Source organism: Lepidothrix coronata, unplaced genomic scaffold (assembly GCF_001604755.1).
Source record: "Lepidothrix coronata isolate B3197 unplaced genomic scaffold, Lepidothrix_coronata-1.0 Scaffold123, whole genome shotgun sequence".
Taxonomy (NCBI): domain Eukaryota; kingdom Metazoa; phylum Chordata; class Aves; order Passeriformes; family Pipridae; genus Lepidothrix; species Lepidothrix coronata.
The window spans coordinates 694,135-766,223 of record NW_016690303.1 but is presented as its reverse complement, the minus strand read 5'-3'; the positions used below and the strand labels follow the sequence as shown (position 1 = coordinate 766,223).

The window sequence follows — 72,089 nt, the reverse complement described above, 5'->3', positions numbered from 1 at the left end:
ACCCTCACATTAAATTTGGGCTTGTCTACACATGGAGTTGTTCTTGATTAATTATTCCTGATTAATGTTGTGTGTGGCCAGTGCATCCACATGTGGCACTAATCAGAAATAACTCTATGTGTAAACAAGCCCTTATTCACAGTAGGAGTGCTAACAAGATCAGGAGGAATAGTCTGTGCCCAGCACTTCTTGGGACAGATACTCCTTACATAACACACTGTAAGACATTCTTCGGCCACAAGACATCCTCAGAATATACACCTAACTAGATGTAAAGCACAGTACCAGGTACTTTTTTAAAAGCCCGTGCTGTGGACAGATGCTCTCAACTAATTGTTCTCTGTTCTGATAGACTTCCCTGCCGTCACAGAACTGGAGGGCCCATAGGAGTCAGTCCCAGACTTGTTCAAGCTTTGCTGATTTTGGTCAAGCAGTAAAGAAAGGGGGATTGAGCTCACTCAGCTGACTGCCTGAAGCAAACTAGGCTGCACTTTCCTCACTACAAGCCCCCAAACTTCTTTCTTCCTTGGTAACCACTAAATCTTGCAGATTCCTTCTTTTCTTGCCCTGGTTTTAAGCTCTCGTTCTCTCTTGAATTCTTCTTTATCCGCATATTCTGATGCATGGAGACATCCTTCTTTCTCAGCAATTTTTGGTTTGCTTTGGTTTTCCCTCCAAGTTGGTTCAATTACATGTTTTATTATAGAGAGCCAAACTGTTATTACTTCAAGTGCCACAATTCAAAAGTACTTTCTTGAACAATTATTTACTGTTTTGTTTTTGTTTGATCTGCTCAGCACCTAGACTCAGTCCTGTGAGGGAACAGATTTTAAAGAATTATTTTCAGCAGAAGTTATTAAGCTAATGTCACCTAAGCACTCCACTTTTCTTATTTATATACACAAAACTAAAAAAGTACTTATATTTACTAGTCAAGATAAAACATATTTTGATAGAGACCCTATCTGAATTTTTATTTTCGACGTTTTATCTTAGAATGTTTCTATTTTTATAATGATCAAAAACTGAAAATATATTTTTGCAGCCATTAATAATAACTTTAAAAAAACCTGCAAATATAAACTGGTGTGTTATTACCTATATTTCCTTCATTTTTTTAAATCTTATTTGTAAAGTTTTGAGTGTTTAAGTTTTCTGGTTTCTGGGAAGTGGTGAGCACAGATGGGGATTTAACTGCCTATTTATTTCATCAGGAAAATGATACCTCTGTTGTTAGATGTGGCTTTGGAATTTTCTTTTAACAGTATATCACTTGTTTCAGACCAGGTGTTGACTGGTCAAATTACAGGAACATGAAGTACAATTTGTACTTGTCAGGCAGGCAGCCCTTTCTTAAAGGCATTAAGTACTATCTTTTCACCTGATTCAGTGAAAAGATATCTAAATATGTGGTGGGCAGTTACACCCTTTCAACATGCCTCCACCCACATCACCCTGCAGGATGGTGCTTTGTTATCTCAGCACTGGAATCATGCTGGACCCAGCTGGAAAAGAGGCAAAGTAAGTAATGTGGGAGTGGCAGAGCTCTTAGAAACCATTCCTGGTTTTGTAAATAGGAAAAAGCAATTTTAATTTAAGATGATGAAGTTTCCAAGTGATTAAGCCAGAGACAAAGACAACTTATTTTTCCAGTGGAATTGGAAGAGGCATGTAGAGAGTCACTAATGCACTCATGGGTCCAAACTGACAGAGAGAGGGGCCAAACACTATATTCCTAAAATCTCAAGCTAAATTTATCAGTAGCCACTAATTTGACATTATACACACAGATAAGTCAATCAAAATTGTTGGTACTGAGACTCCTATATCTCCAATTCAAGCAGTTTGGGGAACTTCAGACTAGATTTAGTACAGTCCCCTGAACTGAGTGTGTGCTACCCCAGGCAATTCCAAAGTTGTTCAAGGGCTTCATTACTGTCTTGGACCATTACCAGCTGTCAAAGTGGTTTTGGTGTGTGAGCAGAGCAAACCTTCTGGTTTAGTTTCTCTGAAAAGAAACAAAATTTAGTTAGCTCATACCAAAACCACTTTGCAAGCTAAACCAGAGGTCTGTAAGTGGAGACAACTGGGGAAATAACTTCAAAACTGTATTTCTGCTCCAGCCTGGAACACCATGCACAGCTTCAAGCACCTGAAAAAAGAATCTTGATTTCCAAAGCAGCCAAGTGCCAACAGTACCCACTGACTGTTTATTTTATGAAACAAAAACATATAATTAAGCTACATAACAATGACCAATTAATTAAATTTTAAAAAAAACACCTAACACACAAAAGAAATATTGAAGCCTCATCTATTCTTTCTAATGCCTCATAAGATAAATTTCTGAATTAGAAGTCCTAAGCTGTGTTTAGAACAGGGAATGGGAAGCCAAATATTCAGGCCAAAAGCTACAAATGTCTAAGGCACCGAGCAGCTGTATAGATGGCCAGCTCACACTGAAATTACTCAAGGCCCAGTTGTGCCTACTGTCTCCTTCTCCACCAAATAAACTAGGGGAAATAATTTTTAAATTTCTGGGTTTAGATTAATGAATCTCTTCTCAGGCAGTTATATAATAATTTTGCACTTCATCACTTCAAATGCAAAAACAACTGGCAGACTTTCAGACTGTAGATAAACTAATAATACATTGTACTTTTAGTTTGTTATTCAAGGGATGCTACATAAAGTGGGATTGATTTTGCAGCTATTGCACTTGAGCAGCTCCTATATGGGGCAATGGGCACTTGTGTGGGAAGAACTGCTGTGGAAGCAGTCCCCATAATGCACTTATTGACAAGATTAATCCTCAGTTTTCCTTCAAAGTGATTACAAGCTGCATCACCATTCCAGTGATCTTGGATGGTTTCTGTGTATTTTCCCATACAGTTTTAGCAAGAAGTTTTTAAAACTTATATGGCAAAAGCTTGATTAAAAAGAAAATAAAATCCCTAAATTGGGTCATATGTAGGACATTCCTCTTGGTAATCTCTCTGTATTATGGAACAGCCTCACAATTTAAATAGAAGTCAAGCCAATTTACAAAATTGGATTGGACAAAACACTAGAGAACATGTTACAGTACAGGGAGTCATCATGCATACATAGTGCAGATGCACTTCTGAATGACCCAACGTGCCCATTTGCATCTCTAATTTCTGTGATATAATCTCCATTCCACACTGCAATTATTACAGAAAGAAATTAATTTCTTCATTTCAAGGAAGTTGGGAGAGGAATAGAGGGATGAAGAGAAGAAATCGCATTTTGCAGACCTATGATTCCATAATTCAGAAAAGAAAAATCCTGTAGAAGAAGAGGGTAAAAAGTTATGGAAGATAATTGACATACAGCATGCTGTTAAAAGTTTGCATTGCTGCCACAGTGACAACAAAGTCACTCCTTGTTTCTATTGTATTCAAACTGTTTTTTCTCTTCCCCTATTCTTTGCCATTTGTTTTTATATTTACTGTTCCATATACCAATTAAGAATTCGTAGCAGGTCTTCCAAGCAGTAGAAATTTAAATTAGATTGCAAAAAGAACCTCAAAAGCAGAATGAGATTTTAAATGGATCATTGAAACTAACTGCAAAATTCTTTTATCAGAAGGGGGGAAGGTAATACTTTTTAAGAGTGCCTTAAAATTAATCCAAAATGAGTATCACTTATTTTCAGCATGTCAGATGTGGTAGGTCTACCCTGTGGTTAATATGAAAGTAAAAATATTTTAAGCTTTTTTTTCACCAAACTGGAATACCATGAACTGAAAACTTTAGGAAACCAAGGTGGTATCAACAGTACCAGCCACACAGTATGTATGGTGCCCTAAAGTATATTTTATTGAGGGAAATGAATTGGCATACAAGTTGCTCAGGGTATGAGTTGCTGCATCTCCTTTTGCCACATGGAATGGTGAAAAAGGTATCTGGCTGCATATTACTTGAAGGGAACTGCAGTCTTGTCATATGGTTACTCTGCATTGTACAAGCCAGCAAAATAGGCAGCCTTTCACCCACACCACCCTACTCCCATCTTTGCTTCCTCCTCCATGCTGGCATGATGGTCATATCTTGACCAGAAACACAGCTGATCTTGTACATTTAAAATTGTTATTTTTTGATAGCAAAAACCAACAAATAGTAGGCAAGGCAACCTTCTAAAACTGCAGCATCTGCTGTCTGGGGGGCAGTAGCCTTGTCTGCACCAATATTTTTTCTGGAGTCCCTGAGGATTGACAAGACTGGACTAACCCCATCAGTACCAGGGATTCAGGGGGCACAGCTGCAGATGGAGCTCCCTAGCCGTACAAATGCCAGTGATAGTTTCATCTCCATCCTCGTTCCCAAAACTTTAAAAAAGAGCTGTGCCACACCCATAACCAGTGTTTAACAGCCTGTAAATAAAAAAAAAAAAAAGAAAATTAAAAAAAAAAAGGGTGGGGAGGGTGAAACAAGAAAAAACAAACAAACAAACAAACACCCACATCAAAATCCCCTTAAGGAAGAAGATGTGTCTCCTCCTATGAAAGGCCCCAGTTTGAGAGCATTTCTACTGTCGGGTGTTGCACCACTTCCCACACACTGTCAGAAGTCTCTAGTACTTTGTGCCATTATTTTCTGGCACCAGGTGATCTCAAATCCCTTCATTTTTCTAAGTAATTTTCCATTCCTCAAAAGTATGAAGCAGAGTTTGCTAAAGGTGATCCACCCAAAAACAGGTGATTTTTGTGCACTGTTTTGGCTGGCTGCCTGGTCACAGCCAAGGCCCACTGACCACACGGGACTCTGACCACGGCCCACTGACCACACAACTCTCCTCCAGGCTGACAGGTTGACAGCTCATGAGGACACCAAGGCACCACAGTGAGGGGCACTCTGTGCAGGTGCTGCCAGCTGAGGCAGTGGCTGGGAAGGGGAGGGCAATCCACTTGAGAACTGCGGTGCAGAGGCTGCCATGTGAGGCCTGAGGAGAAGAGGTGCCAGGGTTGAGCAAGGCTGGGGCAAGGCAGCTGTGGGGTGGCAAGCAGACAGGAGCCCTGGAGGGGAAAGGAAGCACAGGCTCGTAGGGCTGTCAGCCCTCGTGTCTGAGAGGAGCCTCTCCTGCAGGCAAAACAGAAACCTGAGGAACTCTCCTCAGGGAGAAGTTGGTAGCTTTTGACCAGCTAGTACCAAATTTAGTCACACAAGCACTGGACCCTAGGGTTAGAAGTGAACCCTCAGCGAGCCCCAAACTCGGGTGTGGGTACTGGGATGCATCCCTGCTGAGAAAACTTCATTTCTTATTTTTTTTCAGCTCTTGAGTGGCTGACAGAACTACTTCTGCAGAGATTGCTACTCGTACAAAACACAGCAGCTTGCTGAGATGCATTTAGTTTATAAAGTAGCTCCCCATCGCAGCAGCACCGCAGTAGAAGAGACCTGAAAGTCACCTGTACGGAACACCAAAACAACAACACTCGTAGCAACAAAAACTTCTGGGTCAACAAACAAAAGTTTGTGAAAAGAAAGAAGTTTCTTTCACATGTCAGTTCTTTGGATTTTGAGCAATTTTGAGAAGCTATAGCAAAGTGCAGGGTAATGGGGAACCAGAAGAAGTTACTTAAACAATCCAAAGGCTTTGAATAGTGTTCACAAAGGGCTACTAAGGAAAGCCAGTTGCCAGGAGGAGTAAAGTGGGTAACACCCTGCCTGTCATGGATGCAAATCCAGTTAGGGGATAGCACACAGGGGCAGAGCAGGAATAATTGCTCAGTTCTCTTCACAGCATTTAAGTAGTGGGGTGCCTCTAGGATCAATACAAATAGCGGCATTGTTTAATGTACTTATCGAGATCCTACCAGAAAGGCAGAATACATAAGAGCAGTGGGCAAGACAAGGCTGGTGAGGCACCTTGATAACCCTTGACAACACTAAATAACTGATTAATGCATTGGCAGAGGGAATGCGGTGTAGATGAGTGCAGAGTAATGCACCTTGGAAGGCATGATTTAAACTACTCATATACACAGATGGGTTCTGAATTAATTGTAACCTTTCAAAAAGAAGATTGAAGCATGAGTGTGGACAGCTTAATGAAAATGCCTGCTCAGTGTGCTGCAGTGGTCAAACCCAGAAAATAAGCTGTAATTAAAAAAATGCATGACAGAAAATATTGTAATATGATGATATAAAAAACATTGACAGAAAATTTCATTTATCCAGCCTTGGACGAATGCAGAAGAGAAATCTGTCTACGGAATAAACCAAATGACCTTGTAGAGGTCAGTCCTGCCAAGTGTTGCTTATCTCCTGAGTTACTGACTACAGTGCATCCTAGCATCTCAGCACCTTAACTGAGCAGACTGATGACTTTTAAAGAAGGAGTACAGGAAAGTTTGTACAATGAAGGACAGACCAGATGTGGCACATGGCATGCTTTTATGTACCTTGTTCAATAATAACGAAACATGTAAAAGGACATAGTTTATCAATACAGCCTGTAACTAATCCATAGAAAACTGGTCATAAACTGTTACCATGGTAAATAGCTTTGTTTCCCACCAAAACCAAGGAGACTTAAACATACATTAAAAAAAAAAGAAGCAGTCTTCAGCTCATATAAATAGAGTCAGTCCATTAACTGTTGTAATCTGTTGAACTGATTATACAAACCATGAAGGTACCATTTCATCAGCTGTACAAAAAATAAAAATGATAAGAGCTTTCAATTTCCAATGTTCAAGAGTGAGTAGGGTTAAGATAGAAATCCATCAGATTTATGTCTCCATCAGTGATGATGTAACTGGCGAGTTGCTTTATGTTAAGAGGTTTGTCCTCTCAGTTGTATGGCCACGAGGGAATCCTTCCCCAGGTATAGTGTTTATGAATGCTGGATACATCATGAGTTCTTCAAAAGACATTAGTGCTGGCATTGCTAGTTAGGCACATACTGAACTTAGTGTACCAGCAGCTTTTTCTGTGCTATGAATACTTATCTTCAGGCAAAATACGTGTGACTGAATTTCAGATATCCTTTTACCTATTTGTTCTTTCTGAAATCAAGTTCCCTTGTGCTGTGCTAAAAAAAAAAATTGAGCAAGGGATTGCTAGCCATGCAATATATGAGCAGCAATGAACCTTATATTACAGTTAAAAATAGCATTCATCAGAGCTATACACTGAGTTTGTCAGTATTAGTCACAGAGCAGCTTGTTTTATTCTGCAAGAACATAATATAATATTCAATACCATATAATATTCAAGACCATAAAAATAATATTCTTGAACCTGGAGAACTGATACATGAAAGACAATGAATGAAATGTTCATAAAACATTGCAAACCGGTAGGAGTTTTGTCCTTAAACGTGAAGACTTCTAAAAAATATGTAAATGAAAATAGAGTGGTGGATATTTCTCAAACTCTTGGAGGACTGAAAGTTATATATACATGTTTATTAGTAGTCATAATCCTCTTTCTACCCTGGCATGGGAATGGTTGAGGGTATTGGAATAGCAGACAACTTCATGAGGTAGAAAGATAGGTCAGCCTTCACCCTTAGAGGAAATACTTTACTAAAGATCTTGAAGACAACTTCAGATGGATGTAATAGCCCTAACACAAATTTGTGCCATTGTTGAACACCTTCCCTACCAGAGCAAACTGTAGGATATGTGTTTTACTGTGTATAGGAATCATAACTGGATTTAACATTTTCTATATGAATGGAAGTTGGTTATTGGAGTGTCAGAGTCTGGAGGGAAGAGGCAGTGGATGTGGTTATGCAAAGAAGTTGTCAAAGAACATAACTTCACTGTGACTGATAGTATGTTGCTGGACTACTACCGTTCACCCTGTGAGAGATCTGGTGGGGGATGTTGCATGTAGCTGCAGGAAATGGGCTATTTGGAAGGAAAATCGCAGTGATCTTCCTGGACAGGAGCTATGAGGATTGAAAGTTTGCAGGGATAATTCATCCTAGAGCAGAAAGGAAGCAAGAGCCTCCAAAGAGTCTTGCAGAGGTAATTGGTAAGAGGCACTGAGAGTGGAATATTTAGGACACAGGGAAGGAAGAGAAGAGAGGGGAGAATTTTGCCCTGTTGCTTGGGTGGGACTGAGTGCAAGGTTATTGGAAGGGTTACCTTCTGTGTCAGATTAAAAGTGCCAGGGTGGACCTTGCCAACTCTGAAGTCAGTGATGACAATGACTATTTCTACTGACATTGAGGTGGCCAGAGTCCCATTCATGATCTGAACCACAAGCAGAAAACTAGGATAGCTGTAACACGTTTTTGACCTGGCCGTAGTAGTGATTCTAAGGCATCAACTCAAAAAGATCTCTGCTAGGCATTTTCTTGGAAAAAGGTATCAGTTTTTTCCATTTTACAGAGACACTGAGGTCTCTGTAGGACTTTCAGAAGGGGAAAGGAATTTGGGTGCTTAAGTCTGATTTTGATTACATTGCTGGAATTGGGGGAGGGGGAGAACAAGTACCCTGGCTGCTGGCCTTTTGATGAGACCACTACACAGGCTGTTAAATGACTTGTTTTCCTTTCTGATTACAAAACACCATTTAAATCCATCGGTTTCTACTTTAAAAGGAAAAGAGTGCATGCTCAATTCTAGAGTAATTAGGTAATGCCGGTATTATGCTCTGAAGCTGCAAGGTGCTAATTTATGTAAAAGGTAAGTAGTAGTATTATTACTGCTTGAATATGATATCATCAGGCTGACGCATAAGAACAGCAAAGTGTGAAAATTACAGACATCTATTGTGCCTCCCTAAAAACAACTGAAACCAAAAATAATCAATTGGAAAAAAACAGTGTAGTTTGCAACACTCACAAAGATATGTCTGATAAGAAAATAGGGTTTATATTTCCAAATAAAAGGCCACAAAACTTGAGTTTTAACAAGTTTTAGGAAATATAAACTATTTTGAATATTTACATTTACTTTGTTTACATTTCATTATTTTTCAGGGCTTTGACTGACTTTACATATTTCAGACCAAAACATAAAACTTACTGAAGTCGGCCCTGTTGTTTACAAATCCTATGGCCCATGAAACAGCTACTTACACAAATGGAAACGACACTTGCTGGTGCCAACCAAAATTAAAGGCTGAGGGAAAACAGGAAGTAATCGACATAGAAAGTGTGTAACTAATCTTGAGATGGATAGCAGCAAGGCTCCTCTGCAGCAAGCATTCAGGAAGGGAGAATAGATAGGCATCTTCTACACTGAGAATGGCCTGTCTGAGAGAGATTAACCCTTGCCACAGAAAACAAAGATAACCTATTGGTGTTTCAGGGAACACACAACGTGAAGTGCTGGACTGAGACACAGTTTGAAATATAAAACCTCAAAATACAGTTTTGCAGTAAAAAGGTTCTTCAACCAAAGAAAAGCAGTGAAAAAACACTGAAAAAACAGGTCAGACTGGAATGATTCCCAGATTCTTCATACTTGTAAAAAATAAACCACTGGAGAAGATGTATGCAAAGTAAGTTGCCTAAAAAGCCAAACAAGATGAGAAGGTTTATGGCTTACAAATTCTCCTGAACCCACAGCATATTTCTGAAGGCCTGGAATGGATGGTGCTGCCAGTACCACACAGTACACACATTATAATTATTTAATTTAGGAGAAGAACATAATCAAATCAAAGGAGAAAATGTAACTGAAACTGCAACCGTCTGCTGACAATGTGTGACACGTGACCAACACCACAGCTGTCTTGTAACCCTTTATCATCATGAGGAGGACTAAACTACTTCCCTATTTATTTAAATAAAAATTCAAAGTAGCAAAGATGCTGGAGAAGCCTTAATGACCACAGTGACTATACAGAACAACCACTTTCCTACATACTAGAATACCGTTCTGGCACACACTTGTTTGCTCTACAATGAACCTTTGTAGAGTCCCATCAAAGTCAGCATTTCTCATGTGATTTAGAGAGGTTCTGCTACATATGATACCATTGAGTCCAATGTTTAGCACACCCAAAGTATGTGCTTACCCATATCTAAATTGACGTTCAGCATTGCAACAGAACATTTCTCTTATATAACCATTATGTTAATTTTACTAACATTTTCTTCAAGTCGGAAATATTGAAACTGCAAAGAGAAAATGTGGATTTAATCAATGCAATAATATAACTACATTTTAGATTGAGTATTATTAAATTCCAGGCCAGACACTCACACAGATCAGTGTTTTAAGTAGACTGCTATACTGTAAAGATGTGACCACCTCAAAATCCAGTCCCCAGTACAGACTGTTGTTGGACTTAAGTTGTGTCAATTTGATCAGTTGGTGGTTTGAGAAGTTAAAATTTTGTCAAACTTACTCATACTGAGTGGTATCTTATTTCCTCCACGGCCTCACCAACTTAAAATAGAATATTTGTATGCAGATACAAGGGAGTAGAGTAGGGTATGAAATGATCTGCCTAAAAAACGTGAATGTTAATCATGTGTGTAAATGTATCTTATATTGTGGCCTATATTTGTAATCATAAATCTTTCTCTCTTTTTTTTTTTTTGAGCATTCCAATTCATCCTAATAATAAGTTTCACTTATTTGGCGGACTTCAAATAAATTACTTGTCAACTACAGTTCAATTAATTACAGAATGTATGCAATGAACACTTCAGGTGTACTCATCCAGGTCTAATACATACTTAAAAGTATGTACACTGCTTTCTAATAATTTCTAATTAAATAAAACATTTCATTCTACCTAGATTTTTTTAAAAGTGTTTGGTTGACCCAATCCAGTAGCACTAGTACTTTGCTTGGTCTCCAAACAAAACAACTATTTGTTCATACAGTCTAGCTGGTGACTGCTTTCCACCTCTGTGCTCTGTTTGAACCTTGTGTCATTCAGTTTACTACAGAAGCTACTATGGCTTTGTCAAAGGCACCTGAATGTTTCCTTTTGTTATTTCTGGTTCCCACTGATACCCAAAAGTAAGGAGTAGTGAACTCCAAATTGAAGTTCTGTGTGAGAAAGAGCAAATGGAATTATGCTTGATTAATTATTTGTTTATGTGTATGTTTATTTTTGTATATTTACATCCTCTTGAGCATCTTCAGGAAATAATGTTCTTAATAATTTTCCAATTTTTGCAGAGTTACTTTTTCAAAGAAGATGTCATGTATTGAAATTACACTTAAGGAAGAATCTTAGTTGTGATCACACAAGTTTGAAGGACTGCTCTGAGAGGGCATATAAGGGTAAAACAGTGGAGTTTGTCATGCTTCCAAACACAGTCTCACACAAAAAAGATGATGCAGATGAAGGGTGCAAAGCTATACTCATTATTACTGAAATAAAATACACTGGCATGTTACTATCTTGAGCCATCTAAACTAACGCAAAAAATGTGGGTGGGAAGAGAGTAGCACAATTTGCATAGCCTATGTTCCTTAATTTTGGACAGTAATTTGATACATACATCTTTGGTTCCTGGCATACCAACAAGAGATTCAAGCACATGAAGCCCTCTAACATATCCCCTAATGCTTCAAGGAAGTTCCTTGCTCTAACTCTTTGCTTTTCAAAATGATTTGCTACTAAAAACATATACCTGTAACCCCCATTATCAGCAGAGTAACCTCTTCCAGTCAGCACAGAGATGGTTTATCCTGTGAAATTTGGCAAGTAAAAAATTAGTCCTGTGCAGACTAATGGAGACACATTCTGTGTCTCTCTCTGTATTTCCACTGACTTTCCCGCACTAGCCAGCTCTTAGGAACACAATATAGATTTGCTTTGACATCACTCCAGTAACTCCTTGTAACATAGGCTACCACTGAAAGAAAACCCCAATGGGTCATCCCTTCCACATTTAGGCTGCCTACCTGTAAGTCAGGTGCACTACCTCACTGAACAGTGGCCTTCCCCAAGAGAGCAGATTGTTACAATGGGAAGGCAGATACCCAGCTCTGGAGAATAGCTGGCTGGTGTCTGGACCAACAAAGGGGAGCTGTGATAGCTTTAGGAAGCTTGTGTCTGGTATTGAACTAAGTGAACTGAGTTAATTCTATGTTTTCTGCCATAGTCTGGACTTTGGTGCCGTTCAAACAAACATGCCAAGGTAATTCCTTCCCACCTGGATACTCAGAGAATTACATAACCAGATCCATCTTGTGTCCAGTCTTTCCCCTCAATCACATAAGAATAATAGGTCTCTCTGTAAAACAAGTCAGAAAATGGAACTCACTTTTAGTCAAAACCCCAATGGCGAAAAAACCCCAACTGTTCTTCTCACAAAGAGAATTCCAGAAAAAGGAAAAAAAAAGCATAAACAGATTTTTCTGTTTCCTGGGTGCCCATCTACACAAACTCATCATTGCTTTCTTCAGAGTGGACAGTGAAACCAGGGCAACCACCCAGCAAAGAGCTGGGGACCTCCTGTACCAAAGTTCCCTCTTCCCTCCAAGCTGCCAGGTGCCTCTGGGAAGGGTGGGACTGAAGGAAGCTGAAAAGAGGTCAAAAACAAGAACAGCCAGAAAATCCTGGCTTGTCTTCCCAATAGCAGAGCATAATCATTTTTACGGAAAGGGCATTTCTTCCAGGATATCATTCTAATATAAAATTTCCTATCAGATAACCCTAGCAGATGTCCTGACCTGGGTTTTCCTGACTGTTTTGTGTCAGCATGGGAGGGAAGACACAGAAACTCACCTCCATGATCATTGGGACAGACAAGTCACAGAGAGTTAGGGATTATACTCTCAGAGTTGCAAAAAATTACTTGGAGATCCAAGTCCCCCTGAAATTGGTTGCCTCGTGTATCTTGTTCCAGTGATATGCCCCAGTATTCAGCTGGTTTAAACATTTCCAGTAAATACCTGAAAAAACACCATGTGGGATTCTCCTTTTTGATTTTCTTTTCCTTCCTTTCACCACACTCTACAGGGGCCTCTGGTGGTCTAGTGGTTAGGGTGCAGGACTCTCACCGCTGCGACCCAGGTTTGATTCCCAGCCCCCCGGGCAGATGGAGCTTGTCAGCCCTGTAAGGCAATCCATCTAAGAGAAGGTCACTCTAAACAAACCTACGTCCTGGGGACCTCACTGCCACTGTCCAAGCTTGCTCGGCCCCGGCAGATGAACCTCAGGATTAAAGGGTGGGCTCAGTTCAGCGCACGCTGGGTCTCACCTAAAAAATCCACTGCGCAGGCTCGAAGGGTTAATGACCTTTCCCAAATCTTCGCTCTCGAAGACTGGCCATTACAGACATTCCAGTCTGGAAGGAATGAACAGGGATGCATCTGCAAGCCAGCCTCAGTGCCTGTCTGACCTTCCAATCCAAAATGTTAACACTCAACCCAGGATCCATCTTTCCCTTTCTTTTCCATTGTTGTTTGATATTTCTCAGTGATTCTTCCTCGATGGGCACATAAGTCACATTCCGCTTTCAACTCTACTCAGATTCTTCACTTAAGAAGCAACTCTGTGAATCCTGCTGCTTTCATTCCCACCCATGGCCATCTCTGGCTTTCTCCTGATATGCAGTGCCCTGATTTCTTGCTGTTTGACTGAGGAACCAACACATGTATGCAGAAGACTTTGAAGAATATAAGTGAAAAAATTTCTTTAAATAACCGTGGCTTAGATCAGGAGAGGCAAACAAATGAGATTTGGGGTTTCCTGTGAGATTGGTAGTGATGGGCTCATGCTTTGTCCTGCATTCCCTTAGCTGCCTGTCACAAGTCTTCCAGCCGTTTCCTGGAAAGCAACCGATTGTGTTCCCACTTTGCTAAGGCCATAAACAGTGACAGACTTGGCTCATCTGGCACCACTCAGCTGAGCCTTATCTGGACCCCACTGCAACCCCGATGAAGAAAACACCGTCCTGCCTAATTCTCTGTGTGTGGACTGTAAATACCTGAAGATATGCTTAGTATGAGTGAGGTATCATGGCTGTGACTTCCCTACTATTGCTTCTGGCAGTCTCATGCCAATTGTCCATAACTCACTTTGGCAAGCCGGCAGCTTCCAGCATCTGAAAGCTGAAAATAGGAAAGGGCATTTGCAGGTCGGTGATACAATGTGTGCTTGGCTTTAAAAAGGATTGCAAACTTAAGGCAGTGGAGAGTAAAAAGACATACCAGTATCACCATGGATATGTGACATTAAACAAACCACTTGTCATGATACACAGCTGACTACATGCCAAATGGAACAGGATCTTCTTATTATTCACTGTTTTGCCCCACAAAACCTGCACACCAATGAGAAAAAAAAAAATCCAGAAAGGTACTGTTACTTTTCTGATCATCCCTGGCCATACTGGAGGTCCTCACTCAATCGCAACTCCCAGATGTCCACCTACTCACATGCATTTGAAGACCAAAAGGTGAAATCATGGTGGGCACCCTACTTGATCACTGCAGGAAGGGAAGCTGCAGGATGAGGTAACTTCCTTGAGGTAACTCAGACACTTTTAAAGCTTCCTGTCCTCCCAGTGCTTTGATTCCACCCCTGTACCTCACAGCTGGGGTGTCAGCTGTGTATTTTCCTGGTGTCAAACCACTACCACCTGCCCACATGGCTTTGCTAAGGATTGCACCAACCACACGGGGAATCACTCATCCATTATATCTCCAGGAACCCAGCTCTGGCTCCATGCAAAGGAGAGATGAGGTGGAGGTTACCCTCCTTTTGATTTCACCTTTATATTTCGCTGCAGCCAAGGACCTAGCCCACCCAAAAGGAGGCAGGACATGCCACATGGACTGCATCTTGAAGTATCCCATTTGCCCTCACCTGTGCCTCCCAGGGAGACCCTCCAGCACCACTGCATCCTTGCAGACTGAAGAGCAGAAACCTCATGGAAGCCTACAGGATGGCTGCTTTGACGTCCAATTCACAATTCCTGGTGCTGAGGGGAGTGTCCTATCTACCACTGTGCCCGCAGACAGCTGAAAGCAGGAAAAAAGAGGGGAAGCAGAAAGCCAGAAGCCACTATAGAAAAGGGGCCCACCATCCAGCACTGCCCTGTGGCATGCTTCTCCTGGTCCTTCAGTTCGTCCCTGCTACTTCAGCATGGCTGCCCTTCAGAGAGGAGCTGGTGGATCTGGAGCAAGAGGCAGGGGCGCCGGTAGGGTAGGGGGTGTCTTGGATACACATGGACCCGCCTGGGCTGTGCAGCAAGGCAGGGCATTGCCGAGCAGGAGGAGCGACAGCGGACGTGCCCAGCCAGGGCGACTGCCCGTGCAAAGCCTGTGCCCACCTGCACTCCTCATGTTCTGTTCGTCTTTGCCATTGCAAGGAAAACAATCGTAAATAACAATAATAAGCCCCATCACACCGGCCAAGGGCAAGAGTGAGTGGGCACTCGCCCTGCACAGCCCCGGGGGCTGTGGGGCAAAAACAAGGGATGGAAGGACGTGGGAGTAGGAAGAGTGCCGGCACCCTCATACACACACCTCCCGCATGCGGCGCCCGTGTCTGTGGAAAAAGGTGGATTTCGGATCTCGCCTCTGGGAGAGCGGCTGGCTCCAAGGACGCCCACGCGGGTTCTGTGGCCTCACGCCGGCGGATCCGGGCACCTGCACCGCGGAAGCGCCGGAGGGATGGGCCTCGCTCTGCCCGGGCAGCGCCGCTGGAGCGCTCAGCCCCACGCGTGTCCGCGCCCGCCGCCCTGCAGCGACGCGAGCGGACGGGGCGCCGGGGCCGCCGGCGATGCCGGGACGCGGAGCCGGACGGGGCCGCGGGCGGAGAGTGAGCGGCGGCGGCGTGCGCGGGGTGCCGCTCCTGCCACCCCTCCGCCGAGCCCCGCTTTGTTCCCAGGGGAGGCGCTGAGAGGGGCGCCGCAGAGCGGACCAGGGGCAGGGAGCGGGGTGCCTGGGTGCCTTCCCGAGCCGCCGGGCCCCTTCCCGCGTGTCTCCCTACACGCGCGTACCCCGCTGTCTGCGCGCGCGCGCTGCGTGTTCAGTGTTTGGCTTACCGCCCCCCCAGCTTCTCCCCCCCAACACCTCCTTCCCTCCCCCCCGCCCCGCTTGCTCCAGGTTTTACTTCTGGTTGCCTGTAAGGGTTTTGCTCCTCCCTTCTGAAATCCTATATTAGCCGCGGCCAAAGCCGTGTAAGGAACATAGCTCATTGTTGGCAAGTGCCGATGCGACTCGCGGAGAGGCGAGAACCAGGTCCGGGGCTGCGGCAGCAATCGCGGCGCCGTCACGTCAGCGCCGGGGAGAGGGAGTCGGGAAAGCCCTCTCTATGCTGGGTGACTCTCGCTGACTGATTCCACCGCCACCTTTGAAGGAGAAAAAGAAGCCGGGAGGTGAGTGCGGCGGTTCTCGTGGCTGGTGCTGGGTGTCCCTTTTGTGTGCAACAGGAAAAACGTGACCGTATAAACACCCGAGGAAAGGTGTTTCTCAGCTGCCTTGGCTTCACGTCTTTATCTATGCACTACCGTATTTTTAACAAAATAATTGGGACTTAATTCCGAAAGTTGCTGACAGCGGCTAGGTGGGACTTGCCAATTCTTTGCTTGTTCCCCCAAGTTCGCGCGAGTGCCGTGGGAATCCGCTGCCTTCCCGGGCGAAGCCGGGGGGCTCGGGCGCCTTCGGGGCGCGGGGAAGCGGCTGCCGAGGCCGAACGCGACGCTCCCCGCCGATAGGTATGCGCGACTTGGAGTGGGAAGGCGTGCTGCCCACCGGATTAGCGGAGGGGACCGGGATTTTCGTGCCGCAGGCTCCCCTTTTATTTTTCCCTTTGTACTCCATGGTGGAGCCACGGTATATTTTTGGGTTTGGGTTGGTTTGGTTCTTTTCCCCCTCTCCCGAGAAGGAGAGGACTGCAGCACCAGCGGAGTATTTTCTGCCATGTCCAGGCAGATGCAGCTGGTCTGGGAGAGGGCGGCTGGATGTCCGAGGAAGGGTGTATTTTCCTAATGTATTCACACGCTAACTTTCCAGGTGAGCAATGGCAGACCACATGATGGCCATGAACCACGGGCGATTTCCCGACGGATCTGGCGGGCTCCACCACCACCCTGCGCACCGGATGGGCATGGGGCAGTTTCCCACCCCCCATCACCACCACCAGCAGCAGCAGCCGCCGCAGCAACACGCCTTCAGCGCCCTGATGGGCGACCATATACATTACGGAGCTGGGAATATGAACGCGAGCAGCGGGGTGAGGCACGCCATGGGGCCGGGCGGCGTGAACGGAGGGCACCCGGCCGGCAGCATGCCGCCCCCCGCCCGCTTCAGCGGCTCCCAGTTCATGGCCCCCCCCGTCGCCAGCCCAGGAGGGCAGCTGAGCGCCAGCATGCAGCTCCAGAAGCTGAACAACCAGTACTTCAGCCACCACCCCTACCCCCACAGCCACTACATGCCGGACTTGCACCCCGGCAGCCACCAGCTGAACGGCAGCAGCCAGCAGCATTTCAGGGACTGCAACCCCAAGCACGGCGGCGGCGGCAGCGGCTTGCCGCCCGCCGTCCCCCACGTCCCCGCGGCAATGCTGCCGCCCAATGTCATAGACACGGACTTCATCGACGAGGAGGTCCTCATGTCCTTAGTCATCGAAATGGGGCTGGATCGCATCAAGGAGCTTCCCGAGCTGTGGTTGGGACAGAACGAGTTTGACTTCATGACAGACTTCGTTTGCAAACAGCAGCCCAGTAGGGTGAGCTGCTGATTCATTTAAAACAAACAAAGGACTTTTATCGGTGCGAATGAAAACATTCCCCTAGACACGGTGTCTCACTTTTCAGGGCTTGAAAAGGTGAGAATCTGGAAAGCAGAGTCAAATATGCGCTTGTATAATTTTTTTTTTTTAAATCGCTGCCACCACTTTTTTTTTTTTTTTGTAGCTTTGTCACTAACCTCCCCTCCCGTAGTAATAATATCTAGCAAACTCTGCCTTTTTATGTTGGTCACTACCCTCCCCACCTCCCTCTCTTAATTTCCTTGCAGTAACATGCCCATAATTCCCACAGTGCTGAACTGTTAGATATTAATCTCGGCAAATTCCTTAATCTTGTGGATTTTGTAAACAATGATTTTCAATGACTTGAACTGCATTCAAATTCTGAGTGAACAGGGAAAAAAATTGCATTCATTAGTTGGTTGCATGAACTTTGAAGGGCAGATACTACTGCACAAAAGCTGCCATCTTGCTTAATTTTTAACTATGCATTGCAGTGCAGACTAATTTTTTTTTTCTGAATACGCTAAACTGGAAGCTTAACAGATGTGGGCCAAACCTTTCCGGATCAGGAAAAGTAATACTGTTACTTAAAAAGTCTGCTACCCATTCCCCCTCCCCCATATGTATAGACAATAATATGGTGTGGATGGAATGTTGACTAGTGGCAAACATTTCACAGATCTTTTTTTTTATTTTGTTTCTGTCTTCAGCGTTTTGACACTGTGCTAATATAGTTTATTCAGTACATGAAAAGATACTACTGTGTTGAAAGCTTTTCAGGAAATTTTGACAGTATTTTTGTACAAAACATTTTTTTGAGAAAATATTGTTAATTTATTCTATTTTAATTTGCCAATGTCAATAAAAAGTTAAGAAATTCTTTAGTTTTTCTAGAAGTCATTTACCAGTATTTTTCTTCAAAACTCTTCCCCACTGTCCCTGGTAAGTAGAACATCTATCTGTACAACCGTGTTGGTGTGCAAAAAGACATTCCAAAATAGAAAGTACACTACACCCATATATACGTCATGGTGAACTCAGTAGGTGAGTGGGATTTGAACATACTTACAGCATAAAGCCTCATGCGTAACATTGTAATATGCCTGTCAGTGTGGTTTTTCTGAAAAATAAAGTTGCCAAGGCGCAACTTTTTTGTGACTTGCCAACATACTTGCTTTAAATGTAGTTGTCCAGAGTTATGATGCATAAAGTATTTATTATATTTATCTATTAAACTTGTAATTTTATAAATCTGCTTTCATTTATATAGTAGACTTTGTTCTTTTGTATATTTATTATATCACCTGGAAGAGTTATGTAAAAAGACATATATAAAAAGTATTTGTAATGTGGGAAGGGGGGGGGTGGGTGTCATCCTGTCCCTCTCACCTCACAGGAGGTGAGATTGTTGCATCAATCCAGACCTGCATCACACTGGAGCCGATTGCATTTCATTTCCAGTGGATTAGGAGAAGGGGCATAGCATATATCCTTGAAGTATTCCACAGTGGGATATCTCTGACCCTTCTCTCCCACAAATTGCTACCAACTGAAGTCACTGAAAAAAATCCATACAGTTCTACTTTAAATATTTTGGGGGAAAATGCCCTTTATTTTAAGGCAGCTGATACCTTGCTCCTTTAATGCCAACTTGCTGCCTTCTGCCCTCATTGGCCCTTTGGCAAAGCTCCTGCACAAATATTTAGTTCAGTGAGGGCTGTGGGACTAGGACCCTAATAATACATTTAATCCTGTTTAGCCATGCTTCCCAAGTTCGATACCGGACCAGTATCACCGTGCTGTCTTTTTGCCTACTTTTTAATCCACATCTTCCGAATTTATTAGGAAGAAAACCAGTGTGGTGGATATAGTTAAATTTTAAACCTGGTCACATAAACAACGGAGGATATCACCACACAATGGGAGTGTAAATAGCAGTGTTTTGAATCCAGCGGGGAAGTTAAACTGATTGCTATTGCTAAGATTGTCCCAGCTGGTGAGAAAAGTGATACTTGGTCTTCTTTGCCTTAAGACAGGAAGCAGCTAATATGTTTTATGAATGTTAAAAAAAAAAAAACAAACCACAAAAACAACCAAACTCCAAGTAAATATTGAAGTATTAGCAAAGATAGAAAAAAGGAAGTGTACACTTCTGGGAAAACCTGAGATGACAAAATTCTCTCTGCAGGCAGTGACAGCCCATTCTTAGACAACTCTCAGTACCCAACAATTTAAAAAAAGCAACCTTCTGGTTTCAGCCAGTGATGGCTAACGTTTTGTGACAGTAAATTTAACATCAAATGGCAGTGAATGATAACTTACTAACTCACCAATAACGTAAGAGTGTTTAGAAGAATACAGCTGTTGTTTTAAGACCCATTGCCCAATTTGCTACTATATAAATCCTTTTTCCATTTTTAAGGCTGTTTGATTGGTGCACGTTTCATTGCCCTCTTCTGCTGGAGTTTGGGAGGGTGACTTTTCTGATTCTTATCAACTTCTTGTAAAACAGACTATCAGATTATGTGCATACCGAATTGCATAGATGTTTAAAGCCTCAGCAATCTCCTAAAACAAAAGGGAATACTCTCGCTTTAATGATAGGCACTTCTGCTTCATAAAGTTGGTTAAACAACAGATTCTTCACAGTTGAGACATCACTACTTAAGTCTGTCAACATTAAATCCTTCCATATAAGCTTTTCCAAGAATAGGCAGTTCCATGTGCACACTGCTAGAGTCTATTTGCGTACAACACCTTGTAAAACTCCTGAGAGCTGCTGCCTCTAAGTAACAGCAGCTACTGAAAGTACTGGCTTTGGGCAATGCATCACCAAGGGTTTTATGATTTCTTAAAAGTTGACCCTGGGGAAATTTGCCAAACGATCGTATTATCTACCTTGTCCCTTAATTTCTAATGAAGAGTCATATCCTAGTGGATAACACAACTGTGTATTTTCTTATTCATAATATCCACCAAGTAATTCTGGGGGCCTGACCCTCATCTTGCCAGCGTGAACCCCTTGGCAATGCTCCCGATGGCTGAGGCAGTAACAGACTTTCAAGTAGGTCCTCTCTGGCCTCCACGCTGCTTGGAAATACACTGAAGTAATTTATTATTGGAACTGAGCGATTAGTGAAGGATGCACGGCAACCCAGTTCTCCAGCTCCTCACGAAGGACACTGCCATCCCGCTAAGTTTCTGTCAGTGCAGGAAACTTGACCTCTGTACTTTGGCTGTTTTTCAAGAACTTCCAACATGGTACATGAGATCTGCTCCTCTTTAAGCCACGGCCATAAATAGCCGCGCTGCTTTATTTGGAAGGGAGATCAGCCCTAAGCCGCCCCGCCACGCAAGGCGCGCTCGGTGGGAAATCAGGCGCCGATTAGCGCAGTCCTCGTCCTTCTTCCCTCGGAATAAAGAATTCACGGGTGGGCGCTGGGCTGAAGGCCGCAGTGGGGGAGCACCTACCCCCTTACCGACGGGGCGCTGGGGGAGGCCCGGCCCGGCCCGGCCCGGCCCGGCCCGGCTCGGCGGCCGCAGCCACCTGCGCGGTCGGGAGGCGGCGCCATGGCGGCCCCTGGTGGCGGCCGCGCTCCCTGCACCGCTCCGCCGCGGGCACGGCCGGGCGAGGAGGGCGAGGGCGCCGAGAGCCGCCCCCGGGCCGGGGGCTCCGTGCCAGCCCCGGCCGTGGGCAGTGCGGGGCCAGGGCCCCGCGCCGAGGCTGGCATGGCTCACAGCGAGGGGAGCCGGCCAAGTGCTCCTCACAGCCCTGCCCGAGGGGCCCCTGGAGTGCCGTGCCGGGAGCGCCGTGCCGGGAAGAGCCGTGCCCGGGGGCGGCGGCCCTGCCCAGCACCCTGCCCTCCCGAAATTTCTCGTCGTGTGTTTAGAGGAGAAGCAAACAAACCTTGTGAAAACATGCCTGTTGGTCTCAGGTTTTATTAAAGAAAAAAAAAAGTAAAAAAAAGTTATATAAACAAGGATTATCCCCTGCTTATCTTGTCTTGCTAGGAAGATTGGAAAATTCCAACATCTGGATTTGCAGAGTTCCTTTCGTTTGTTTCTTTTTTTTCTTTTTCTCTCTCTTTTTTTTTTTTTTTACTTTTCCCCCAGGGAAATGTTTTCCACACTGGGTTGGATACACATCCCAGTGGATCACTGGTGTTCAGCCAAAGGCTTGTGTCTGTGGAGCCCCACAGAATAGAATTATAGAGCCATAGAATCACAGAATCGACCGGGTTGGAAAAGACCTCTGAGATCATTAAGTCCAACCCTTAATCCAACACCGCCGTGGTTACTAGACCATGGCACTGAGTGCCAGCACTTCTTCAGGGCACGAGTGGCTTCTGAGACAACTCACTGTAGGAGTCATCCTGTTCTTACCTTGTTCCGACCCTGCTCCTCCTGCCCTCTGCCTCTGCTCCCTCCTAGTTGTGTGGCACAGCAGGGCTTAATGTGTGAGCTGGTACCCAAGGGGCCAATACACACTTGTATCAGAAACCCAGAAAAACTGGGGTGAGCACAGGCATGAGGGGGAGGCAAGTGAAGCCAGAAAAAGCAATTCTTGTCCCTGGCCCCAGAACTGTCCTTTTTGAAGCCTTCATTTCCTCAAAAATACTCACTGCAGGTTTACTGCAGGCAGGAATAAGAAATGCCAATGTCACAGATCTGGGCTACACGCACCGACCTTAACCTGATCTATTTCTGTATCATCACTCATAGGGATAGCAGTGTGAACAAGGACTAGGTAACATTGACGGGAGCTGTTTAAATTATAAGACAAAGTATTTTTTAAATAGTCTGACAGATATATTTTTCAGATAACACTGCATGTGCAATAAAACTCAGATGAGGAATAGAGGATTTTGGAACTCAAGGCAACAGCATTTTCTCAGAATTTCATGTATTCTAAGTGCATCATTTTGTCAGTACAGAGGAGGTGTTTTACATAGTTTATGAAAATATATTTACACATTTCAATATGGTGCCACTATTGAGCTCACGCATAAGATAAAGCTGAGTCGGAGTAACTGCAACAATAATGAGATACATCAAATGACTGAACAGATGAGCTGTGTTATGGTAGGTTCTCTGTTATTCTGTTTGCCTCATTTTAGAAAAAAATTTGCAACACCAGGTTTTTAATAGAGTTGGTTCAGGTATTGCAGTCCCTCTCCATCTGCTGTGCCCTTCCCTCTCTCAAAAAATTACAGAGGGCCAATTTGATCACAAGCCTGAAACAGATTTTGAAAGGCATATTTACCATATTAAAAACTAGCAAAATATTTTCCACCTTACTGGGCTTCGTGAAATGCTAACCACTTTTCACACATTTTTCTTTCACCGGGCCATTTTGTTATCTCTCTCTATTGCGGTGTTTATTTGACAACATATTACCTATTTTATAAGCAATAAAGTAAAATAAAGGAAACTTTCAGATTTGTCAGGCTCCTAAAACTGTGTCTTAAGTTATTAGGGTGAATGCACAACATTTCTTAAGTTCAAAATATTCAGCAGATGCTCATCACAAGATACTGAAGGCACACTTACGTATGTGCAGTTTTAACCAGGAGCCTCCTAACAATTGCCCTGTGAGTTTCCTACTGCAGGCTGCTTTGCTAGCACTAGTGCACTGTGCAGGAGAGGGTGATGTTTCTGAAAGTATATAAAATGTCTTATCTGCTGCTGTTCAAACAGAGGTAATGCAGAGTATTTCAGATTTCACTCTCTCTCCCTGCGGGGATAAGTATTTAAAGGTTTGTTACTCAACATCTTTTCTGTTTTCTTCAAGCTACATTATTTGGTCTAATAATTGATATTATTTCTGTCTATAAACCCCATACAGTTATATGGGGTTTTTACATCAACTTTGTGCGAAGTAGAGTATGTATTTGAAGGCAGAAATGGATTCCTGAGATTTTCCAATGATGGGAAAGGACACCAAGCTTCTAAATAGTTAAAGTTTTAGGTTGCTTATAGGATTATAAGGGTTATATAATTATACTTCGGGTTGCTTCTGGGTTGCTTATCAGCAGGTTGCACTAAGGCTAGTGTGTGATCCTAAAAGGAGATGAAAGACGAGGTTCAAGCACATGTACAGAGAAGAATATAAAGTCTTTCTGAGTAGCAGGCAAAAGAAAAAATTAGTTATGACCATCAGAGATGAAGTTTCAGGGAAAAAGTCTGAAGCCTAGTAAATCCTAAACCACATGCAATGAACAGGTGCCTATCAATGGAGAGATGGGGACAGATTGTTTTTGCTTGTCATGTCTGACAGGCACAACACTGTATGCCAGAAAAGTAGAGAATTCAAGAAAATGTGAGGTGTTAACCTTCTTCATGGACCATTATTTACACCAAAAAACTGAATTTTCTTTCGTGGATGCAGGTGAACAAAGCTGCTGTCAGATGGAACCAATGAAACCTGCAGATCTGGGCACCAGCTTCTCTGCTCTTGAGGACGGACACAGGATGTGCGTCCCTGCTCCTGGGATGCGAGTAGGGAGCAGTCCCATTCCCAGTCAGTCATCACACTGGAAACTGTTGTATCCAAAACTTAGACTTGAAGTCTGTGCTCAGTCCTACTTCTGAAAACCAGAGTTTTTAACACTACACTTCAGAACTGGCAGACTACGCGATTTATGGAAGTAGAAGTAAACCATCTTCTCTTTTTAAATCCCCTGTAATAAAGCATCTCAGCTTCATCTAGTGGGACTCTCTTTTTTTTAGTGGTCAGGAAGCACCACAGTTCTGTTCTTCCTCATGTCCTCACTTCAGTTTAATCAGGGCAAATATAAGTCACTGAAAGTGTTTGAGGCAGCAGTGTGTTTGCTTTGGGATGCACGGTCAGCCACTGTGATGGGGATTTGCAGCTGTGCCCTGGGATGGCAGGGGCGGGCGACAGCTGGTCTGTCACAAGTCACCCTGTGTGTGACTTTGCCCTATATGGAGAAGAGCAACCTCTGACAGGCATCTCACCCTGTTCCTGGCTTCTCAGATAGGGACCTGCTGCAGGGCAGCCCGCCATCTCATCGCCTAACTTCTTGGTCTCCTTCTTAGGCTGTCTCCTTTTTAGACGGGATCCTCTTGCCCAACGTTTTAATTAAGTGCTTTACGTGAAAGATAACAATGAACAGATAATCACACAAATTTTTACAAGGAGCTGTTTAGATTTTTGATACTTACTTGGAGGTGCCTAGTTTCATTTTACACCTTTTATATTGAAGCAGAGCTCTAGTTATTTACTATAACAGATAAAGCCTCGGCGTCAGAGCAGCTGCAGAGAGGCTGCAGTACTGGGAGCTTGTAGCTAGGTGTAGCTGAAGCCCTGCCTTTTTTATTGATTAAAGTACTTAAAAAAGCAGCCTTTTAATCTGATTTATCTTATACATTTTAACTGAATGCATGTAGTCAGAGTGAATAGTGATGGATGCTTATGGAGTAGAGCCTTTACCTAATGCAAGAATTGCATCTTGGCAATTCCACAATGCCTTCATAACAATTAGATTAATACTCACACTGACTCTTTATTCTACCGGTTCCTTTAGCCCAGACTTCTAGTCTAGGAGTCTTTTTGACATGCTTTGTTTTACCTGTAAATATTGCAAGCAACAAAGTGCTCTTTAGAGGACTATGTGTTTTTCCCCAAGGCTCTGTTACCAAGGGCTGGTGGAGGAGATTGTCTCCAGAGGAACCAGTGAAGCAGAGCACTTCTAAATTCCAGAGCTGAACTATCAGTATTTTGGCCTAAGGAAGAAAAGGAGACTACTTGTCTTCCTTGCCTCTCCTTCAGATCTCTCTAGCTTTTACTGTACATAACAACTTTGCCCTGAATGGTATTCTCCTAACTGTGATTAAAGATAAGGCAAAGCTCAGGAGCTACATTCTATTCCCTTTTTTTTTTTTTTTTTATGGTTAGCTTTCAAAAGACAGTGGTCTCAATTTATGAATTGTGAAGAATAACAGGACTTAAAACTATTATTGACCTATGATTTTTCCAGAGAAGCTTCATCACCAAAATCTAGATCAGTGGTCTCTGGGTTCATCTGACATAGGTAATTGCTTGGCCAGTGAAGTCCAAGTTAAAAATCAAGGCCTGACTGATGGCTTACCTGGTATAGTCATAGTGTTGGGATCCCTTTTGGAGTGCAGGCAGTACTATATGCCAAAACTGCATTGCTTATTCTAAGTCTCATGCAGTTTCTTCAGCTTCCCCTAAGTCACCACCCCAGTATCAGTGGGCCTAAAAGTCCTCAGAACAGATTATTTGTTTCAGAAGGACTATATATTGCTTGGTCAGGGTACACCATAGTGGTGTAAATCAGTCTCGGGTCTTATAAGTCCATCTTGAGAGTCTGGAGTGATGTCGCTGGAGTACCTGCTTGATCAAGTTAAAGCATTGCATGAGCACAGCATTGCAGGTGCAGACATGAACCATCCTCTGTAACTACAACACCCTGTGTAATGATGACAATTTCAGGTTGGATTAAATCAGAATTCACGATAACTGTGATGACTAAGAGTCTATCCAAAGTCCTTATTAACTTAGTTCAAATATAACATCATATATTTGAGTATAATCTTAAAGTGGCGTTTGGGGTCAGGAATGGATTAGAGCATGTTCTGATTTGTATTTTCCTCTGACATGAACTTATTGGGTTTTATTACTGTTGAAATAATTCTGATAATGAATTACTGGGACCTTCTGATTACCTTTTTTCCTCAGCCAAAAGAGAAATAACTTGAAAATGTCTTCTTTCTTAGTTTTGTGATTTTTTGAATCACCCCGGTAGCAAGTGGCCTTTAACTACTGAGAAGGAAAGGAAGGTAGATGAAAATCTGATTTACTAACATTTTCCTAATTTTCTTCCTCTCCCACAAAAATGAACAGCTCCAAAGTGCTTTTCTTCAGTGGCTTTTGTCAGCCTCTTTCATTGTGAGGAAATTGCATTTTGCTTTTTAAGGAAGCTTAAGTATACTCGTTTCACTTTCATGTATGTTACATCTTAGGGTTATAGACACTTCTGTTTTTCTGGTTGTTCTGCTATAGATGCATGTAGTATTTAATACTCAAATCAATTCACATTGCAGAAAAGCATTCATGGTTATCAGGGGGATTTTGTACTTTCCTTTAGAAAGGCAAGTTGCCAGCTTATACTTGCTTGTGCCAGCAGTTACCAGATTCATGATTCCTCAGTGTTTGTTGTCTGAGATGGATGATGATGCTGAAATGCTTCATGTCTTTCTTCTTCCACTTTTTTGATGAAGGTTACCTGGAAGATTGATGGCCTGTGGGTTTCCCTGACACTTTACCATCTAGGAAGGAACGGGATGACAGAACAGGATTTAAAAATTGATAGAGCCTCACAAGGACCCAGCTAGTCAAACATGAGTTGGTGACATAAAAGGAAAGAGAAGACAGAGCAAACTAGTCTTATAAGAACTGTATCTTCTTTTTGCTGTTGTTTGGTACATAGGAGATTGCTGGGGGCCCCGCTGACCTCTATGCCCTCCGATGTTTTTTTTCTTTGTGACTGGAGAATAAGTGAGAAAGAATAGGATTAAAGACTGGTTTTATTTTTTTTTCCTTTTCCTTGTTTGTGAAATAGTCCACAGTCTTACAAACAGTGACTACCCTTCCTGCCTGCTCTGCTACCTGATCTCCTAGTGAAAAACAATTGTGGCACAGAAGTTAACACTGAAAAGCCTGGAGGTCCAACTAGACAGCAGGAATCCGCTGTGTCAGGGAAGCACAAGCATGCAACAGAACAGTGGCTCTGGGTGACTTACCTACTGGCTATCTTACAAGACAGGGAAGACAGGTAAGATACCAAATGATGAGAGAAAAAAAAAAGAAAAAAAGAAAAACTGAGAAGAGGTAATATTTACTAGTCATTAGATTAATGATATGACAGTCCTTGGATTTTATTTACATTTTTCTCTGTGGGTTGTCATAGTCACAACCTCTGAAATGTCTCAGAGATATCAAAGAAGTCTTCTGAATTTAATGAAAATCAGAATTACGTTTTTCCGTGGTCATATGAAGTACAGTTCCTTTGTATAGGGAAGACTCCTTTATATTTGTTAACATTTAGGCCCTCCAGACCTATAATTTACCTACTTTAGTACTCTTTTGTTCAAAGCAGCGTGGTTTTTAAGCCATCTTTATTCAAGCTGACTGGACAGGTCCTATAAATTTGATGCAAATCCTTTGCAGAAAGTGAAGACACATGCTCAGAGTGAAAGGGAGGTCCACTTCACAAAAATGCTCGGTGTCTTTATGTGCTTTATGTAACTCTGGTCCTCATGTATAAAACAAGCATGCCACAATTAAAGTAGGGAAGAGTCTGAGCGCATCTTGTTCCCATCTGCATGACCTTGGGCAAGTCATTATTTATTGTGCATGTAACATGTAACACTTTATGTCTTAGTTTACCCTTTCAAATAATGAGTACAATGAGCTTTCTGCAGTTCATCGCTGCTTCATGGTAGAGTTACTTAACAGAATTTATTAGATCCTTGCATGCAAGCTACTACACAACTGGAAAACACTGCCACAGAGTTAAATAGTAAGTAGCGATGTATCTTGGAATGCTATAGGAACTCAGACACTATTATGGATTGGCTGATGATGAGTATCCAAGTGAACTAGAATTGTTCTCTGTGATTCCAAGTGGGGTGCTAAATAGTTGATTCCCTCCCACCGTAGTTCAGCAATTCCCCATACTCCAAATAGTTTGGGAGTCTCGCATTAGATAACTGCTCTGAGGCTATTGAAAAGCACTGAGATTTGACCCATCCTCTCCTTCAGAGTGCCATTAGAGGAAAAATACTCTTTAACTTCTTAGTAATAGGGTTCTGGGGGCACATCTGAAGATATCTAAGGCTAAATATTATGCACATATCTGTCTATATACTCCTATTCAATCCAGGATCTAAATTAGAGACCAAATTGCTTTTCACATTAAATATCACTTGCATGGGCTTTTTATCTACACAAAATAAAGACTTGCCGTATTCTAACAAGTTTGTGACACTGTGCCACCTCTTGTATTTGTCTGTCAGCTTAGTAAAATATGAAAGTCAATCTCACCTGATCTTTTCTTTATTCATCCTTTCATCTCTTGGGGTTTATTTTCTTCTTTATTCATCTGGTCTTACAAACGTTGTTATGTTTAATAAGGTGCTTCTACCCAGATAGCTAGAAAATCCTTTTAGAAAAATCCAATTAACACTGTTTCACAGTTTTGATCTGCCAATGCCAATACACCTTTTGCATTTTCCATGTAGTCATTCTCTTTCCACGCATGCCTTAAAATAGGTCATTGGTATTTACATCAGCAGCAGTTTTAGACATCACACAGTAGCGCTGCCACTTCTGCTGATCACTGCAGCATTCCTTCTGAACTAACAGTTCCTCATCCACCCTATCATTATCCTATAAAACCCTCATTAGGACTTATTTCACCATCACTGTCTCTGTTATTTCCCCCATCTTTCTACAGATCTTTATCTTTCACCACAAATGTTCCCCTAATTTCCAAGCATGTTTTAAGTGTTATATCAATCTGTGTTGTTCCCATTGTGTTAGCCCCTATTCTTCCCTCCAGTAGTCCTAGACAGGTTAGTTGTAACCTCAGTGTTGTCCTGCCCCCTGGCCTCCTCAGCTTACTTATGATTTTCAGCAGAATTTGGACTTCGTCCTTTCCAGAGAAAGATGTTTGGCTCCAATTATGAGATACTTTCTTGCCCATGTACAGCCCATACAGACGAGAGATTCAAGCCTTCAATTTCTAATTTTCTTTATTCTCTATGCTGCTTACCAGCAGGTGCTGCTAGGAAAATCAATGGCAGCTCCACACACGGAGCAGCTGCAGGACTGAGCCTTTAATGAGTCTTTTCCATTTCTAATTTTTACAAGCCAGTTCTAGCAGCAATCTAAAATAAATGATACATACTGATAATGAAACCAATGCAACTGAACATTACTAGCAAATGGAAGGATTTAGAAAAAAGAGGAAAAGACCAAAAAAACTGCCTTGTACAAAGCAAGTCAGTTTACATTATCATACAGGAGTCAATAATTTCCTCTCTATAACTCACCCTTGACGAACGTACCACTGGCATTTAAAAGACTTCAAAATTATACTAGATATGTGATTTTACAGCATGATCACATCTGAATTGGGCCCAGAGATTTCCCCTGGGAGGTTTAGAAAATGTCCAGGATGACAGTTGACTTGGCCCAACTCTGTTCTCACTGTGTGTTGATAGAAGATAATTTCTAGCTAGAGGAGCATCATTTTAAAATGCAATTACATTACAAAAATAGACTGTTTCAGGATTCAGTACCTTTTTGAAGTTTCATGCTAGATTTACGTTTGCTTATAATGGTGTAAAGCATCAGTAACTTCACTGCAGTACCAGAATAACTGGAAACAGCTAACACTGCTCTTTCCCTTCCCAATAAATTACCTTTATATGTTGGGGAAGAGTTATTTTCAAACAGCAGACATACATTCAAGTGTGACTGCATGCCTCATCTGAGGGTTTACCTTACCTTTTGTGTGATTTTTAAAGTGAAGCTATTCTCAACTTTGCCAAATTCTCCAAATAGCACGTAGCATAATATATTTATGTAGAGTCTGTCTCTTGGGCAAGCTGAAGCACTGGAAATTGCCCAGAGAAAATTGAAACCCTGATAATTGATTTTGCTAGCTCTTGAAGTTTCAAAAGACTTGAATCTTTCCAAGAATAAATCAAAAACTGTTCAGTAGCAGAGCATAGGGATTCCCTTCAGATTCTTGAAGTGGTTTCCATGCTAAAATTCAGAAATTATATTCTTAGCGATGTAGATTAAGAATTAAATTATTTGCTTAAAATAGTTAAGTCAGTTGCCTACTGGAGTTTTTTGTGTCAGCTAATTTGGCTGCGTTATTAACTGCCATTGGTAGCCAGGATCTTTGAGCTGTAGAAGAAAAAGACCTGTCAAACATTAGGTATATGACAAACCCTTCAGGCCATAAAATCTTATTAGAAGGCAAATCACAACCTTCCAATCCTTTTGAGATCGATTTGGAGCTAGGAAATCTATAGAAAATTGATGCAGCGTGGAACACCTGCTTTGTATATACAAATAAATGCAATTATATTACTCCTCCCCACCTTTTTTTTTTTTTCACATTGACACAGGACTAAAGAGGCCATGATTCACAAGAGGCCACCATGCAAAATGTGTTATTGGTCCAGGTGTTTATGACATTTCTATGGAAGTAAATTAAGCCCAGTGGAGATTAGTCTTGACAAACTTTTCATTGGGACAGCACAGGACTCTCACAATATCAGTTCAGTCATAGCTGCCAGTGGCAGAACACTGCCAGATTCAACAAGCTTCTGACTTCTAGACCACTGCTCACATGTGAACATGTTTCTGTGTCCCAAGACCCTTTATGAGGGCTCTTTCTAAATTCTAATTATGTGGATTATGTTATAGGCATTTCTAAATCCTTCATAGACACTGTACTTTCATTATATATTTTACATGGCTGCTTGTTACTGTATATTATCATATTGCATGTATGTTATATTATTATGTAATGACATGAATATACTATAGTCATACTTAAACAGATCAGTTTTATTTCATAGAATGGTTTGGGTTGAAAGGGACCTTAAAGACAACCTAGTTCCAACCTCCCTGCCATGGGTAGGGACACCTTCCACTAGATCAGGTTGCTGGAAGTCCCACCCAACCTAGTCTTCAATACTTCCAGGAATGGGGTATCTACAGCTTCTCTGGGCAACCTGTTCCAGTGACTCACCAACCTCACAGTAAAGAATTTCTTGCTCGTATCTAATTTAAACCTAACATCTCTCAGTTTGAAGTCATTGCCTCTTGTCCTACCACTATCTGTCCATGTAAAAAGTCACTCTCCCTCATTTTTATAAGCCCCCTTTAGGTACCTGAAGGTGCTATAAGGTCTCCCCAGAACCTTCTCTTCTCTGGGCTGAACAACCTGAGCTCTCTTAGCATTTTTTCACAGGAGAGGTGCTCCAGCTGCCTGGTCATTTTTATGGCCCTGCTGTGGACTTGCTCCAACAGGTCCACATCTTTCTTGTGCTGAGGACCCCACAGCTGGATGCAGTACTCCAGGTGGGGTCTCATGAGAGCAGAGTAAAGAATCACCTCCCTCAACATGCTGGCCATGCTTCTTTTGATGCAACCCAGGATGATTTGCCTTCCAATTATATTTCTAATATAATTGACTGAAATAACAGTATTACAGGAAATGGTTCTGCCCAGGTGCAATATAATATGAAAAACCTATATCTTTCATAAAATAAATCACAAACTGTTCAGCAGGAAAACTGTGAAAGTTCCTGCAAAAGAATAAAAAAATGGTGCTCTCACTGATCTGGCATTGAAGTAGCAGACCATGGCAGTCCACTAAAGTCTGCATCCTTGTGTGTGACAAGACTGGGAACGATTGTCTCCAGATTTTCTTCTGCTGCTGGCAGGCAGGGTCTCATGGAGCAGAGCAGCTACAGTTTGGGTGGAAGAAGAATTAAGACTTGCCATAGCTTGTGGTGAAAAAGAACCCCTCAAAACTTTTTCAGGTGGTTTTAACCAACACAGTATTGCCTTCAGAGAGAGACTGCGTTTTTTAAAGCCCTTGAGCATTTGAGAGAGAGACTCTAAACATGAACCACTGGTCTTTTACCTAAACCTTCCTATGGGACACAAAAGGAATACACAAAACTCCCAAAAGCAACATTAGCACTGGAGGAAGGGAAGAGAGCAGGGAGCATCAGCAGGTGAGACCTGAATCTTGTAATTGAGGAAAATGGCCTAGACAAAGAAAGGAAAAAGTATGTCAGAGAACGATAGGAAGAAAACCCAAAAGCTTCAATAGCCTTGACTTAATGGTGAACTTAATCCTTCTGTTTGGTAAGGCTGAACACATTGAATATTATATAGAACAAATGATAAATATAAGTGGAAATTTTTTTCCTCCCTGGGAAGCCTATATCTTCAGTAGATTTATGTTGCTACTCAATATGTTTAACCCAGAAACAGACAGTTTCTCTGTAACATGCCTAATGATCTTTGTGTAAATACCACTAAGCAACAAAGAGAGTGTAGAGTTATTGATATGCAATCCAGTTCACAGCTGAACACACCTGTAAGATAAATTCAGCTTTGTTACTGCAAATGCTCAAGGAGTCATCTGGCTTTAATGTAACAAAGGTGCATTTCTCTTCTTTCTCATGTATTAGAGAAAGATTTCTTTCTCTTCCCCTAAATAGGGACATGAAATGCTGAAAGCATTGCAAAATCAGAAACCTCAGAAACAGTGCAGATTTCACAGAGAGCATTTTCAGTCAGCTCTCTCCTCAGTTTGCCAGATGCAACCATCCCAGTGTGCAGAGTCTGAGTGCCAGTCAGTTGGTTGTCCTCAGCATGTAAATTGCCTGCGTGGCAGTTTCAACACACTCCTCTAAATTTCTCTGTCTGAGTTTCACTTTCGATTCCTAAGGTGGTTATTTCAATTCACAGGCCAAAATCCATCAGATCCCTTTCATCTTCTGAAGTTACACCCACATACTCCCCACAAACTCAGGAACACAGAATTTGTCTGCCTCTTTCTATTTCCTGACTGTACCAGAGACTGTTCTATGTACTTGTTTATTTAGGAACAACTCAGAATATGTAGCTTTGTACTACAAACTAATTTTTATAATGATGATCCCAACTAATTTCCTGTTATCAGTACACACTGATGTGTTAGGGACACGACCAAGTTCCCAGTGCCCAGTGAATCCCAGCATGTCATTTGAGCTGTGATAAGGGTTTTGTGTGGATGCTGTCAGGCTGTTGAAAAAAATGAGCTGACGTGTAATAGCTATACCACCAGTGAAAGAAAGCAAAGCTGAATGTGTCTTGCCTTGTGTTTGCCAAGGAATGTGGATATGCTGGAGTAACTTTCTGCATCTCAGCTATTACTTAGCTCCTTGGTAGCTCAGTTGTGCATTTTGATCTCAGAGCTGCTTTTATTTCAACAGAAAAATGAACAGGGGACTGAAACAGGAGAATTCTCCAATCAGATCAGGAGGAGCACGAAGAGCCCACACAAACTCTCTTATCTTCACTGGTACTCTGCTCTCTCGCGCTTCCCTGTCACAAACATCCCCAGAGCTTTATCTTCTCTCAAAACACGTCCAGCCAGTTTCCAAATCTCTCCGCAAGATTTGCTGCAGAAACCCCTGGCCTTGCAAGGTCCTTTTCATTACCCTTAAATCTGTGACTTCCTTAGGACCACCACTGAGCCACCATCAGTGTCTGAAGAAGATTGTAAGAACTGATTTTCCCTTAAGCCGCAATGCCCACACATGCCCAGACTCTAGGAGCTGCCTTTTCCAAGCAGAGAAATAAGACTAAGGAGAAACCACTCCAAGTGTGAACTTTTTGTCCCATAGACTCTGCCTCCACAAATATAACAAGACCTTTAGTCCTCTCCAGTGAAAGTCTGAGATGCTGGTAACACATGGGCTATTTCTGAACTGGTGCTTCTTGATACTGAGCTATGCAGTACTGTTTTCTCTTACATGCCTTGTAAATCAGGCACAAAACATTTCTGGTTCCTCTAGTGCCATGGTTCAATTTGAAGGCTTACTCCAAATCATTGTAGTATACATGTGTTTTTCCATGTATTGTTGTTCTGAGCCTTAATTTTTTTCACTGCAGACCAAGTCCAGTTTCTCTTCCATAGCCCTGGCTGCCACTTCCAGCACCAGCCTATCATTTCTCAGTTGTTTGCATATCTGCATATTGAAGTGGCCTACATCTCCTTCTAGGGAGTGGGTGGCAGATGGTCCATAGGTGATCTGGCATCTCAAGATGCTGCCTGAGTGGCTTGTGGGTCACAGAAGTGGGAAATACTGGTAGCTGCATAACCAGTGTGCAGCTGAGCTCCCTGGGGAGCACCCTGCTTGTTTGTGTCAACAACTTTGGGCCAACCTGAGCTGGCAGGGTAACATGCAGAAAGTGGGTCAGGCAGCTTACCTTGACAGCAATAAGAGCACTTGTTTGGGAGCTGCTAGGATCAGCGGGGCAGCTACACCAGCCTACTCATTAGCATTGCTGCCTCAGTGGGAGAAGTTGGTCAATTCACTGGAGGAGCACCATGATGGCTGGTGCTGGAGCACTTGTTCCATGAGGAGAGGTTGGGGGAAGTGGGATGTTCAGCCTGGAGAAGAGCCAGCTTTGGAGGAGATTATCAAAAGACAGAGTTAGGCTCTTCATACAGATGTAAAGTGGGAGGACAAGAGGCAAAAGGCACAATCTGGAACAAGGGAAGTTAAGGCTAGGTAAAGAGAAACTTTCACCACCATGACAGTCAGGCAGAACAGGCTTCCCAGAGAGGTCATGCAGTCTCTGTCTGTGGGGGTTTTTAAGACTAATATAAAGCCCTGAGAGACCTGGTCTGAGATCACAGATGAGCTTGCTTTAAGCAAGAGGTTAAACTAGAGGCCTCCTGTGGTCCCTTCCAGCCAGTGAGTCTGTGATTAAGAATCAATCTGTTTTTAACAAATCCTGCCCAAATCCCAGGTTTCAAAGGGCAGTCACAGCTGGGAGTTCACATTATGGAATGCCATCCCAGTCTTTACGATACAGACAGAAAAATTCAACCAATTTTGACCAATCCATAGTCAATACAGACAAATTTCACACCACACAACAAGTCAAGCAGTTGAGGGATTAAGACTTAAATTTGAAGGGTAGCAGCTGTGTAAGTATCCTTCCTTTATTTTCTCTTTCAGAGGGCTCGAGTCTCTAACCTCTTGTGCTATCTCTGTGAGAGCAGGGAACAGCCAACATAGCTAGCTTACGCTGCCAGCCAGCAGGCAGCTTCCCTGTGCACCTATCAGAGACTGTCCTCTACAAAGTGTGCACTCAGTCCCTGCAGTGCTTGCTCCTGCTGTGTCACTCTGTCCTTCCCTCCTCGTTTGGTCTTCCCATCCCTCTTCCCTCGGTGGCAAGATTACAGAGGCAGTGTCCTGTTGCTGGTGTGCCCTTGTCTGAGATTTCTGCTTGACTTTTTTTTTCTCTGCTCAGCTCTTCTCTTTGCTCTGGTAAGTTAGATGAACAGCTTCCTTACAGTCACTGCTTGGTGGCATGGTGCAAGGGCTTTAATGTGAGTGCTTCCCTTTTGGATTGTCAGCACACATTTTCTAGGAATAGCCTTAAAAGCCTGGGCACCATGTGACACCTGAGGAAAATGGGCAAGTATCTAGGGTTGTTGGTGAAAGTAAGAAATGCTTCTTTGAAGAGTGATCAAAAAATGTTGAGATTATTTTGGCAGAGCTTGCCTTGAAGTGAGACAAGGGGCCATGGCTGGTTTGCTACAACAGTAAGTGATCAAGACTCAGGTGCTGAACGTGAGGTGAGGCAGGGGACTTCAGAAAGTCTCTGAGTCTGCTTCTGAGCCTGTATGGAAACCTGCCACGAAACCTCCAAACTTTTGTTCGGTTTTGTACTAGAAAATTGTGTATAAATCATAAAGCTATTCAAATGTAGCATGTAGCTGGCTTTATCATCACTTTCTGAAGTAATACATAGGGTGGTGTCTAGACTATAAAAAGGTACTTGTATTTTTCTGGTGAGTAATTGGAGCTACAGTAGTGTGGGCCATTCCAGAGTTTAATGTTTTCTGCTTTGACATGTTACTGTAGTTCAATCTCGTGTTATGTCAAGGTAAGAATTCTGATTTTATCAGCATATGTTCACTGCAAATATACAAGTGTATGCAAAGCTTTGTTTTAGAGAATTGTGTGAATATGTGAATTTTGAGCATAAAGTGCTGAGTACCCATCCCATTACCCATTTTAGAAATGCTTAAAATAGCTCCTGGCTGCAGAGCAGGTGCCATGTGTCCTTCTGCTGGATACATGAGGAGGCAAAAGCTAAATATAGAACAGTTTGTAAAACCTCTAGAAGTTCAAGCTGCAAGAAGGAAAGGGGGAAACAAATTCCATGAAAAGGAAGGGGAAGCACACTGTCTAACAAAGATAAACAAAACTTTGTGACAGTCTTTAAGACAACCTGCAAGAAAAGCTAAGAAGAAAACATTTAATTTTTGCTTTATTCATGCCAGGAGTGTGCCTGGGCAGCAGTGTTGGCTCCAGCAGTGCGAGGTGGGCTGGTGCAGCCCAGCATGGGAACAGCTGCCCCAGCAGCAGAGGGATGGCTGTTGCAGCTCTGCTAAATCAGTCATTGACTCTTGCCTACTGACCTTTTACTCTGGAAATACTGGCTGTTGTCAAAGCGCAGTGAAGGCAAGTTGTGCTGCAAATGTGAAATATTAAGGGATATAATCAGAGACAAACAAACTCAGCATGTAACGAGACTGATCTGAGCAGCACACCTTTTGCTGTTGCCTCTGAGTGCAGCTGCGGCTATGTTGTGTGCTTAGCTATTCTGAGAGCTCCATTGCTCTCCTGGGTTTTGCCAAGTTTTTAAAAGAGGAAGGAGGAGAATGCAGAAGAGTCTTTCTCACAGAGGTGAGGCAGCAACACCCTCTGGCTCTTGAGGGTATTTCCCATTGGAGAAGAGGAGGGCCACAGTGACTATCTGTAGAAGCAGCAACCACAAGTGTCTGGGGTCAAGTTTCCATCCAAAGCACTAGGGCCAAGAAAGGTGCTGATCTCAGAGCTGTGGAACAGGTCCAGAATTTGGGAACGCAGGAGGAAAAGAATAAACAAGATGCAATCGTCAGATTCACTCAGATAACTGGTCAGTCCTCCCCTTTACCATAAAACAGGATAAGGCTGTGTTGGAAATTTAGGTACCTGGAGGCAACAGTAATGGTAGTAGGAGTTGCAAAACTCACGAGGTGGGTAGTCTAAAATTAGGCAAGTCTGAGAAACCAAAGAATTCCTCTTCTGGACTCAGTCACCTAATTTTTAGGCATTACTGTGTCTAAGATAGTATATAATGTAAACACTTTGGGTCTTGGTGAAATTGGCACTGAAAGTCTTTTATGGCCTGATAAGGCAGAATTCCTTATCTGCATCAAGCTTAAACAGGCTGGAGCATGAGGAGAACGAGGGCCAAATGCTGTAAAATCTCCCAGCGTCAAAGGCTGTAAGCAGGCAACTATCAGTGGATGAGAGCTGCCCTGTCTCCCTCAAAATAAACTCCATGAAGCTGTGGAAGCTGTTGTGCAAAAGAAGGTACAGAAGTCTTCACAGGCATTGTGTTTGTGCTGGAAAGAATTTATCAGACCTCTGGTTTAGCCTGAAGAAGAACAAAGTAAAACATTTGGATATTTATTTGTGTGAGTAAATACAATCTCTGGTATGACCCAGCAGGTGGGCATCCTTGGGTTAAAGGTTCATTGCTGGATGTTTATGGGGTTCCTGCCTGCTTACTGTTCTGGGCTTGTGGACAGGACCTCAGAGGATGCACATTGCTATGGTTTCAGAGACTGATTATAACTAATCTTCTTCTAGCTAGGAATGTATGTTAGGGATGATTTCCTGCAAGGCCAACTTGTAAACATCTTGATTCTAACAATCCAGTTTCTCTTTCATTCACCCATGCTTTTCCCTTATTTCTGAGCAACACCATGCATAGATTGATTGTTGATTTAAAGCCTACTGTATTTGCAGGCATACTTTGTGTTTAATGTAAGAGGAAACCTTTAGCCAGACAGTGCTGGTCCGTGAGAGATGAAGTTGGGAGGCACCTAAGGGAGAGAGTTGAGGTGTGATGAGAACATCAGTTTGTGCCTTCTTACAAAGAGAGGGAGATAGTCAGGAGAGAAGTTCATGTTTGGAAATGGAACATTTTGCAATCCTGTTCTCCTTCTGTGATGAACATATTAAAAAAACAGAGAGTTTTGTTCTGCCTAAACAAGAGCTGGTGATCTTGGGTTTTCTAGCTGATTGATTCCAACTGCCAATTAGCTCAAATTAATGATTACAATTGTAAACACTAGACTGAACATGTCAGAGATAAACACATACTTTGTGGAGCTTCTAGCTTAGCATTTACAATACTCTCAGTGACCATGAATTATTTGGCAATCTATTAGCCCTAGTTAAAAAAAAGATCATAAACTGTAGGCTAATATTCATGCTATCTGGAATTATTTACCTAAATTGCATACATAAGGTCTTATGTTTCAGTGTAAGTTAAACTCAATATGACATCAAATCAGACAGATATAATTTGACAATCATTTTGCAGTGATATCATGACAGTGCCACAAGGAGGACAGAATGGAATGCAACTGTCTGAAGGGTCTGTGAAACAAGGTCCAGACAACTGCCTAAGCCATTTCTTCTGGCAAGTTGTACCTATGGGAGGACTGCAGGGGCATGTATTTATAGCTCTGAGTTTTCAAGCACATCCTGAGCCCCAGTCAAAGTTTTCAATTATTTGCTTGAGAGATGATAACTCATTTGACTATCTTATCTGCAAGCCTAGTCATATAGAAAATCAAATCTTGAAAAACATTGTTTTAGTGATGGCCATCACTGCACTTGCAAACATCACTTTGACTGGGGAGAGTTTAATAAAAAACATCAAGTCATTTATTACAATAAATGACATCTCTCTTATCATATACCACCTTTGGCCATGCTAGTTTACAATTTTGAAAGCTGAAGAAATTTAGACACTATAGAAGATATATGTTACAGCCTGCATGAACACGGAACAAAATACTTCCCAGTTAACTCCAAGTTTTCAAAACAAGTTGTCTTTTAAAAAATAAGAAAGGAACTGCTTCAGATGCTAGAACAGAACCAACCAAACAATCTTCTTCCTCTCTTTCTTCCCCTCTGGCACCATTGTAAATCATATCATTAAAGAGAGGAACAAAAATCAGCCTGAAGAAGACCGAGAAAGGGCTCATGGTTGAAAAGAGTATAGTCTGCAGTCAAGAAGAAGTAGAGGCTAGTTGCAGAGCAAGGCCCACCTGTGCACCCCCTCTGCACTACTTCTTGAGGGCAACACAGTGGTGCCAGCAGCTCTGCTGGCACTCTGAGAGGGAAGGATCCTTCTCTACACCGAGTTTTTTAGCTACATGCAGCTTCTGCTGGCCCACGCCTTGCAGAAGCTAGGAGCAGGTGCCTAGGATGCTCTTGCTGACACCCTCATTGCCAGGTTCTGGGTAAACTGGAGCAGGTTCTGAAGAAACACGGGTATGTTTGGGACTCTGTATTTGCCTGGCTCACTGCAGCTGGTCAGAGACACGAGAAATCAAAAGCTTCCCTTTGCAAACTGGGAATAAATTAGCTGAAATGCATCCTGGAAAACACCATGGACTATCAAACCATGTTATGTCTGGTTGGTTTTATTTCACTGTGATTTATTCTTATTTTTGTACTTTGTCAAACAAGATGTCAACATCATGCAGCAAGTACAAGAGAAGGGTGGTTTAGAGCTGTTTATCTTATTCTTTGCTGTTATTGTGACAGTACCAAACCAGATCTCTTGTACATCAAGCACCATGCTGGGCTTTCCAAGGGCACAGCACAATTTTCAGTGCACCAGTTTCATTTAAAATATTTTTCATGATTATTGACTTAACATGTGCTGACAGGGGAAAAATAGGAAATGAAACTAATGCAGCTCTGAAGTGAAGCTGCCTATATCGGTAGCCAGCGTTGCAGGTAAACAGATCAAGAAAAGTAAACGTGGTAAATGGTGTGCAGGGAGGAAAATGGTATAAGTGACTCAGGTGTCATTTCATCTGTCATTGCTGGCAATGGGAATAGGAGGTTTTCCATTTTCAAGTGATAGATTTGGGTACGTTTTTCTCTTGGAAAGTATATAATTTGCTTTTCTCCTTGAAGGCAAATCACCTTGGTTATTTATTTAAGTGTGATATATTTATCAAGCCAGAGCTAATGGATGAGATGCCATTCCAAATTTCACACAAAATCACTCACATGCTGGCCAAGCTTTGGGAACAGTTCGATGACTAATTCTGTGTGCTTTTAAGTCAACCCTCCATTTGTTTGCTGTCAGGTACTGCACTAGGAATGGAGAACGACCAGTCTCTGACATCACCTGAGCAGGATACCCAGGGGCAGAGTGGGGACAAACCTGCCCCTGGCTTGGTGTCCCCTGCTCCAGCCCCCACAGAGCAGCCAAGTGCTGGGCCCGAAGAAGCCACGTGTGACATCTCAGAGGAGTTGAGCCGGCAGCTGGAGGACATCATTAAAACCTACGGGTCTGCCACGAGCCTGATGGAGAAGGAAAACACTCCTACAGGAACTGAAAAGCCTAAGAAGGGAGAGCAAGTCATCTTGGAGGATGCAGAGTATGAAGATGGAAATGAGGAGAGTGAGAAAGAGAAGCTAGCTCCTGGGGATGCTTGCAGAGCAAAGGAGCCCAGCGGCAACAAGGAGCAAAAGCTGGAGAAGAAAATCCTGAAAGGACTAGGCAAGTATTTACACACACAGCCCTTCTGCAAACACAAGTAAGAACTCCCTTGCTCTTTTCCATTTTAAGTCTCTGCCATGGATAATAGGAACCTTCAGTTACCATTGAAAATTACAGTGACCATTACATCTTTTCTCTAACTAATAATTTTTTTTTTGCATTACCCAACATGTAGGCTGGATCAGATATTAGTCCTTTTAAAAAGAAAAGAGCTTAGGATTGTATCACACAAATCTAATGTACTACTGAGCCGCCCAAAGTGGTTATCCACAGCTGTCAGTCTGACAATACACTGCTTAAAGTCACTTCTCAGACAAAGGAAAACCCAGTCTCTCGTTTGTGCCTCAGTATTCTTTTCCTGCTTCCTCAGGTATGACTACTCACCAGTCACAAAGGTGCCAGTGGTGCTACTATGTGGCGTGGGAACCTGCAGAACAAATTCACTGTCATGCCCAGGTTATTTTTGATTTAGCAAATTTTAGGAAGCCTCTGGACTCATTATGGACTATACAAAATAAACTAATACATTTATTCTCTCTAAGCACAGTGCTTAGAGAGCACTTCAGCCCTGCCAGGGCTGTTAGCTGAGCTAGAAAGAAGTCTCAGCAAGTTTTTGTACAGCTTGTCCTTTCTGCTGGGCAGCCACTAGAGAGCAACGTAGTCACATTCCAATCTAACAAACATGTAATTTCTTTTCCTTCCTGCATTTAACTCTGGCCAATCTTCAAGCTTCTGCTTTGAATGAGAACCCAAACCCAACCACAGACTAAGCCTGTAGAGAAATAACCACAGAATGTTCTTACAGGCAAGGCACTAAGCATAGGACAGATTATAGATTTTTTTTCCCAAATTCCTTGAATTTCCAGAAGAAAGTTCCTCAGTTTCTATTGCCTTGGCTTTGGTGCAGTTATTGGTACCTCAGCAAGCTCACTGAAAACCCTACCAACACACAGTGCTCCAGTTGCACTTGCAACAGTTTTCACACTAGGATTTGATTTTAGCTCTTTTCAACTTATTTATACAGATGCTGTAGAGAGAATTTAGTGTGAAATAAAGGATTTTCTCCACTGACAGTACTTCTGGACTGCACTAGACTTGAAATGGAAAAAGTCCAGCCTAAAGCAGAAAGCAGATTTTGTCTCACAGCCTTGGGAAAGGGGAGCATTTGGAAAAGCACATCTAAGCCCCTGGCACCACAGCCAACCTTATCTCCAGGGATGCCAGGGACACTTTGTATTTGATGAACAAGCAGTGTTCAAGCTCAAGCTCATGCTTGGGGCTGAAATGAATACTGAGAGGTATCAGAGGAGAATCAATACTTAAATGGCTATGCAGTGATTTAGCTATTCACACCCCAGAGAGCTATCAGACTTTCTCTGGTATACATACTCTATTCACCAACTCATGGAACTGATTTACACCAGTATCATGTAGCTCAGACCTGGCTGGCAGTACCTACTACTCTCTGGTTGTTGACTTCCACACCACAGTCTCCGTACCTAACTTAATCTTCCTTATGTCATGTATGAGTTGAGCAGCAAAGGAGCTGAGTACACCAGTTCTGATCTGCTTTCACTTGCAAAGAGATCTATTCCCGGGCCTTCAGGGTCCAGGCCCTTTCTCTCCCTATTTCAGTCAAATGTGCCATGTATGTGACCTAAACATGTTGCAGAAACATTCAATGAAAATCAGATTACAAAGGACAAAAGCATTTCACAGATAACGCTTTTGCTAGAATAGAGCACATTACTGAGGTCTGAAATGGAGGAAGATTCTAGCATGTTTGTTCTTATGGTGAAAACCCCAGAAGTTCATAGCAAAAAATATTCCTTTCCTTCCAAAATACCTCATTTCTCTTTGAGTTTTTCCAGATCCATGCATCAAACAACCAATTTTATAACAGTACATCAACCAAACTACCATCAAATCTCCTCTTCTTCTTTTTTGAAGGAAAAGAAGCCACCCTACTGATGCAAAGCTTGAATAAACTGAATACTCCAGAAGAGAAGTTGGACCTGTTGTTTAAGAAGTATGCTGAGTTGGTTAGTACAGTATTGGTTCTTTTCTGTACAGTCTGTCCATACGGGAAGGTATAAAAAACTTGTCATGCAGCATGGTCAAATCTCATGTAATAGTACTGTCTGTTGTGCTAAATGAATCCCAAAATAATTGTCATGGTCAAATAATTATGGGTAAGATGGAGGAAAAAAAGTAAAAAGTGAGGAAAACAAGCTGAACTTTGGGTCAAAACGTTGATGAGGCAGAATATTCATACTTAAAAGCAAATCTACCAAACTGACCCACACTGAAGACTAATGTCTAGGCTTCTGTCTTCACCTTCTGCAAGGAGTTTTGCATGCATCTGTAAGTGGGTATTTCTTTAAATTACGTTTCAGTCCTTTAATTAAAATGAAAATAATACAGGACTTAGTATAAAATATTAGGAAACAGATAATAGCCAACTGGGACTAATCGTAAGAGAAAACACAACACAATGAAATGAAGAGTCAAAGCCTCTGCCGAAATAAATCATCCCTATAACAATGCCACCTACCCAACTCTGTTCTTTCCACACTGATGATGGGTTATTTTCAGATTAACTTTTTTCTAAGTAGTCAAAGGACTGTATGAGCATAAGCTGTGAAAATCTTTCAAATTAAAAGGCTGCAGCATTTTACAGTTTGTGGAGTGCTGAAAAATGTGCCAAGCAGATCATTGACTTTGTAATTGGTTTTATGCACAGATGTGTCCATGTCTCATCATAATGTGAAGTTTAGCTTTCCCTTTTTTCACATGAAATCCTCTGTTCATGCTTTATCTCATGCTTAAAGGGAATTCATGCTCTCAGATTAACTGAAATAGGTCTTCTTCCTCTATAAAGTACTCTTGACTGCATTCAAACAGCATTGCAGCAATGTATAAAACAGGGACCTTATTTCCAGTAACCCATGGAGGAGAAAGGTGCTAAAACAAAAATACTGAGCATTTGTTTCTGACATACTGTGCAATGTCACTGAAATAAATCATTCAATAAATACAACTAAAATCTTGTTGGAGAAAGCCTTACACTGCTCACTCAGCGCAGCTGAGGGGTGTAGTGTGATTAATAGCTTGTCAGCTCTCTCTGCTCCCTCTTGTCTATCCCCATCACACACTTCAGATCACATCTTGTTTTGCTGAGTTGTTTTCCACCCGGATCAGCCCCCTGGTCTGGTGAGCCGTGTGGTGACGCAAACACTCGTTGCAGCAGAGGTCACGGGAAGATGTAGCCATGTGGCAGATTGAGCTTCCTCTGCTTTAGGTAGTGTTGGGGCTGGCTGTGGCTTAAGAGGTTCCTGGTACTTGGGGACCCAATGCAGCACTGACCCTTCCCCATGGCCAACCAACAATATGTTATTTATCTGTCAGCACATCCCCTGGCACAGTCTGTAGTGACTGTGAGTACACAACAGAAGGCATCAGGGAAGAGCATGGGCTGGTGAAGGAAGAAGCCATGCCTGTGAGGTTGGGGAAGCAAGACAGCATAGCCATTTGGGCACAAGCTGTGATTGGCTTATTTTCAGAGATCTTGAGGGTCTCCCATAAGTGTTGGGTGCAAGAACCATATGCTAATAAATAAATAAATGTAAGTGTTGTCATTGTCTGCAGTGGGGTCAAGATAAAACTTTTTTTCCTAAATTAACTGTTTATTTCTCTAGATCAGCCTTCCAAAAATCATAATTCCTTCTATTTGCATTTAATTTTAGCTTATATTTCATTAATTATTCTTAAAAATTTATCATTGGCAGCCCTTTTGTCATTCCTATTTACCCTTTCTCAGTGCAAAAGTAGTCTTAGATATTCCTGAGAACTTTGAAATACAAGTTTCTAGTACAAGTTATTTTAATGGGAAAAAAAAAAGGTAAAAAATGCTTGGAAGACTTCTTTTATTATGATTAAGACCTACTTTATTCTAAACCAGCTATCTCATGCAGAGTTTGAGTGAATCGTGAAATTTGGGTAAATCATTATCCACTCAGCACTGGCTGCACATGCAAAATGTGAAGCAAAAAGAACATTTTTTATGTTTCTCAAATGAAAGCGGAAGGGAACAAAATTAAGCTTATAAAGGAAAAAAAATTTCAGCCTTAACTACAGAAAGGCTATTTTTTTTTCCTACAATACTAGAAAAATTATTTTGGTGCTTGAATAGATTCGAAAGGCCCTATTCTGATCTACGGGAGTAAAACACAATGCACACGCTGAAAGTTGGACATAAACTGTAAATATACTCCAAGCTGACGACTGCAGGACCCACAGGAATAGGAGGTTCTCAAATGAACATCAGGGACTGTCCACATTTCCTTCAGTAACTATGTGGAGACAAAGAGCCTAAAGGAGTTTTCACTTCCCATAACCTACCCCTGTTGATGACAGGACCTCCAGAAACACAACTGACAGATGCTGCCACATGGTCCTGTGAACAAGAGGAGCCTGGCGAGAGTAGGTGCCCGCATGACATTTTGGGAAGCTCTTCCCTGAAGAGAATTCTCCTCCATCAGCAACAAGGCTCCCATACAGACAGCATTCTTGGTTTCCAGCACTTGTCTTGCTATTTTTTCCAGAAGGTTCCTGGGTATTTGGGAAGCCACTTTTATTTCAGGAAACTGTAAAAAAGAATGAGCAACTACTGTGTTATCTCATGATCTGGAGAAATCTCACTGCATAAAGCACTACTGACTGTTCTAGTTCCTAAAGCCAAAACAAAAATAAAAACCTCACAGATGTCCTTCAAAAAAATTCAAACCAAAGAAGGAAGGGCTGAAATGGTGTGACAAGAATGTTAAAAATTATGTTCACCCACCCACACTACAGCAGACTTGGGACTGTTGCAGTGAGCAGTCTTGGGACTCTTTCCAGCTCCCTCTTTTCTCTCCCATTAGCACTGATGAATACAAAACATTTCCTAAGAGGTTAAGAAAGTATGAACACTGTCTAAACCAAAAAAGCTCATTTTCTTTTCTTTTTTGCCTATCTTTTTTTCATTTTAATGCCTGTTTCCTGCCCAGCTCGAAGAACACCGTGCTGAGCAGAAAAAGCTGAAGTACCTACAGAAGAGGCAGGCTCAGATCACCAAGGAGAAGGACCAGCTGCAGAGTGAGCACAGCCGAGCCATCCTTGCCCGCAGCAAGCTGGAGAGCCTGTGCCGGGAGCTCCAGAGACACAACAAAAACCTCAAGGTGGGTGGTGGCCTTAGCAAGGTACTGAGCAGTGGAGGGGAAGAAGAGGCTGATGCCTTCCCATCTTGCTCTAGTAACAGGTCAAAGAGACGTTTGCTTCTGTACTTGCAATATAGAATTATATGTTATAATTGTATTTATAATAAGTACAATATATACTATATACTGTACAATATATGTAGTATATAATATATATGAAAATATATAATATATAATTATATGTTTTAATTATGCATTATGTAATTATATGTCTTGAGGTCCATTTACACCAAGACCTCTTTATTTCTCATTTGGAAATATCCAAGCACTTTTGGATATTGTGTTTGCCCACACTAGTTGTAAGCCCTCCTTGCATGATCAGGGAGCTCAGCACAGAGAAAAGCAGTGGTGCTAACAGACCAGGTCCCTGAGACTGCAGATGAAAATGCACGTGCATGGACAGAATAACAGGGACACCAGCTTTGCTCCAGTGGACTCACAGAATGCTGGTGGGTATTTTCACGTAATTTGAGTACTTGGGTTTTTCAAGTGATTTGTGAAGGTCAGTCAATCAGGACATTTGCCTCAAGACATCAAACATAAGACAGGAAGAATGCCAACATTGTGAAAGTAATTTGGATTACAAGAATCAGTTCAAAGAGGAAATTTTCTGGAGTATCAAAAGGCTGGGATCCATATGTCTGCATCACACCATTTAAATGTGAAATTTATAATATGTTTATGCTTCGTGAAAAATTGTAGGTTCACGATGTTACTGTTGTGATTGCCTTTTTTTTCTGAGGACATGTTAGTGATGGTGGTTGTATTATTATACGAAAAGCCTCTGCTTTCATCTATTCAAACCCCTTCTTTATGGGGATATAGTTATGTATAGAATTACAAGAATTCCACCTGATATAACCCCTATTAACTGTAATGGATTTTCATTCATTTCCACCAGCTCAGGAGTGGGCCTTCAGGGTGTAGCTCTAACTTTCGTTGTACACTGGTAAGAATACATGTGGGAGAGGGCAATGGTCACACATATATTTAAACTGTGCACTAGTAGAAGGATAGAAGCAGTTTAACAGATGGGGAAACTAGAAGCAAATCTCTGTGCCTAGTTATAGTAGCACAGAACTGGTAGTGAAAATTAAATATATGCCTGTAATTTGTACCAGATCTGAACTGTACTTCAATACTGATTTACACTGATTTACCAGACTGTCTGTGGGCAAAATCTTTCAACAGAAATACAAGCCAGTTCTAAAGTGAATTAAGAGTAGAGAGTACAGTGCTTTGCATAGCCTTAACTGAGATTACTAAACAAATAATATTAGGGGAACAAGTTGGTGGAGACTGGGGTATAAAGAAAAACTAATTATATTTGGAAAACATATTTGGAACAAATTTGCTTGAATTTCTCACACAATTCCCCAGCTACTTTATGCTTATTAATCTCGTTACTAGAGAGCATGATTTTCCCTTCCCCTTTGTATATAAATATTTCATCACACATTTCAGCTTTACATTTAGGAAAGTCTCTTTCCAGCACCTTTCCACTTGTTGGACTGTTTTGCCTTGTGACTAGGTCTTCTAAATAAACCTATCAATTTCAGACTCAGTTCTGATTTTTATCCTGTGCTTATGCCAGATGAGTCAGGAAAGGTACCTGAGTTGATCTGGTAGTAGGAAGAAGTGTTCAAATTCTGGCCACTTCTTCCAAAGAATTTGGAGATCTTTTAAGAAACCCAATATACCATCTTTCCTCTGGTTCCCGTGCTTTCAGTGTAGAAAAAACAAAGTTAAATAAGACCGTAAGACAAAATAGACTTGCAAAATATACGTGAATTAAATTAATAAACAAAGGCATTCATTATCTTTATCCAGTTTCATCTCTCTGAGAATTTTAGCATAGTTCTTGGAATATTTGCCTTTAAGCTCTAGCTCCTGGAGATCTGTGACTCTCCAGAAAGTCATGTTCTGTTTATTTAACTGAGTGCAATTTTCTTTCACTTAAGACTGTACTGAGAGGGTCCGAAAGAGGAAAATCCATCAAATGTTATTTTTAAAATCTCATACTTAAATGTTTTTATTTTGGTTTTGGCAGGACAGAGAAGCTGATTCATAATTTTTTAGTGCTTGGGATTAGCACCTCTGATTATGTTCCAAATCACCAAAAATAAAATCTGTAGAAGATTGTGCCATTTCAATAACAAAGGAGAAACCTGGCCTGCCCAGATCACAAACCATCTCTGACTTACCATGTGGTATATTGTATGCACATCACATCATGTAAGTGTCATCTTCACTCAGCTGGTGTGTGGAATTCCCATTAACTGGAGATCCATGCAGCCAAGTGGTGATGAATATGCAATGTGGAGCTGTATTGAAAATCCACAGGGCAGATCAGAGAAGAAAAATTTCTGGTTAGTATTGGATACCAGCCTCAAATTCTGACTTGCATACAGCCCAGGTATTCTGATTATTTCTTTGCAGTTACACAGACATTTAATTCTCCCTCCAAGAAAAGCAGAATAAAGGTTCATGAAATAGCAGAATGTATTCCCACTGCAATAGAGAGTAGATCTCCTATGAAAAAGAGCAATTAATTTCTCTGCATGGAGTTCATGTTCTGTCAATTATCTGACAGTTTGGTAGCTACTTAGTATCTTGCAGTGAGATGAACATCTCAGGTCCCCTGCCCTTCCTGCCACCAGGCATTAAGCAATGACTTTCATACAAATGTCACAAAAGTCAACAGCTTTGACTGTGGGCTCAGCTTCAAACTGGCTCAGACTGTGGTGCCCAGGAATGAAGAAAACGGTTAATTGAAAAAAAGAATTCCACTCTTATATCCTCTTGGCTGATAGGACTTCAGCAGACCAACAATCTTCTTGAGCTGGCCCAGAGAGGCATGAGGACAATTCCAGAGACAATCACACTCTTCTATTTTCAAATTATCTCACATTCCAGTGCCAAATCCCAAACTTCAAAATATCCTTGTCTTGATTTTACAAGGTTTTATTCAATTCATCCTTACATTTTTAGCAGCAAAACACGTGAGCAAAAGCAATATTACAGTAGGATGCAAGAATATGTCTTTGAAAGGTTGACATGGATTGTGAAGATTAAGAAAAGGCAGAGAAAAAAGAACAATAGTTTATGGCTGGACTTAAGCTTTCCACAACTGGAAATCTAAAAATAATTTACAATGCTTTATTTTTCTCACTAAAATTGAACACTTAATTAAAAGCTACTAAAAGAATAAGTAGAAAGTGAAGCATCTGACAAGACCAAGCATTGTATGCATGTTAGGAATTAACCATGATGATGCTGAGAATTCACTACCCCAAACACCCTCTGCTCTGCTCCCTAAAACCAGAAGCTCCAGACTCCACGTAGCTACTTCAGCTACAACAGCAGTAACACAAAACAGTAATCAGTCTTCAAGACTCCCATTTGGGGGAAATCTTCAGGATTTTACTTTACACTGTGTTGTCTTGAAATGGGAAACACTAAGGAAGTATTCGAAAAACATGCATTTTCTCAGGTGCCAGGGATTGGTACAAGCAAAGAGCTGAGGCTGTAGCCTTGCGATAATAAAACCTAGGTGATAATGATGATTTGAGGTTTGCCAGACTGTGCCTGCCCAGGTGAGATGGGTGAAGGGGAGCTGGTCCCACAGCCCTGAAGCAGAGCTGGCAGGGATATAGAGCTTTGATGCTGGCACCGTGGGCATCCAGCCCTCTCCTTGGCTCCAGTGCAGACACAGCCTCAGCCATAGGCTAGTAAAGGCTCAGGTTTAAAGCAGACACCTCCAAAGTCCTATCACTATTCTCACAGTATTATTGGTAGAACTTAGAAGCCTGTGAGATTAAAACTGCATTACCTTAGGGACCAGGCACCGGCCTACTGTTAGCTGGGCACTAGCAGCGATGCAGCGAGCTCCACTCATGGCAAAGCACTGAGCACAGAGGCTTTTGGTCTTGGGCACAGGGAAGAGGCAATGCCTGTCAGTCTGTGCACTGCTGTAGCCACACAGTTGTCCTTCTGCTCAGCCAGCTCCTCTCACCCACACTGAGCACTAATCTGTGACTGGGATCTCAAGGATTTAACAAATGAGGGACTCTGAGGAGATCTCTGGCACACACACCAGGGCCTCTCCCCAAGCAAATATCCTCCTCAAATATATTTTTCTCTGAAGCAGAAAAGGTCCAGAGAAATACTGTGTCTTGCAACCAAATTCTTGCTGGCTCAGAATGAATCTATATATTGTCTCTGTGCTCTGTATTGCATAAGTATTTTACCTCAGAAGAGCAGGAAATAAGATCCTCTGAGGAACACATGCACAGAGGGTTGGTTTGTGTACATTTGCATGATTGTTACTCTCAGGATGTCTCATTTCACCTTGTAACAGAGCCATTTGGTGTGACAGATGCACAATCCACCTTTTTTTCTATATTCAGCTGGATTTATTACTCCACAGAGCTTTAAATCACAGCAGTGATGTGTTATAACACTATTTGGTCTACTGAAACAATAAATTTTTTGAGGAAGGATGTTTTGAAACCATAGAAATAGGACTCCAGACATGCAAGTTCAATTTCTCACTTTGACTTCCAGAAGTGAAAGCACTTGGTCACTCTTTTCCCTGCTCAGGGCTGCACTTCTATAATGAAGAACTAAGAGGCATGAAGAGTTTTTTAAACAGTGTATTAGAGGTTGTGCTGATTTAGAAGTAAACCGGTAGGAGAAATGAACCCAACTCAAGAGAGATTACAAGTCAGAGTTACAATTTATTAAAAAGATTACAATAAATACAGTGAAACAGAGAAAACTGGTTTTAACCCCCAAGGACAGATGTATAACCCAGCACCCTGGGACAAGAATAGAATGGGGTTTGTTACCCCTGTGCTGAGCACCACGTGGTCCCCCTGGGGGCAAAGTAAAAGGAAAGGAAACCTGTTGGTCCAGATGATGGTCACAGTCCTCTTGAAGTAATGATCACAGTCTTGTCGAGAGTGGCAGTTGCAGTCCTAGTGGACTTCTGGTCCTCCTCTGGAACTAACAAGTGGCACCAGAAGTTCCAAAACCCCAAGATTATATATGCTTAGGTTCAGTACCTCCCCCAGGGTGGGGAGTTTCACAATGGGTGATTTAGCTCTGTGAGTCATGGGATAACTCTACTTTGGAAAAGCATTCTTTTACTAGAAAAATTTAAACAAAAAGTGACTAGAAGAAGAACACAGCTCAACTGCTGGTCAAGCAAAATGTTTCAAAATCATTCTCACCAACTGAAAAAAAAAATAATTGGAGAGCTTCTCTTTCATCTTTCTGCAAATTTTCCATGTGTCCAATTTCCAATCCAGGTACTGAACCAGGACCCAATCTCCAAGTCACTTGCCCAGCTCCACCTGACATTCTTTCTTTCTCTTAAAAGGGAGAGTTCTTCTGGTTTCATGTTTTCTTTTACTCTCTTTGTAAGCATACACATGTGTTCTTGTGTAAACTGCAGAGCACAGCAGGGCTTCATGGTGATTTCTGTGCACATTCATGATACAAATTATACCCTATTAGAGTTAGCTAAGGCTTTATTCAAATATATTTATAGAAAATATCCATATGCAGTGTCATCAGAGATTTTTATGTAAATGACTATGCTAGTTGAAACCTTACTAGAGTATGCCATTTGCATGCTATGGAGTGAGTTCTTAAGATGGTCCTGGAATGATTTGTAACTACAGCAGATATGGTCCTAGCCACTCTGTATCAGGGTTACATTCCACAGAAGGAAAAGCTGGCCTGGAAGCAAAAGTAAGGACTAAAAATAGTCCATATTTCTGGATCCAAAGCAATGAATCCAGATTCTTTTTGCGTTGTCTTTTATATAAACAAATCTAAAACAGAATTTCAATAACAGGTAAAAAAAATAATTCTGAATGTCTGCTTTGATTCTGTAAGAAACTGCACACAAGCTTTCCTTGATTCCACTCACTAATAAATTAGTGCAAATGTTTATGTTGGTTAAAAAGTAGGGGAGAAAACTTGAGGAATTGGAATGGATTCTTCAGCAAGTGATGAATTTCTCTTAAAACTAAAATCCCAAAGGCCATACATTTGATATGAAGAGTCCTAGTTAACAGGAGGTATTTTAAAGGGTCATATTCTAATTCAGTCAAAGAGAATTTCGATAAAAGAGCTTTGGACTGCTTCACTAAACATCTTCTTCCAAAGCAAAAGCTGTGCTGCAGTATCATGAATCAAGATATGCACACATGTCCTCTCTTTCAGACTTGCTTTGATCTGGAGCTCTGCTCTACATCCATCTTTATAAATGCAAATTCTTTGTTCCCTAATTTTTTCAAGGCCACTGTGTAATTTGCTCTGTAAATTTAGAATGACGCCTAATGCCGGAGCAGATGAAAGCAAGAAAATCTCCAAAGAGGAATGCAAACATGTAAAATCCTTCAAAGGGAGGGCTTATGCTACTCTGAAACAGTATCTTTCTGGAACTGCTTATTATGCCTCTAACTTACTGTGTTCCTTCCCATTTAACAACAGGAGGAAACAATTCAGCGGGCACGAGAGGAAGATGAGAAGAGGAAAGAAATAACTAATCACTTCCAGGGCACACTGAGTGAAATCCAGGCTCAGATCGAGCAGCAAAGTGAGAGGAACATGAAGCTCTGCCAAGAGAACACGGAGCTGGCAGAGAAGCTGAAGAGCATCATTGACCAGTACGAGCTGCGGGAAGAGGTGAGAGCAATGCCGTGGGTACTGGAGGAGTCAGGCAGCAAACCCAGGGAAAGCAGAAGGCATTGCCAGCAGCCTATCTGCCCTGCCAGCTATCGTTCAGGTGTCTCACAGAGGTAATAAGGATAGTCCTCACCATAATTTGCCCTCTGAGTGGGACTATGCCTGCAGCAAGCCTGCCACGCTCTGCGGCCATGGAGTTGTGTGGGACAGCACCCCGCCCATGGCACCCATGGCAGACTTGCTGCTGTGCCGAGAGGTGCCAACTCACACAAGCAGCAGGGTGTGCCAGCTGTCTGCTAAACTGCCCAAGGCTCCTCACAGCTCCCCCAAATCCCTGGGGACATCTCCCAGCATCCCTTTCCTCCTTCCTGCTAAGCTCCCACTGAGCACATCCCAGCTCCCATTTTTTCTGAACAGCCTGTTCTGCTGGTGACACCAAATATACTTTGTTCCCTCCAGATACACTTTGCTGAGAAGAGCTCTGATGTAAGCGATTTGACCCTTCCCCAAAGCAGAAAATTAAGACAACAGATAAAGGAGGCCCTCTGAAGCTGAATAGATTCTTTTCTTTTTTTTTCGCAAACACAGTGCTCACCATAAGATTTAGCAGATAATAGACAGATGGGAAATTATTCTTTCTGTAAACATTGGAATTGGTCAGAAAATTTTGACGCAAAAATCCCCATCCTCCGTTAAAATCCCAACTGCCTTTTTGTTTTATTTTATGACAAATGCTAACAAATATCACGATGGGTCTTTTTATTGTTTTTAAATACATTTACTGTGAGCCTCAGTGCAATCAGACAACATACTGAATAAAACATAAATAATCTGTCTTTACAATCTGGAATGGCTGATACAATACCTGCATTTCCAAATCTGTTGAATCATGTATGAAGTCATATACTGAATGAAGGAAGTGTACATTCCTGTCTTGTGGTTTCTATGAGAAGAAAATGTAAACCAGAGGGACACAATATTTGCTCCAATGAATTTTACCTAAATGAATTAAGAGTGAAGAGGGCTATCAGCAACATTTATCTCCTGAAGGTCACCATGGAGCTAGACATTTTACAGTCTAGAGGAGGCCTCTGGTTCATCTGGTCTGATCTCCAGATCCCAGGCCCTCCATGCCCACATTGTGCAGGTGTGGCCAGAGCAAAGGGGATTGTATTTACATAGAGGATGGCATGGGCTGTGCACCTGTTTCCAAGTTCTGTAGGTGTGATTTACACATTTGTTCACATAGTGACTTGGATCCATAGGCCATTGAACAGCTAAAAAAAAGTGTGTCCCCAGCATATTTATTATCAATGAGCAATTATTTGATCTTCAGTCACATTGGATTATAGTGATGACTTAATATGTAGACCATAAAACTGGCAAAGATGCTAAGGCTTTTTTTTCCCCCTACAATAGGTCAAAATTGATAATGTAAACTGGTTTCCCTTCTCATGCAAAATCTGTCACAGTTTGTTCTTATTAGAGCTGTGATTTTTTAGTAATTGCAATAGATTGGGTGTCTTCTTGTTTTGCAATATTTTTGTCTTACAAGTTCTGGTTAATAGCTGTACATGCATAAGCATGAAGGTCTATGTAGATAATTAAACCTACCCATTCAGCAGAATTTATTTTCTTACAGCACCTTGATAAAATATTTCAGCACAGAGAACTTCAGCAGAAACTGGTAGATGCCAAGTTGGAACAGTCTCGGGAAATGATGAAAGAAGCTGAGGAGCGACATCAGAAAGAGAAGGAATATGTACCTGTCGTTCTAATCTGTTTGTCTTTTATCTAACTTTAAGCCAAAACAAGCCCTGCATGCTATTTCACTAATATGTTGGTTCTTCAGGTCCAATCCAGGATACAGTAGCAAAGAAGTTTTTATAGCTACCATCAATGCTTAATGCAAAGGAACAGCCTCTGGAAGGCTGCTTCCATTGGCATTTACAGTTTTAGAAGCAAACTGCAGAGCAGTAGCTTAGAGTACAGGCTGCTCTAGCTAACTCACTGTTACTATGCAGTTGATTCATTGTGATGTTGGGTAGGTGATGCCATCAGTTTTCAAATGGCTCTGGTATTTGATGCTCCATCTCCCCACAAGATAAATGCACACATCTAAACAATCAGAGAGGAGAACAAGAACATGGCTGAAGGCTGCTATTCTCCCAGGTTCGGAGCCTCCCCAGGCATCCTCCTGTGGAGGAGTCCACAGGAGCTGCTTGCTGTGATAGAGCCTTCCCTTCTCAGTTCCCCTCCCTACATTGGTCTGCCAGCCCACCTTTCAGGCAGAAAGGGTCTGGGTCTGCTTAGCAGCCTTGTCTGCTCTTCCTCCCTATCTGGAGGAGGGGACCTCTTTATCAGGGGGATAGGGAAGAGAAGATCCAGGAGGGATGTCACCCGCAGGCACAGCTGGGATCGGAAGACAACACTCCTCCATCCGTAGTCTCACATATTTTATGACTCAATCAGACCAAAATTAATTTTGTCAGACTGTCTGGTATTTTCACAGCAACCCTCACATCTACAAAGGATTGGAGTTCAACACTGACACATAGTACCTCTTCTCAGCAGAGGCAACAGCTGAGACTACTCAGAGGGAGTGACAGGTTCTCATCAGCTGGAAGAAAGCTTTAGTTTTCACCAGTCCTCCAGCTAACTCAGGAGCAGCATGAGAGAGCTCTAAAGAGAGAACATTTATCCCCTCCCCATATCTGGAAACAGATGTAGTAGCACAAGCATGGCTAATAAGTATCTTAAAATATGGACAAAAATGTGGGGCTCTGATTCCTGGGGTTAGAGAACAAGCAAAACACAGCAAACATTTTTTCCAAAAATGCCCAATAAGAGCATTTATCCTCTTTCTTTGCACTGATCTTGTGGCTGGAACACATACTCTTGCTCAGCTTTACTAGCTGCTAAAGAGGGCGGGTGAAGAGGGGCTGGGACTTCTCTGTGTGCAAATCTGCATGTCACTGCATGACATTTTGATTGGTCCAGCTGAGTTATTCCTTTTCACTGTGAAACGTACATAAAGCCAAACCCCAAAATTCCCTTTGTGACCGTTGATTCTTGGCAGATTTAAACCCCAAGAAACATGTCCAAGAAATCACTTGCAATGGCAAAGCAAATATGGAACTTTACTGCTGTCACTGGGAGTTTTGCTACTGACTACCAGATTTCAGATACTGGGGAAAAAAACCTCAAAACAGAAGATGTAAAAGACCAGGCATTATCTCTGTGGAAAACTGACATACACAGCCTTGTATCAATGATCTTTCTTGCTGTGTCTCACAGAATATGAGTTTTGGGGATGCTTGTTGTCTGTGACTGGCCATGTTTCTAGTCAAAACTACTTTGTGTAGATTATCCAGAACTGGTATGCACAATTTTGGTATTTTCATTTCCTTTTAAGTAGCAAAAGTCATCACTGTCTACAATTGAGAGTGGAAGATTTTCTTTCTGGCTTTGCTGTATGTATGACTAGCACCTCTGAAATAACAGGTTCAAAAACAGGCTGTAAAACCTTTAAGCAGTGGGTGTATAATGGTATGTGCAGTGTACAAAGAATTTTTTTTTTTCACACTGTCCAAATTAATGCTTAAAAACTCTGTCTTTGAGGCAGGCTGGTGATATATGGCTAACATCACCTCAGAGCAAGGTAGATTTAGCTGAAGAACTTAAGTGGCAGGCCAAAAGCCATGCAATGAGTCAAGGCACGATTAAGCATGTCATGACTCATCACAGGTAGCCTAGCACACAGAAAGCTGGCCTACACTTGGCTCCCACCTCAATCCTATTGATATGCTCTTAGTCCCACCCACCAAGCTATTGTGCTACTGTCTGTGGGAGTAACGTATATGTATGTATGAAATCAAGGTGGTTTTGATGGAGTTCTCTCATTTCACTGTAACTCTCTCCAGCTCAGTAATGTGCAAAGTTAGAATGGTTTTCAGAACCTTTCTCTCCATAGCATTTTCTATATCCCTGTGCATGACTTTTGCTTCAGGTTTTTGCAAATGTTCTTAAATTAAAATTATTGTATTCTTTTATCTATTTGATTACTCTTTGATGGCTCACTTTAATATCTTCCTAGGCAGTTCTTCCATGTAGGAATCTTTGCCCCTTTGCCCCTTAACTTCTTTAAGTCAGAGAAGGAGAGATCTCCCCTCCTGCAGTCTCTGTACATCTCAACAGGCAGGTCCTCTCATTGCTTGCACAATTCACTCTACACATGCATCCAAGAATGCAATTCCCTTTATAAGCAGCAATGGTTTATAGTGTGTGGCCTCCACAAAGGGCCAACTTGACCTAAGGATGCAATTTTATTATCATCCTGTAACTGGTCAGCACTACCTGGATTTCTTCTCCCTACCATACATTTTTAGCACTTGTAATACAAACTTTGATGTGCAATTAATCACAGTTTAAAGCATCTATGGCTTTCAAGTATATGACTGCAAGGCATTGATTAGATTTCTTCATAATTGGAATTTACAGAGTCTGACAGCAAAAAGGGAAGCTTAATTTTCTCTAAGCCAGTCCCTAGATGCATGCCATTAAATGGGAACTGGTCCTTTTAGTCTTGGTCGTGATGTGACTGTCTGGGTCTCCAGCAGCTATCATAGCTCTAATAATAGAGTGTAACATCACCACACTTCACTCAAGTGCTGCTTTGTAAACATCACATGCAATATTTATTCATTTTTTTATACTTCAGCCTCCTTGTTACCACTTCACAGCCTATTAATAAATGTATCAGTTCTGATTCATTTTCTCCCAGCTTGGTGTTTGCAGATGACCTCAGGCTGCATATGAACACATACTAATTCTTTTTATGTGTGTGAAACCTACCCTCTTCCAAGAAAATAAATGCATGGACTGAAACTCATTTAACCCAGGCCCACCCATACCATCTCTTTTTACTGGCTATGACACAAGCTATTTGAAATGTTAGCCAATAAGATCTAAATTCATGAATTTGATTTATTTCCACTGAACCAAACATCCAATTAAATTCTCAAAATAAATATTGAGAGGCAGGTAGAAAACAAATAGAATGTGGCATTTCTTCACACAGTACATACTTTAGCTGTAAAACATTCTTGTCTAGGAAGTTGTAGATGGCAACAATTCTGTGAGTCTATATCAAAGGCCAAATTGATGGAAGAAATATTTTTCTAGAGCTTATAATCTTTTTGCCACAAATAGATGGAGGCAGTCAGCATTTTAGGATGCATCCTCAGCTCTCTCACCAGGTGGTATATATAGTTTTTACATGTGTTATTTCCAATAGAATGGTTAGAATAAAGGTTTTTACTGGGAATCAAACACATTTCCTGCATGTGGTTCTATTCACCTTTCATTTCCAGTATAAGAGTAGGGTCCACTGATGTACAAAGTCCTTTTAATTTTCAACATAATTTCAGAGCCCAACTGTGTTATTTTAAATCCAATTTACAGTACAATTTAAGCACAGTTTAGTCAAACAGAACAAAATCTTGTGGTAACTGACTTCTTTACGTCTCATTGCTCAAGTTATCATTAGCATTCTTTTTCTAAAACACATTTGGCCTGACTGGTAAAACACTTTATAAATGTTTGGTAGGCGACCAGTATATTTCCTCCACACTTCGCTAAATGTTTCCTGCTTTCAGATTAAACCAATTGCTAAAATATTACTCTGCACTTTGGAAGTCCTGACTCAGAACTGTAGCCAGAAAAGGTCTCTGTACACCTCATTCTTACAATTCATTCAGCCTCGACCAACCCTCCATCTGGTCTATCTGAAGCCTTCATATCAGAATGTAATTTTGCCAAATGCCTGGGAGTAGGGAGTTACATCTTCCCAGGAGCAGCCAGGAATGAAACTGCAGTCAAGCTCTTCCTGGGCTGCCTCCTTGGCCTAAGTGAGATGTTTGTCAAGCTGAACTGGGATTCTCCACTTGTCAATGCAAATAGAGCCCAAAGATAATAGACAGCCGCAAATATATGGCCTTTACTATGCATTCCCTTTCTGAAAACTTGCAGATTTTTTGAGGCATGTCTGACTGTGACCATGCTACGTCCTGATCATTAATGCAAAAGGAGTTTGCCATTCATTGGAGAGCAGGAATTTGGCTGGAGCTGTGCTGAAATGAATGTGCCAAAAAGCATCACAACCATTCTCTAGAAGTCTGGTGAAGATATGGTTAATACCACAATTTTTATAGCCCACTGTACTGCACACTTAATTCAAAGCAGTTTTTGAACTGCAATTCAAATGTTCTTTTGGAAACCAAATGGCCCATCCCATGTCTCAAGTTAACACTAAATACCCTGTCTTGCCTAACTCCTCTAACTACATTCACCTGAAAGTTAGATCACTCCTTATTACAGCAGCAGAGGTAGATATATGAGTAGCTGGAGAATGAGGATTTCCAACTGATAAACTAGAGACCTAACAATTTTTCTCTCTGCTGCCCAAAACACAGCTCCTGAACCAAGCTGCAGAATGGAAGCTCCAGGCCAAAATGCTAAAGGAGCAAGAGACTGTCCTGCAGGCACAGGTGACGTAGGAGAGATTATTGCATGGTGTGCCTTTGTTTCCCAGTTTTTAACCCATGAGGCCCATTCCAGGTAAAGTATCCAAACTACTTTCTGTGTATTCCTTCTACCCTTGTTCTACATCCCATAAACTATTGCAAAGGAAACAGGTCATTTTCAAGCCAGCTGTAAGGTAATGCCCACAACTGTGGATCATACTGTGTCATGTGGTTGCTTAGTCTGTAGAAGAAAAGGCCCGGGGAGACCTTTTTACAACCTTTAGATATTTAAAAGAGGTTTATAAAGGTGGAGAGAGACTTTTTACCAGAGCATGTGGTGATAGGACAAGGGGTAACAGCTTTAAACTGAAAGAGGAGAGATTTATATTATATATGAGGAAAAAATTCTTTACTGTGAGGGTGGTGAGACACTTGAACAGGTTGCCCAGAAAATTTGTGGATATCCCATCCCTAGAAGTGTTGAAGGCCAGGCTGGATGGGGCTTGAAGCAACCTGGTCTAGTGGAAAGTGTCCTTCCCAAGGCAGGAGGGTTGGACTAAATGATCTTTTAAGGTCCCTTCCGACCCAAATCATTCTATAGGTCTCTGATTTATGAGTGTTTACAGTATTCAGCCACAAAACAATGTATGTGCCTTGGCTTGATTATACACCATAACTACCCTTCAGGCAGGTTTATAATCCAGCAAAGCACTGGAGTACATGCATATCATGAAACATTTACCAAACTGAAGCTGATGTGCTCATGTGCTTTTCTGAACTAGAGTGTGAAGGCAGTGTTTTCATTAACTTTAGCAGGAATTCTGTCTACTAAGAGTTCATGCAAAGGGGTCGCTAGTTTTAATTGTAATTTGAAACTTTCAATAAAATAAAATTACTTGCCAAAATTACACCAGGAGTCAGGCTGGAGTGAAAGGTAGTAAAACCAAGAAATAGGCAGTATATACTACACTTTGGGAGCAATGCAATAATCAACACTGAATAGTCGAGTGAGACCGTGAATCAAGGAGTGAGAACACTGGATGATATCCTGGACTTTCACATCAAAAACAGAGTATTGGTAGATTTTCCTAGACTTAGAGAAAGAGTCATGTAGATTTATCTTCTTTGATAAATCTGTGAGAAAGATTAGCAGAGGCTTGAGAGGGGTGGTGTCAGTCTTTCAGCCCCTCTTGCAGCTGCCAATCTCCTCACTCATCAGGAAACCCTCTCCTAGCCCTTGCTCACTGTTAATTATACTGGTAAGTTGTTCCAGCTTTGCCCTTGCAGATGGTCTAATTGCTACCTGTTGAGCAGTCAAGAAATGCTAGTGTTAAACTGATAACCTGGAAATGTGATAAGAGGGGTTTGGTTCTTCAACTGTTTTTTCAAGGGTTAAGATAAGCCAGTAGCACACGGAAGAACATCATATAAAAAACTCCTGCTGACACCAGTTTGACAGGTTCTGCAATCAAACCTCAAATGCCTCCAGCTGAGTCTGTCCCAACTGCAAACCTGCTCCCAATTTTCTCAGGGTGGTTTTAATTAAACTTTTATGTTCAACCAGAAAAAAGGTTTTTTTATGCAGGGAGACCTCTGTAGCCAGTTTAATGAAACTGAAGGTATTGATAAAAACTAGAATTTATTAAGCATACATTTGAAACAGTAAAATTGTTTTTAGAAAAAATCCAGTCAAACAAGTCTGCAAAGGCATTGAAAATACATGTGCCCCTTTCAGTTTTGTGTAGAGAAACTTAAGTGATTCATTTGCTGAAATGAAACATACAGTTGTATATGGCTCGAGTGTGAGGGCTCTGTCACACATCAACCTCCCTTTGAAATTACTGGGAATAATAACACTATTAGTATTATTTTTGTTACTTTTATTATTTCTAGAATGGTAACACTGAAAGGCCTCCCTCATGGACCAGATGCCATCATGCAAGGTCTTGTGCAAGTGCCAAACAGAAAGAGCATAAAGAGCTCCTTGATGCAAACAACATAAAACAATAAATAGATGTTATATCCCATCCCTGGAAGTGTTCCAGGCCAGGTTGGATGGGACTTTGAGCAACCTGGTCTAGTGAAACATGTCCCTGTCCACGCCAGGGATGGTCTTTAAGGTACCTTCCAACTCAAGTCGTCCTATGATTCTATGATTAGCAGAGGAACAGCTGTATGGAAATTATAAGACATTAGTCAGTGAGATAGGGAGAAGCCATAATACAACCCTCACAGAAATACCACTCCATTTTAGAGGAGGTGATGAGCACCCACTGCTTCCTTGAGCTGTAAGAAACTGCAGACATCATCTTCATGCCAGCCTGTCTCTGGGTCACATAGTGTGCCTGAGATGGCCAATTCTGGCACTCCAAATGGTGACAGGAATCTGGCACCAGCTGAGGGTTACACCCAAACTGTGGTGGTGCTTCCCAGGATGCTGCGCGCTCTCCCCAGGTATGATGCTTAGGCAGATTATTTTAGCTTCATGCATTGAAACAAAATAAGATAGATGACAGCTGAGATCTTTAATTTTTGGTTGCCAGCCTAGTGCAATCACTAGGCTACGGCAACCAAGAAGAACATAACAAGGCCAAAGGGGTGTCCTTGTAGAAGCACCCTCTCAGTATTGCAGTGCTGAGGTGCCCCCACTCTCCAAGGCCTTGCACTGGCAGCAGCTCTACCTCTGCTCTCCTTGCCCACACAGTCAGGGCACTGGATGGGCAGTGGGCAGCAGCAGGGGGGTCCTTGTCTCCCTGACCTAGGAGCACAAGCTTGTGCTCCTAGGTAGGGACAGCTCTCACAGCCTGTTCCCAGCCACCGTGAAAACATTCATTCATTACTCAATTTTAAGTTGCAGAAACTGTTCTTGGTGCTATGGTGCTGCCTAGGGCCCCAGCTGAGGTCAGAGCTTGCCCTGTTCAAACATGAAAGGTTTTTATTTTAATTAAACAAAAATTGTAAGAGAAAAGCAATGACAGAATTGAGGTGAGCTTTTTTTAAGGCAATGGGTCTGGGCTAGGAGCCTCAGTTTGCTGACTCCCACCCCTGCTCCCTCACCTGGCTTTGAGATGCTCAGGCATTTCCTCTTAGAGCTATGACATCTATTCCAAATGTCTTACTTGATATCAGTGTCCCACTTAGGCTGTGGCACTTGGGCTGCTGAAACAAATCCCTCTGATTTTTTGTTTATGCCTAGGTCACAACTCTGGATACAGCTTTCTATAAATACACACAAGCTTCATGTCAGCTAGCTCTGATACTGGCACCACAGAGAACTCTGTACAGATTAACCTCCCATGTCTTCACTCACCTTGGCGGGGAAGGGCTGCAGCCAGTGCTGTGTTCACACCACTGGGGCCATAACCACCTAGGTTAAACTTAGCTGGAACACATCCACAGTACAGTGCATATATGGCTGTGACAAGGGGCATCATAACAACTAGCTTAAATGAGTATAATACATAACATAACCATACTTGATTTCAAAATCAGAATTAAACATGCTTCACCACTAGCAACGTTTTCTAAATCTTCTTTTCCTCAGTAATTGCACAGTAGTATCAGGGGAGGGGATGAGTTGACCGGCACCACACAAAAAGAAAGCTCCTAGCTAATCATTTAGCCAGCTCCCTGCCAGTGTGGAGAGGGCAGCCAGCCTCCACTCAGACGTGAGAATACTGCAGGCTGTTCTTGAACCTCCCATTGCCCTGCACCTACCTTGCCTCAGCCACCACATGTTATGTCAATCACTTTTTCTAAGAGCTGTCAGGCGGGACAGATGAAATGTCTGATCACCTAAACACTGTTGGGGATGCTTTGGCACTAGAAGGAAGTGAATAAGCTGGAGATGGTCTTCCTTTCCAGAGGACAAAAAACCAAAGAAACAAACACAAAAACCCCCCAAAAAATCCCACACCAGAAAAAGTGAAAAATGAGAAAATCATACAGAAAAACTAACTTCAGATCTTTAGAACTCCCTAATGATTTTAGATATAAAAAAATAGGTATTACTGACAAAATACAGCTACTGGTGAATTTTCACATGGCTGCCAGGTATACACTGACAGTACAATATGGAGCCCTAGTAGTCTGAAATGCTGGCACATTGCAACAGACCTTTCTTCTGCTCTGCTTCGTGAAGTGAAGTGAAACTGGCAGAAAAGGCCAGCTGGAGATCACTTCTGCTTTTGCTGGCCTTGCCCACAGCTGCAGTCCACATGCAGGCTACAAAACAGAGCTGACAAGGTACCCTCAGCTTGCTCAAGCCATGGTACAGGGATGCATCTTGAAGTAATACAGTGCAGAATCACAGTGCTGTGAAAGTGAAGGGTGGGCTTTGCTTAGTGGTGGGGTGAGCAACGACACTCCTCTTCAACAGGGGAGTCCAGTGAAGCACATCGAGCACTGCCTTTGCAGCTCCAGGCCACAGCCTGAGCCACCAGGCAGCATGATGGAAGAGGGGAAACTGTGGTTGCAGCCTGATGTGGGGATGCCTCTCCCCCAGCTCACTTGGACATCTGAAGCAGCATAGCCAGGGTAGCACTCAGCTCCTAGCCTGGCTGGGGGAGTAATCCACAAGGCAGGTGAACAGCTGGGCAGCCAAGTGGTACTGAGCTCCTCTGCTAAGGTCCATCAGGGCTTATGCCCTTGGGTTAAAGCAGGGGTTTGGTGATGTCTGCGTGGTGAAGTAAGACTTAGAGCTTAGGCACAGCTTATTATCACGGTGGCTCTCACCTTGAGTGAATCCTGTTGCATGCTCCTGCACAGAATCAGTGGTTGGACCAGCTCAGCTTAGTTCGTGTCCATGGAGATGGGTTGGGGATCAAACCAAGGGAAATGTTTCAGAAGTCTCTATATCTAGGGAATTATTTTGCTTCTGGATACCCTGTGTAGAAACACCATAGCTGGAACATTCAGGAGAATAGGACATCCACAATTCCCAGGTCTTTTAAAAATCACTTGCCTGGGTCTTTCTATTCTTACTCAGTGTACCTTTCTGCAATAATGGAATCATAATAGTTTGCAACCTTAAAAAGATATGTAGAGTTTCTGTTTCCTGATGTTTGTGCTTCGTATTCTCCAAACAGAAGCTAATTTCAATGTCCAAATGCAAAATTTATTTTATTATCTTCTACCGAAGTAGAAGTTCGCTGTCCTGGAGATACTGAAGTTAATATTTTTTTTTCTGTTAATGCAGATCACTCTCTATTCTGAAAGGTTTGAAGAATTTCAGAAAACATTGACCAAAAGCAATGAAGTGTTTGCCACATTCAAACAAGAGATGGAAAAAGTGAGTAGTAACTCATGCCTGAAATTTGTAATTGATACCTTCCCTTTATATTTCTCACTGTAATAATTGTACCTGAGATGGGACTATTTCTTTAATTTTGAAGAAAAATCTCATCAACATTCAAATAAGATTTGGGACACGGTCAGCCACAACTGACAGCAGCTTAGATTTCAGCTCTGCAAGCTGAACATTTCATTTTCCCTTTCAGCTAAAACCAAGATTTCCTGTAAGAATAAACACTTTACCTAAAATCTAATATGGTAGTTGGGTACAGATCCCTAAGAGATACCAGAGGGGGAGTCTGGAGCCATGTTTGTCAGACCATGTCTCCAGGAGTGCTCAGAAGCTTCTGGGTGACTGACACTGGTACAGAGAGCTTGACATAGACTACACAACTTTCCACTGGAGTGCCTAGGCAGAGCTGAAGCCCACCAACACCTTTTCACTGTGTGGAAACAGCCCACACAGACTGTTTCCTTGTAGCTGGGGTTATGAATTCCTGTAGTGAAGCACACCAACATGCTATACCTGCTTTCATAATAAACACTCTGCCACCAGGGCTCAGAATCCTCATGCCCTGATCCAAGCAGTCTCTAATGATTCTTCACAGAGAGTTCAGTCAGAAAACCAAAGGGCAAAATGGGGCTATTTAGCTAGTGGTGTGTTTTGGAGGTAGTATAGAGGTGACTAATCCAGGGGGAATGTCCTTGGCATTGATGACTCAGAAGATGCCAGCCCTTCTTTACCTTCCCAGCAATCTAACACTGTGGTCTGGTAAAGAGACAAACAGAATGATTCCTCCATTTCTTTGCCTTTTGTTTTTGTGATAGTTTGTATGCTGGAAGATAGCTATAATCAATTGGTCCTATTTTAGGACTACAGACTAGAGGCTGAAAGTTATATGGCAGCTACTTAAAATGAGATCCATCCCTTAACATAAATTATTACCTAGCACAGACACTACAGCTGCTGGTAGCAGAGTTATGAGTACAGCCAAAGACTCGAATAAAAGGGCTGCCCTATTTTCATCTGCAGCATGAAATTTCTGTTGTGATTCAGCTTTTCTTCCTGCTTCTATAGATGACAAAGAAAATGAAGAAGTTGGAAAAGGATACTGCTACATGGAAATCCAGGTTTGAGAACTGTAACAGAGCATTACTGGACATGATTGAAGAGGTGAGCAGTCTTTCTCGTCTTAAGATGCGTCTTTTTCCCCAAATAAAGCTTTAACCAGGAGATAAGATAACCTGACACTGCCAAAAGTCAGTGAAAATTTTATTTTTGAATTTAAGGGTCTTTTTTTAAAGCTACCTTGATAATTAGATGTCTTTTGAGAAAAAGACAATCCCAGCTGCTAGTGCTTTTAGATTGTGCAGACATTCACTACATCCATGAGAAACTGAATTATATAACTGTGAATTTTAAGTGCTCTAAAAATGGGTAGTTGTTAATGCTCTCCCAGAAAGGCCAACTGGTATTAATTGACTTCATACTACTTCCTTTCTGCATAAGAGCATCCATCCAGAGAATTAATGTGTTCTAGATAATGAACTTTAAATTCACACCTTTCATTAACTTCCTGTTTAGGCAAACTCCAAGAGTACAAAGCAAGTACTGAGTCTCACCATGGTTTTAAACATGTTGTCCCAGGGGCATTGCAAAGGAAGTTCATAAGCACATTGGAACTCATTCAAATAAGATAAGAGACTGCCTGAAGTTTCACCCCAAACATATGCTGAACTTGGACCAGGTCTTTCTGGTTAGCTTTGTAGCTCTGTGCTATTGCTGTTTCTATTTTTATGGGTTTATGTATCTCTTGTTTCCTCACTGGGTGTAAAAGCAGAAAATGTTCCAATTCAGGCTGCTCTCACAGGACCCAGAAGCAAAACAAACAAAAAGTAGAATGCAGCTTGTTTTCCTCCAAAATTCACACCCACACCAACCAAAAGTCCAGGTAGACTTTTGGATGCTTATCTGTATAGACATCCAGTATGTTTTTCCACCTCTACAGATCATCAACAGGTATTCCTGCAAATATTTTTGAGTGAAATTGATCTGAATATGTATGGAGAATGCTAATACATTGTAGTAACAGGGATGAATTTCCTCTTGAATCTTTGATCCAAAAGACCATAGTTATTGTAGAGCAGTTGGTGAAAGCCAGCCACCTGGCAGCATCCTGTGAAGGCTGCTTAGGTCTCAAATTGTTTCCTAATTGCCAGTTCTGCTAATAAACCCTTGTCTGATGTCTTTGACTACAGAAAGCCATGAGGTCCAAGGAATATGAGTGCTTTGTGTTGAAAATCCAGAGACTAGAGAACCTTTGCCGTGCTCTGCAGGAAGAGAGGAATGAATTGTACAAAAAAATAAAGCAAGCACAGTACCCAGAAGAGGTGAATGGAAATGGCATCTTAGAAGAAGAAGAAGAAGAAGAAGATGCTGATACAAGCCCTTCCCCCTCTGAGCAGGCGAGCATTGAGCTGCATGCAAGTGACAAGAGAATGCTGAAGGAGCTGGCTGAAGGTTTCAGTGTGTCCCACAAGGCAGAGGAGTCCCTCCCAAGCAACAGCAGCAATCCAGAGACCTGTGACACTCAAACGTGTAATGCTACCCCGGAGCCAGAACTCCCCGCTCCTCTCACCCCACAGTCAGAGTCTGGGAAACACTGTGAGCAGCCCAGCACAAGCACACCAATACCCACTGAACACATGCCAGCACCCACTGAAAGTATGACAACACCCACTGGGAACATGCCAAAGCCCACCAAAAGCATGCCCGCACTTCCAGGAAGGGTGCCAATGCCCACAGAAAGTGTGCCAATACCTCCCAAGAGTGTGCCAGTATCCACTGGGAATATGCCAAAACCCATTGAAAGCATGCCAGCAAGCCCCGAAAACATGCCAACACCCACACAAAACATGCCCCCTCCCCTTGGGAATATGTCAGTACCCATGGAATGTCCACCAAAAGCTACAGAATGTGTGGATGACCCAGCAGATAGATCTGTCCAAGGTCAGATCGCTGAGCAAAGAGGGGACGCAGACATGGAAGCAGTGGATTGAAGACACTGGTGTGTCCAGGCTTGTCTTCTGCAAACCAGAGCTCTGCTTTGTCCTCTAAATGGATACCTTTTTTTTTTAAAGAAACAAAAATGTGGGTGCTAAAACACACTCACATATCTGAAGGCAAATGTAATGCACTTCTCTTTGCTACCACTATCCAGTAATAATGAGTCTGCAAATTTTGCAATCCTTCATCTGCTTGAAGTATAATATTTTCTTAATGACAGGAAAATACAATAAAATCACAGGATCTTTTTTTTCCCAGGCATGATGAGTCATCTCATTCAGCAATATAATTTTAAAGTGTTGCAGTTTCATGTTTCAAAACCTATGGCAATTCACATACATATATTTAAAGACTCATAATTAATTCTATCTATTTGTTTTGACATTGCATAAAAGATGGCCTACTTGGACATACAGTTATTTTAATAAATGAGCTGACAGGAATCTGTAATTACAAAGTAAAATAGTGAAATGATCAACGTGGTCAGCCATATCCAAGGAGTAGTGCAACAACCAAAGGTGAATTTTTGTAAGAGGAAATGACCGATCAGCACTGTGGCCTAAACACCCACCAGCTTTCAGCTTTACTTTCCATTGGTCTTTTCTGCTCAGTGTTCTAAAAGAGGTTTTGTTTTCCACAGAACTACAGGGAAGAGGAGATCTTTTCTAGATTACCATAAAATAACTAAAAACAACTGAAAAGAAACTTCCAAACTGATCGCAATTCCTAAGGTAGGGGTCACAACCCCCTTTCTGCATCCAACAGAAAACTACTACTTTGTCATACTGTTTGGGATCATGAGCCCAACAGTGGGGATCATGGCTGTTTCCAGCTCACAAATGAGGTCAGAAGTTGGCTGCAGATCCCAGTTTCTAGGCAAGGAGCAGAAAGCAGACTGGAAGACACCAAGATGTATTCCAGAGGAAAACCCTGAGATCATGCTTCTGGATGGTGGCATCTCTCCCAGTTACAGCCACACGAACCTATTCACCATAGCTTCCTCCTGGTCCTGCTGCATGTGCTGATGCTCCCAGGAGAAGGCCAAGGACACTCACTTATCACCCTGTTCATTGGAGCAGAGCACAAGTAAATAGCCCAGAAGCAAATAGGTATCAGGAAAGCAGGAATCCTTTTCACAGACACTCCCAGGCACTGGCTACATTCTTATCCCCTCTCTTGTCTAACCGGCTCTTCCTGTATGCCTGCCAACACACCATTGCTTATTAATGTAGCCACCTTGTTAGAAACTGGTTGATTCTAGTGCCAAGAACAGAGATGAGGAAGGAAGGAGACAAGAGAGGGTACCAACCCAGACAGCTGTACATGGTCTCAAGCAAAGAAAGTAAGAAGGCTTTTTGGAAGAAAGTTGAAAAATCCTGTTGGCACATTTCTTGTTTCTCATCTCCTTCTTCTGAATTCAATCTAGGCCTTTCAGAGTCTGAGCTGGATAGCTTAAGAATTTGAAAAGGGCAATTAAACAAGATGTTCAGAGGCTGGAAAGGGAAATGTTGCAATCAAAGAAAGTTATGTTTATAGACAAATCCCAAGAAGACCCTGAAGACAAAGTGACTCATTCAAGCCAAGGTTGACATACAGGTGAACCAAGAGGAAAGATGTCATCACTGGCAGACCATGGGAAATAGTGGCCACAGAGCCCTTCCAGCATGCCACCCTCCAAAAGTGGAGTTTGAATCTTTGCTTACTGCCAACATGATCCACACCTTGGCTCAGTATGTCCGTCTCTGCACTGCCTGGCCCAGCCTTTTCAAGAGCTAACTCTTGGAGTATACCGAGCACGAGTTGCAATAGCCTGTTTGGATATGGCCTTACGAGTAGCTATTATGGCTACACTTATCAAATGTGGATGCCTTATGTTAGATAACAAGACCTACAGGATTTATTTCAAGTCTTTAATCACCTGAAAGTAGATCATTCAAGTCTTAGTTACCTTAAGCTCCTTTTATAAGCAGCGGAGAAGAAAAGGAATCTTTCGAGGACAAGATATTTCACAGTAATATTGGCATCCAAGACAGAAGGAATTACTTTCTCTCTGAAGATGCCATGTCTCTTCAGACTGTAGAGTCAGTTTAAGGCAACTAGCTTAAATTTAATATGTCTGTGATTAGGTGTTTAAATTAGGCAACATGAATCCCATCAAATGTTCATATTCAAGACACTAAGTGAATGGCCATCTCTGAAAACCAAGCCAGTTATGTGCCTGTGAAAATGTTAACCTATAACAAATCCTCGTCCTAAGATAAAAAGTTATACTCATCCAATATACTTTTTTTAGTTTCCATTGACTTAAGTCTGTAGAAATATAGTTTCCATTACAAGTACAAGTTTTGTTTGTTGTAAGGGTGACTTTTAAAATTAATGCAATTTATATACTTGTTGATGTTTTGGGGTTTTTTTCATTCTTGATTTTGTTTGATTCTGCTGCCATTTTAGTAATTACCTGTATGAAACCAACTTTTTTTTCTTTAAATAGGCCCTTCTTTTTCTTCAAATAGCCTTCAGTTGTTGAAGTTTTCTTATACATTCAAATATTCAATTCAACAATAATGGCCTTGCAACTTTAAGTTGGTTCCATTTTACAGAATCATTATGGTCACATCTTTAATTATGTAATTGTTGCTTTATACCTTCCAATTTCAGCAAGCAGGGAGACAAGGATCCTCCAGATAAAAAACTTCCTACATAGTTATGATTTATTCTTACAGCATCATTCCTCCTGAATAATTACACAGCCTTCTGGGAAAATCACTCCCACTCTATTCCGCCTTCCTCATTTTTGCCCTTGTCATTCTAAAACTGGAGTCACATACTTGTAATTCCTATTACTGTGTTTCTACCCACATACCTGTTGCTTCTCTTCTTTAATACCATGTACCAACTGCATTTTATCCCTGCAGTTTCCTCCTCATTCTCAGTGTGTACACGTAACACTGAAAGCACAGGAGAGTGACCCTCCCAGCCGTTTGTTTCAGGATTTGGCTTCATGTGTTTGCAAGACAGGAGAAACAAATTGTAGGGAAAATGCTGGCCGATTCGAGGCTGCACAGAGTATTTAGAGTCAAACTATGGGGATGGTTTATGTGTAAACTCATGGTCTATAGAGGCTGGAGACTCTCAGTAGAGGTGGAAAATCTATACAATTTAACCAAGCACCTGTTCATTGCATCAGACTGGAAGATTAAACCACCATCACAGGTTTCTGTGTGCTAACCTACTTTCTCTCATTCTTCTTCAAAATTAATTCCTAGCCTTCTCTTGCTCTTTTCTTGCACTGGTACCCAATACAAAACTGTCTCTGCATAGTAGCAGTGTCCTTGTGAAAAGCCTTTGAGATGGCAGTCTGCACAACAGCTCTGCTGCACTTCCCTGAGGTACCTCTGCACTCAAAACACAGAAACCCATGACACTTCTGTGGTCATTTGGAGGCAGTAAGTAGCAGTGAGACGTGTCTTCCCAGTGTTCACCGCTATCATTACCTGTCATTATCCTACTGATACTGCCAGTCTCATCAATCCTGGTGTGTTCTGTGGTTGCCTCCTTCAGTCTTGCTTTTATTTCACATAGTTGTTCCCATACCACCAGGCACAGATTTGGGGGTGAGGAAAGGTGATGATGGTAGCTATTTCTTCCTTACTAGACCCAGCCATCGCTGCATTGCTTCCAAATCAGCAACTTATTTGAAAAAGTTGCAAGGAAAGAACAAAAATATTTTTCCTTTCTGTATATCTAACCTTTTGTTGCCTCAAAAATCTGACAGCTCCCCTGCTGAACATGTAAAATACATATTTCAATAATCAAGAGTTTTTACATAGGTGAGAAAATTTTCTTGATGACTGCTAAAATCACATTCATGACACTAACATGACACCTCTCACCTAATTTCTGATCCCTGAGGCAGACCACAGAACTGATAAATCCAGTTGATGAGAGATTAGTAAGAAACAGATGATCTGTTTCAGTTTAACTTTTCCCACAAAACTGAACAGAAGTAGACATAGGCATGGAATATACAGTCCAGATGACAGAACTGCAGCGATATTGCAAATGACCCAGAACAGGGACATATGGTAAAATACAGTGAAACTTTCATTCTAAGCTTCACTATTAATGCCATCTTT

At 42.0% G+C, this 72,089-nt stretch overlaps 2 protein-coding genes across 3 annotated transcripts; both read left to right on the top strand.

Annotated features, from left to right (window-relative positions):
• Positions 1-16,014: 16,014 nt before the first annotated feature.
• On the top strand, positions 16,015-18,919 carry CITED2 (Cbp/p300 interacting transactivator with Glu/Asp rich carboxy-terminal domain 2). Its single transcript, XM_017825945.1, has 2 exons — positions 16,015-16,282; positions 16,920-18,919. Exon 2 carries the CDS (start codon positions 16,927-16,929, stop codon positions 17,644-17,646), a length of 720 nt encoding a protein of 239 aa, XP_017681434.1. The 5' UTR covers positions 16,015-16,282; positions 16,920-16,926; the 3' UTR covers positions 17,647-18,919.
• A 16,679-nt stretch (positions 18,920-35,598) lies between these two features.
• Positions 35,599-71,168, top strand: TXLNB (taxilin beta). 2 transcript variants are annotated; one of them, XM_017825908.1, is made up of 10 exons: positions 35,599-35,790; positions 40,697-41,113; positions 43,064-43,155; positions 46,162-46,332; positions 52,876-53,070; positions 54,734-54,832; positions 59,544-59,618; positions 64,792-64,884; positions 65,965-66,060; positions 67,146-71,168. In XM_017825908.1, the coding sequence occupies exons 2-10, from the start codon at positions 40,711-40,713 to the stop codon at positions 67,944-67,946; spliced, it is 2,025 nt and encodes a 674-aa protein (XP_017681397.1). In that variant the 5' UTR covers positions 35,599-35,790; positions 40,697-40,710; the 3' UTR covers positions 67,947-71,168. The 2 variants fall into 2 exon arrangements, with proteins under 2 accessions (XP_017681397.1, XP_017681396.1); XM_017825907.1 differs by having other exon boundaries at positions 54,713-54,832.
• Positions 71,169-72,089: the final 921 nt, after the last annotated feature.

Bases quoted from the DNA above. Each gene is read 5' to 3' on its own strand.
- CITED2 (XM_017825945.1), top strand. From the start codon at position 16,927: ATGGCAGACCACATGATGGCCATGAACCACGGGCGATTTCCCGACGGA.
- TXLNB (XM_017825907.1), top strand. From the start codon at position 40,711: ATGGAGAACGACCAGTCTCTGACATCACCTGAGCAGGATACCCAGGGG. The intron at 59,619-64,791 runs GTGACGTAGGAG...CTGTTAATGCAG, and splicing joins AGACTGTCCTGCAGGCACAG to ATCACTCTCTATTCTGAAAG. The intron at 66,061-67,145 runs GTGAGCAGTCTT...CTTTGACTACAG, and splicing joins TACTGGACATGATTGAAGAG to AAAGCCATGAGGTCCAAGGA.